Source organism: Athene noctua, chromosome 15, assembly GCF_965140245.1.
Source record: "Athene noctua chromosome 15, bAthNoc1.hap1.1, whole genome shotgun sequence".
Taxonomy (NCBI): Eukaryota; Metazoa; Chordata; class Aves; order Strigiformes; family Strigidae; genus Athene; species Athene noctua.
Window position 1 is genome coordinate 13870117 of NC_134051.1, and position 60948 is coordinate 13931064.

At 37.9% G+C, this 60948-nt stretch overlaps 1 protein-coding gene across 1 annotated transcript; it reads right to left on the reverse strand.

The window, feature by feature from the left end:
• Nucleotides 1-11143: 11143 nt before the first annotated feature.
• CPPED1 (calcineurin like phosphoesterase domain containing 1) lies at nucleotides 11144-60725 on the reverse strand. Its single transcript, XM_074919114.1, has 4 exons — nucleotides 60617-60725; nucleotides 49082-49300; nucleotides 29510-29932; nucleotides 11144-13671 (listed from the first exon to the last, which is right to left on the reverse strand). Exons 1-4 carry the CDS (start codon nucleotides 60672-60674, stop codon nucleotides 13439-13441), a joined length of 933 nt encoding a protein of 310 aa, XP_074775215.1. The 5' UTR covers nucleotides 60675-60725; the 3' UTR covers nucleotides 11144-13438.
• Nucleotides 60726-60948: the final 223 nt, after the last annotated feature.

Genomic DNA, 60948 nt, shown 5'->3' on the forward strand with positions numbered 1-60948 from the left:
GTTGAAAAGCGCTTCATAAAGATTTTTACAATTTGTAGCTCATTGACAGGTTTAATCAATACTACTGTGGAGGCTTTCAGCTGGGCCCTTCTGCAGATCTTTCTGGTGTTTGTTGTGCTAGATGGCAATGTCGAAGAAAGCTCTCTTTGTCTTAAAAGCAGGCACCGGTATGTTTAAAATAAAAAAGCATGTGTTGAATGTAAGTATGTAAGGGTTTTTTTTTCATGCTTTCTTCCTTCATGTGCATGCATTTTCAAAAGAATGTGCTTTCTTTTGAAATATATCTTTGGTATTTCAAAATACCTGAGGACTGAGGTGCTCTGTGGAGCACTTAGGACAGAGAGTTCTCTGTGTTGTTGGCAGTGATAAAGAGGAACAGTGATCAGCCTCACAATCCAACCAGGTGATGAACATGCTTATATCAACCAACTTCAGCTGTGGAGCACTCTTGAAGGGGAGGGACTTCTTTGTTTTTCAGAAGAAGGATTGTAAGCCTGCGAACCAAACTGATCATCTGGTCTATCTTAAGCAGAAGAAGGTATGGTGATCTGTAGTGTAGCTGTATCTCAAAGCAGTATTTTTCTTTCTTGGTCTCAGTTTCCCTTAAGCAGTATCAACCAGCAGAAAGTGGCAAACTGCTGTTTTATCACAGTTCTGTAGCTCACATAAGATGGCTTTGCTGTCTTACTCTACTTCTTGGTTTTGAGGTGGCCATTCCTTATTTCTCCAACTGTCACCGAGTAATACTGCAGGGGGAAACCTCAGAAGTATACAAAGGCTGAGGAACCAACTTCCCAGCTTTGGACAAACTACTTTCAGCTTACAACTACAACATTTTTTCTGCTTGAATGGCTCCTGCTGTTAAGAAAAGGAAGCACCTTAGCTGCTTGTCAGCCGAAGTATCTTGGAAAATTTTGGCTAACAGTGATACCTAGTGACATAGCCATGGGGTAAAGGAAGCAGTCATGGTTTTTGACCAGTTCTAGGTGAAAATGCTTGAATGAATTAATTGACACTGCAAAATTCACAATATGATTATTTAAAGAATGTATTACCCTTGTTCTGAAGTAGTATTACTCAGTATGCAAGACACTGCAAATAACTTATTCAGCAATTTGTTCAAGGCATATTACAAGATGTATTCAATAAAATGTTCACACAGCATTTGATTTGCCTTAGTTGAGAGTAGTAATGTCCTAATTTACAAGTAGAGTAAGGAAATAAAATCACTTCCACATATTTTGGTTGGTGCTAAATATTAGGTATTACATTTTCCCAGTACCTTTGCTACTTTTACACAGTGTTTAGTAAAATTTAATGTCCAGGAGCAGAGATGATGAGAGGCTGACATTTCTGAACACAACCCTTCCGAACAGTTTGATACCAGGTCAAGTAATCAAATTAGGATATTTCAGAGGATTACTAAGATTTTAATTTCCTCTTCCTTTGATGTCACTTAGAAAGTGGCTAACACATCCAGCACATCAAAATGTTTCTGAATAATGTTTCTGAAGGCTTTTAGAGTCTTAATTTGAGTGAAAGTTGGTTCTACTTTGCAAGGGCTGTAAGACTATTCAAACTCGTGAGGCTTTTTTACTAAAAAGCTTTCTTTGATAAATGGTTATTTTTATCAAGACTTCTAAGTGCATTAAAATGCATTAGTCACATGTCTTCTTCAGTACTCATCACTGAAATATTAGCTACTCAGGGCTGAGGTAATAAAAAAGGTGCAATGCACTTGACTACTCAGTATTACAGTATTTGTTGTCACAGTACCAGTTTACAGGGAGGGTTCAGTCAAGGGAAGTTCAGTCTGAAAAAAATCTACCAGTCTATCCTTGCTTCTTCTTTCCTCTTTATTAAGCCTCTGAACGTGGAGAGCTGGCTGGACAATTCATCTGACTATTTCTGTTAATTTAAAATAATTTTATTGAATCTAAGCTGACACCATCAGTACCTGAATTCACAGGAGCTTTCTGGAAACTCAGTTTATCCCGTTCCTCCTGTAATGCTTCAGTGTCTCATACTGTAAGAAATCCTACGCACTGTTGGAGGTCCTGTTAAGTTTCTGCAGTGAAAATGCTGGACATAATTTGGTTTTCTATTAGCATTGAAGTAATGAGTCAATGATGAGCATAAACGTTGAAGAAAAGCTTGCCTGAGTTTCCCAGCTGAGAAAGTAACGGGACTGATGGATGCACTCTGTATTTATTGTGTTAAAGAATACAGATTTCAAATGTTATTTTTTTTTTCTTTTAGCTTGACTGTTCTTGCTAACTGAGGGACTTCACAATGAAGCCTTTTTTTCCTCCTCACCTGGCAAACACTGATGTGCATTAAGAAAATAAGTGGTTATGATTTGTTTAGGCGAACTCTTTCCTATGGCCTTCTATCAGGCTACCCCAGTATTTTCCTACAGAGAAGACAGCACATGTTCAAAGCCACAGATGAGCTGCCTGGTCAGTCCAGAACAATAAACATGTAATTGGCATTCATTCATGCAGTCAAAATAATAATTTAAAAGGCCTCAAGTTTTGGTTTTTTTTTTTTTTTTTTTTTTGTTAATAGCATTTAGAAATATTTTGCTTAAATGTTTAGAGTAATTTCTGCAAATGTATTCCTTATTGTACTAATGTAGAAACTTGCAGTGGAATATTTCTGCAGCTTGCCATTAGCATTGATATAAAGAGGAAAAAGAGACAAACGTCTGAGAAGAAAGCTATAAAACAGTGTATTGAGACACCCCAGACACAGGGACATGAGATCAAAGTAAATTGCAGCAATTCATCTTCTGCTTGTTAAATGTATATAAAGAACTTTAAAAGAAAATTACAAACTTTACTCTTGGCCCATAAGGCTGTAATTTCAGAAGGTAAGAAATAAACCTTATAATTAATTAAATATTAATTATGAAGGATTTATGTACTCAGTGACACTTCCAGAACTGTGTTTTTCCTCAGCGTGACATTCTCCTAGATATCTTCTGTAGGTTTCAGGGTTAAGAAGAGATTTATTTCTCTTAAAATACAATAAATGAAAGTTTCATTAAAATTCAATATGGATCATATTTGCCAAATCATTCCCCTTAAATATGTTTATTATTTTCTAATAAGCAGTAATATTCACTAGTTAGTCTGCAGTGTGTTAGAGGTACATCATGAATATGTACTAACACTACTAATGCGAGTGAACTATGACATGTCATTTTTAATAGTATGCTGAAAAATTTTGAGTGCTGCCATCAAGCATCATTTTGATCTCTGTCTCATTAACAGACTTTACTTAAGATATCATTCATTCAGAGTTAATGGGAGAAATAATTAAATATCCTTTGGGTAGTGGTAGTTGAAATGGTAAGAAGCCACCAGTGAGCTGTGTGGGAAGATCAGTTAGAATTTACACTGTACCTGGTAGATGAAGGTTTGCACTGAATGTGTGCTTGAAACTCTATTTTTGTTAATCTTTGAGGTAGAAAGTGAAGAGAGCCAGTGGAGAATGAGAGAAGTCATCAATAGTAATGGAAAGGATTATCTCCCCGGGAGAAATGGGGATCTTTCCATTGTAAACAGACAATTTTATAGCAAAGAAATACTTGGAATGAACAATCAATTGCTCCAGCTAAAGGAGCCAACTGATTCTAAAATTGGCTAGTAACTTTACTTAAAAAAATGAGGTCAACCTCTGTCCACCACACTGCAGCCGTGGTTAACTGAGGTTTGGTTGTAGAGCTGGAGTCTGAACCTCTTTCAGATCTCTGAGGCTGTCTTGACTACTTTGTCTGGTTTACAGCCAACTACAGTTTTTCTGCTGAGGCTCTGTAAGGCTACGTCCTAGTTTCAGAACAATATCTTCACTATGTTTCAGTCCCCACGGGCAGTATCGACACCAGATTTAATTAAAACTGGGAATGCTAATCAGCGTGTCTTCCTGTAACCATGAGATTTCTAAGACCTTGACTGCAGGCGCCGTCCCAAAGTTAAGTGGCTTTTGCCTTCTAACATTGTGGGAAAAATGGAAATAATGCTCCTGGATTACAGATCCCGGAGTCTGCAGCAGCAGTGTTCCTTACAGCTGAAACTTCTGAATAGCGGGAAGTTCATTTGGGGATACTATCTTCGAATATCTCAGTAGAAGGGTTACATAATTGTGTTCTATAACAAATACCCTTCCTACATTTGCAAAACATAAAATAACAGCAAGACTTTTTACTGATGAATATGTGTAAGAAAGCTAAAAATGACCTTGAATAATTCAATGCCCTTTTTTCGCAATGAATGAGATCACATCTATGGTAGCTAGCAGATACCTGTTTCAAGGTCCTGAGACCTTGACTGGGCAGATTGCCCTCAGCAGGGCATCTCTGTTGCCCTTATGGCCTGTGCAACTGGATTTTCTTCCCAGAGAGTATTGTATTGTAGGACAGAGGGAAGTAGAAGCATGCTCAAAAGCTAGGCAGTAGGTAAATGTCCTCAAGTGTAGCAGTTGCAACTAATAATTGAAGTCAACAGGGGGAAGAATTATTTACTTTGATGCTTTAAAACAAGGAGAGGAGTGAGGAAGAGGGAATCGAGTGGAAATAGTAGGCAATAAATGTAAATGCTTACATTTGCATTGCTGTAATGTGGTCTAAGAGTACAGAAATTTCATGGGTTGTATTTTACTTCCACAGGAAGTTTTGTGTTTATATTTAATTTCTAGGAACCCAAGGGCAAAGCAAAGCAATTAAAATGTTGAAGACTTAAAAATAAAGTTCAGAAGCTTCAAGTAAAATACCTTTAGCAGATTAGTGGTATAATGCATCTTTAATGAGAAATAAATTAGGATTGCATTATTTCTTAGGAGGATAAGTAGAGGCATTAGATACCTGCATTGATAACAGAAGGCTTAGAAATAATCTAACACTATGAGCTGCTTAGCTGCTTTTCTAGACAAAATTAGGAAACTTCTATATGGCCTAATGCACAGATAAGAAAAGCAGTGAAACAAATACATTTGTGAAAGTCCTTTCACTAAGAAACTTATTGTGAGGTGAATTTTAACATAGTCCCATCACTCTTTTGATCTGTTTAGACTATCCTTTTGATATGTATACACATTTCTCTGTTTTTGTCAAATCATTAGTTGGTCTTGAAGTCTGATTTTAATGAAAACTAATTTATATAAAAAGTGCAGGCTGTAAAATTTAGAAATAATTTTGAATGACCCACATCTAAAACACTACCTGCTGTATTCACCCGCAGCAGACAAAATTTGTTTAAAAACAAGGCTCGGAAATATACTTTACAAAATATTTTTTTCTCAGTTATCCTATTGTGGCAGTGTACCAAATGAAGGGAATAAGAAAAGTCCTTTGATTGGGAAGACTGGCAGCATTTATGTTTTAAATCAATTGAATTTTAAATATGCATTTAAAACGGTTACACAGGGTTAAACAGCTACACAGTGAAAAGGAATGCTGTTCTCTAAACAATAATTGGTCTATTTCAGATCTCAAATTGGGTCACAGTAACAGTGTTCTCTGTTCTTTCTCTTTTTTCTTGTTTTCTTGAAAAAGTGATTGAAACTCTACTCATTTCTGTCTTGAGGCAGAATACTCATAAAAATAGTATTTTTCATGAAGGATAGATCCTTTCCCTTACAAATGTGTGCAAACGTGAGAGCGTGCACTACTCCTATTGCACACTTGTTGCAAATAGAGCTGTTGCTGCAAATTCTCTCCCCAGCTGATGAGCTGGGAAAAGGCACATTTGTGTATGGGAGGGAGGAAGTGCTTTCATCCCAGAGACATCCCAAATGAAGCAGAAGTGCTGACATTGTTTAGACTCCAAAGATATAAAAGATACCAGGCTCAGTAATAAGTGTCTGAATGCTTGATTATCATCTTGTGTAGCACCAGATCTGTGACTGCTTTTCAGCTTTAATTGTCCTTTTCTGTCATTACAGTGCAGTGCTGAGTGGCTTTGTGTTGCTGTATATTTAGGTTTTGTTTCAAAATGAGAAATGAAAATATTAAATGTGAAAAACTATGGGTCAGATATTGTTAACTAATATTTTTAAAGTAGGAGACATATCTGAATTTGTTTTTATTAGGCAACTTCTGAGGTGAATGTCTGTAAACAGTGGAAGTTCTGCTTCCAATGGACACTTCAGCCTCTTTGGCGTGAGCATAGCTGATCTAGCAGCTCAAGTTTGGAGCACTCTTTTGTCTTTGATAGTCCCAGGATAGCCCAGGCATGTTGGATGCAAATACACACGACCCTTACTTTGAACAGTTTAAGCTTCCCGTAATTTTTTTCCTTCCTACCACGAATCATCTAAACAACTTGAACAGTCTCACTCTAAAAAAAGATTATAACTTGTAGTAGGCCTAAGTTTTGTCTTTTTACTATTTTATTTTACCTTTTCTGATATATTGATGATTCTTTTAGGATGAGTTTATTTTGTTGCCTTAGCAAAAATTGGTGATTGCTGAAAAGTGGCAGGTCCTGGGAATGCTAGTACAAGCTATGGTTAGTATTGGGAGCAATGATCATAGAAGACATTAATGTTAGAGTCACATAAAATGTCTAAGGTTGAACTCGTGTAGAAGTTTATAGTTGCATAAGCATAAATTACAGATACAAAAAAATCTGTCCCACAAACCTTCACAAATCTTAAGCAGCTGTAACATCAGCATGCAACTGTTTTGTTTTCTTTATTAAATGGTTGTCCTGGACACCCAGAGCATGGATAGTCCCTATATTTGTATTAATTTGTAACCTTGCAAAAAAAGATTTTGGTGATTCAGAAGAGTCAGGTGCAAGCTCTTCCAGTGCCCAGTGGTTTGAGGCCACACCTTGGCTTTCCACCTTTGCAGAGTAGGAGCCAGGCACAGATGTAAGTAGACATTACCTCCTCCAGGGTTAGCCTAGGTTAGCCTAACCTGAAGTAAAGGTTAGGAATCTTGTCTAAGTGAATCACCTAGATTAGCACAGTAGGCAGTAGAGGCATCTTCAGGGGCAATTCAGTCCACCCATCAGTTGCAGGACAGGATGAATTACCTGCTGGAGTTACATATCTCCACACATAGCAAAGACTCTAGTTGACCAGACTGGAACGTCAGTACACAGGTGAAGTAAAGTGAGGTGGCTCCATCTCCTCCTCACTGGTTATGACAGCCCAAGACTTGGAATTAATAGAAGGGTAAGACTAAGTTCAGCTCAGGCTTTGTAAAGAAAAAAAAAGACAGAAGATTCATTGTCTGTGCACTCATTAGCACCCTCTTGTCTTCAGTGCTTGTGGTGTGCTGGAAGAACCATGTATTTCTGCGGCAATATTGTTGTCTCACATGTATCCAAATACAAGTTGTTGATTTCCTAACTGGTGTGCTGTTGACACACTATTTGGAAAATTTCTGGACAGGCAGTTTGCCATATGTAGGACTGCTGATCTCAGGTCATTAGAACAGTATGAGATACCTCCTTATATTTCTGTGCCTTTTTATATGGAAATGGGTGAGAAAATTTTGATTATGCATTGATAATGCCATTACCAATGCATTTAAAATGCCACATTGTGTTTTTTTCAGTACCTTTCTAAACAATGTTCAAGAAAGACAGCTATATATTCAGAAGATGGATGTTTCAATTGCTGGCTACCCAAAAATGACATAACAGCACTATAATTTTAAATAGGATGAGGCTTTAATGGGTCTCTTAGAGGGGAAAAAAAGCTGTTTATTAGTAGAAATGTACTAAACTACCTGCATTTGACAAAGTGCTAATGGAGGAAATTGCTTCTAGAGAAACAAATGAAAATGTCAATTAAAAAAAAGTAATGGCTCTCTGAGTTGTGGGTTGTTATTTTGTTTGTTTTTTTCTTAAGAGAAGTGCTGGGTATGTTTGTCGTATAGCTTGAAAAGCTTTGGTTTGTCTCTGTTGCCTTGGTTCTGTGTTTTAGGATATTTTTTCCCCCCCTTTGTATCTGCTGCATCAGAGCTGGATTTCATTTAGGCTGGAGGCTAATTTAATATTCTGGTCTAAAGCATTTCTCTATTGTATGTTTTATTTTTCCAATTTTTTACAGAGCATCTTCCAATGAAAATGTGTCCAAGAGCACAGTGCCTGCATTTATCAGCTCTGAATTGCTAATCTTCAGATGATTGTGTAACAAGCAATTAATAAAACCCCTTTCTGTCGGGGAGAATGAGATTAGAATGGGTGCAAACTACTCACGAGACCTTGCTCCGTAATAAGAGGAAATAATTTTGATTGCTAAAACAGATAGTCTAAAAGACTTTTCTAAAAAAAGCCCTACAAATCTTTCATTATTTAAGCCCTCCTTTCTGTAAGTCTGCTGTCAGTGGTGTGGTGCTGGCAGCATCCTTTGGCCTTTCAAGCTGCCACTGGAATAAACTTCAACGTGGTGGATGTGGAAGCCACCACATGGCTGCTTGAGTTCCAGGTGAAAGGAGCTGGAGCAACAGATCCGCATCTCGGCCTTACATGCCTGGCCACAGAAAGGTTTCTTGTATTAGCTCTCTTTTTTTAGTATGTCTCATATCTGCCTGAGCCTGGGAAATTTGCCCTTCTGCTGGATGTTCTTTTCATAGTGGTTCATGGCAACTGAGACTGACATGCTGGCAGCCCAAATCACCTGGCTTTGCATTTCCATACCTGCCAGTGACGTGACATTTCATATGTCAGCGCAGAGTCAAAAGAGAAAGAAGATCCTAGCAGCTGTAGAATATTAGTGAAGCAGAAATTCCCTCTTTAGAATTTTCTAATGCAAACTGGCATTTCTACATGGTGACTGTTTATCACGAAGTAATAGGCAGTGTTAGGGTTTGCTTGGCAGGCAAGCTCTCTGATAACTAATGTATGCATAAATGTTTCCCTTGCTTTAAAGTGTAGTGCTGCGTTCAAATAGTAGTTGCAAAGAAGGCTTAATGAGAGCATTAAGAAAAGCAGCTTATTCACAGCATTCACATTAGCTGAGACAATGACGTGTTAGCCTGGAATGGCTTGTACAATGACATACAGAGAGAGGAACTGCGCGCTTTTAAGCAGTGAAATGTTTAGTTTTTAATGCTTTGTATATTTGCTTATGTTAGATGTGTCTCTAATTACTTAGCTACTTGAGGATAATGCGTGGAAAAACCAGACATTAGAAAGCAAGTTGCTGCACTGAGGTAAGCAGTCAGTGAAGCAGGGTGAACACAGGCTGTCTGCTCTGCAAATAAGGATGGTGGAAGAGACTTTACTTCCGCCACTGCCCATTCCCAGTATAAAAATATGATTAAGTTTTAACAAACCATCAAGTGTTTATTTTCTGTCTGTAATCTCCAGAGGTTGAATATTGTAGGCCCATCAAAATATTGCCTCTATTAAGACTTCAAAGATTAGATGCTGGACCCAAGTGAACTAAAGGCAGGCAGTACACCGAGTGCATTCAGGGCTTAATGACCTTTTTGTAAAGATTTGGAAGAAGTATGGTCTTAAATTTGTTGCTTGGGCTGAAACTGGTGAACTAAGATTGAGCTCAAAGACATTTTTTTCAGTAATTTGCCTCCTGCTCATAGGTCTCCACCTCAGTTTATACTTAATTATGTAGTATTTGGTTACTTTCACAGGTTGCTCTGGTGTTCTAAATATGAATTTTCCACATTTAATAACAGTCATGAGGGGTTATCTCAGCCTTTTAGCTGCCCACAGGAAACCAAAATGAATTGTGGTCACTTGATTTTTTTTTTTTTTTCTCTCTCTGCCCAACCCCTTGAGTCCACAGAAATGCATGAGGGCTCACTTGCTCTCTTATTTAATCAACAGTTTGAACTTTTAGTGACATCTTGCTTTAAAGTCAGCCATATGCTGACAGAGAGTTACAATTAGCCCTGCTTGGAGATACAAAAATAACATCCTCAACATGAAAAGATATTTTTTTTTACATAATTAGTGTATCCATAGGTGGATTGTTTCATTATTTAACATAATATGAATTATTTTTCTTTACATAAACAAGATGAGGACCAAAAGGACCTCTGTCATTTCAATTGAGTTAAGGCAGAAGTATTAATTCTAAATAAGCTAATTATGCTAAGAAAAGTGATCAACTGAAATTTGTCATTTATGCTGGTAAAAAAGCTCACTCCTATTTTATTTTTTTAACTCTTTGCTTCATACACTAATGTCCAGCAACACACTATGATTAAAAATCCTTCCCATAATTGTATTATATAAATGACGATGTGTTTTCATCTGAGTTACACATGATTGCATCCACTTCATATGAATGAGAAATTGGGTGGAAGTTTTGAGTTGTCAGTCAAAATAAGAAATGTTTTGAAACAATGTGGATTTCAATTTCTTGAATAATCATTATATATATTATTAAATATTATTATATAATAATGTGGATTTATTTATTTTCCCATTATCTTAGATTTTAGGATGCCAAAAAGTTTGTGCGCTAAGTTAGACTATGCTTGTCAAACTAAGGCAATGGCAAAAAGAACGAGTAATGAAATGCTGGATACCCCTTCCTCTTTCAGGCTAGTGCAGGGAATTCTTAATTCACTGAATTGGGGCATGGGCTCAAAAAGGTCAAAGTGCTACAGCGGCCATTCCCTCATTTCAGCCAATGTTCTGTTCATCAGAATGTCATCCAGGCTACAAAGTAATAGTTATGTACACAACTTGATCAGCTTTGACATTTTAAATTTTCTTACTTTTGAAAACTTGCAAGGTGAGAACCAAAACAAATGTTTTCCATGTTTCAAATATAAAAGAGAATATTTTTCTTCATCCTGTGAAGTTAATCGCATTTGTCATCAAGTCTTTCAGAATATATCTGGGTTTTTCTACTTTACCATCTAGTTCAGTAGACAATAAGAGTAAGTACACCACTTAGTGATTACCTGTCCTCAGAAGAGGTGGGACAGAAATACAGGCAAAATCCTGCATAACATGTAGCTACACAACGCCATTGTTAGCTCCCAAAATTGTATACAGGACAAGAAGGCATTTAATAAATATCTGCAGCCCAACTTTACTACCTTATAAAACTCCAAACTGAAGTCAAATCTGGTAATACTTTTACACATGAACATAACAAGATATTCTTAGAAATCACTAAATAAAGGAATAATTTGGTATATAAAGAAATGTTTATTTTTTTAAATTGAACTTCAGCTTTGTACTTAAGTGATATTTTCATGACAAAATGCCATAGAATTTTTTACAGTGAAATGACACTTTAAAAAAGTGAAAGAATTTAAAAATAAGAATTAACATTACGCTTATATAAACATTTATTTTGCATATTAGTACACTGTAACCCTGAAAATAAAATTTTAGAACACTATATCCTACTATTAGCATTTTCATATTTGTGGAAAGACTTTCTCCTGGAGTTATGCTTTGATCTCCCAACCTTCATATATTTAGTTAAAATTATATCCTTTAATAAACAGGCATATTGAAAAACTGCTTAAACTTTTCCTCCAGTTTTACAAAACTGCACTGGAGCAGAGAGAATATTCCATACTCAGATTATGTCAGGTCCCTCCACTAAACTTCTTCAGCCTTATGATGTAAACTGACTTAAAAGATTTAAGTCATAGAGAGACTATTCTTCCTTCCGCAAAACAAACTGGCATCTCATTCTTGAAAGTGTTAATTAGCTGCAATTACTAAATAGCTCCCAGCTATACAAGAACAAATTTTAAAAGTAATCAGTGACTTAAAAGATATCGAAGTCCACAGAGTTTTAAAATCAGAGTCTGAACTAATGAGTGCTTAACTTCCAGTGAAACTACCATTTGGGTACTTAGGTACCTACCTATTTTGAAGTAATCTAGCCTTAGATTTTACTTCTCATTTCTCAGATGTTCCCTTGAAAATGAGACTGTGAAAACTTTCAACTAAGAGAAACCAGGCAGGGAATAAAGGCAAAATAATTCCCTCCTGAATCAAACATTATCTACGCTTAGGTTACTGTCATGGGACAGTAGTCCAGATGTTGTCCTGTCCATCTGCAGGTACAGCTGTTTGACTGGTGCAAGGAAATGCTACACATCAGAATCTCACAAGTCCCACAAATCAAGCTTGAAGGAGCCTCCTAGATAAACTGTTGTGACTAAAACGTAATGAAACTGACTCTTCAGCACAGCGTCATTTCATCTCTCTCACCATATTGAAATATCTGTAATATCCTCTAGGGAACAATGTTCTCTGGGAGCATACATACAAACTGATAGAATGAATTGCTTTTTCAGCCAGTATTGTGTTCTTCCCTCTTCAGGTGCTAAAGCTGCGCTATCTCTATTTCTAGATAACCTGTGGCATGGATTATAATGTGTTCAACAAAATATTTAAAAAATAAAAACAGGTATGTGTTAAGAACATGAAGACTTTTCTTCTATTTAACAGTAAACAAATCAGATATACTCGCTAAAAAAAAAAAAAGGTGGATTGCAGCACAAACTCCTTTTTGTATCATTTAATTTTAAAGATTTATTGCAGTGAAGAAAACACACTTTTTAGTGTTTTCAACATTCAATATTGTGTAATATTACAGTAAGGCACTCCTAAATTGCATTTGGAAATCAAAGCTCTCCCCTTGTCTAGGAATCAACGAACTGACTTCTGGTAACAGTATTCTGGTACAGAATATTTGCCTCATGCAATTATTCCAAATTCTGAAGCTATAGAAAGAATATATGCTAACTGAATGGTAGTTAACTTTCCAAAGGAAAATAGTTGTTCCATGCCTAGTTTCTGTCACTGGCATTTATATTAGCTTCATTTATAGACTTTTCATGAAATAGAACTAGGATATAACAGAAACTTGAACTGTGACTGCAAAAAAGAATGTGTTTTCTCTCCCATTAGCTCTGAAGAGCTAAGAAAGTAAAGTGTAGGAAATGGGAGAAAATACGACCTGTAGGTAACAAGATCTGATCCAATGGCTGCTAAGTGTCAGTGGGAGTCTGTTGACTTCAGAGGTTTTGAGATTTGTTTTTATGGAGTAAAAAATTGTTTCGTGTATTTATATTGTCTGGAATGTAACAGGAATTACTAAATTTATTGATTTCAAAATACCCTCTCAAATATAAAACTAAAATAGTCTTAAGTTAAAGGATTATCTAGAAGCTCCAACTCTCTTTGGTACACCTTCTCTCTAATAAGAAAGTCTTATCTAGGAGTGAAGTAAAAATTGTCAGAACAGTTCTTTTCAATGATACATTATCATATTGGTTCTGCTATTCTTCCATATTCCTCACAGGTCTTGTTTTCAAAAGGAGAAACATGTCAACACCTTTCCTGTTATTTAGGATGATAAATTGAGAGATGTTCTGGGAAATGGTACACAATCAGAAATCTCTTATCTTCAGCTTGGGCAAACTTTCTGAAACTCTTTGTCTAATATGGAAAAAAAAAATTACATAATTTGACAGAGCCTAATTTTGCTTAGCAAGCATATCTAGCAGCTCTTTCTCTATGCCTTGGCTGCTCAGTTCATTTAAACTGTAGTATCTATGAACAATCTTTTCATCTGTAACTACAACCACTCGAAGCCCATGTGTATCTTCTCCCAGCTGACATCCTATTGCTGATGAAACCACCATTTCCAGTCCTTTGTAGGATCCCCCAGCATTCCTATGGTAGTGTCCAGAAAATACAGCTTTAATACCTGTTTAAAAAAAAAAGAAAAAGAGAGTATGTATTTAGTTAGCAGGTGATGTTTATGCATAAAATGTAGTTACAACAGAAGATACTGCTGAGGTTATATACTGAGGCTTACACAGCTGCTGGAGTTGTAGAGAAACTTCTATAGCAAGTACCACTACAGGTTTCGGGTTTAACTTCATCATTTAGTGGTTCATAAAGCATAAAATTAAAAGGAAACCATTTACCTGAACTTGCATTTTAAATAAATGATTAGTAAACAGCAATAAATAATTCTAATAGTAATAAATAATTAGTAAAAACTTTATTCTGCTTCACTAGCTCTGTTTAGGGTTACTGGACTCTGACATCTTTATGGTTACTGCAGGCTGTGCTTGTCATCTTGCTACTTCCTTGGCTATAAAGAAGGAATGCTCTAGAGGAAGCATTTCTACAGGAAATTAGAAAAAATTCTCAGGAATAGATAACTGCCTAAAGAATGACACTACTGAAACATGAGTTGAAAGCCACGGATTGTGGAGCTGTATTTGTCAATTAACATGCAGAAAATTCCCTAAGGAGAGCTTAAACCTGTTTACTCAAGGCCAGTGGCCTTAAAAGAAAAAAAGGCAATAAAAAAACATAAATGAGAAGATAATTTGTAGTCTCTTCTCAAAGACATCGGAGGGTTATCACAGATAGAATAGAGCCAGGTACATCAAAGAAACCTAATATGCAGAAGAGGTTGGGAGCTGTAATAAGAGGGGAAGAAAGACAAGAGCAGCCATAGAAGGAAAGGTTGACAACCTGCAAGAGGAGTCAGGCTTGGTAATGACATGAACTAACATTTACCTAGTACAGAGTACAAACAAGGCAGGTTTATTGTGATTTCCTCTGTAGTTTTAATAACTTAAGGCTCTTCTGTTTATTTTTAAAAATATAGTCATTTTTTAATAAATAGTCATTTATATTTTGGACTGTATTGGGGTAAAAAAATCACTTCATTATAAACTGGAAAAGAAATAAATAAATTTGATCTGTTGCAGGAGACAACAATACACTATATTGAAAATTTCTGTGTAGGTCGCATGAAAGTATCATCCAAGCTTGGTTAGAAGAAAAGCTAAATGACAAGCAGCAGCAGCAGCAGGTAAAGAGGACAACCATACTTCATATTTAAGGCTTTATAATGTGCTTTGGAATCCCTGACTGAGTCATTGTCTAACTGATTAGCCAAATGAACGTTTAAAGAAGTCCAACCATTCCTGTCCTTCTCTAAGAATATGATAATTAAAAAAAAAAAAAAAATTAAGTTGCAAATGCTCTCTGACTTTGACCAACTTAGATGACCTATATGCCAGGTCTACTTTCCTGCTATGCTCCTCAGTACCTGTGGAATTCTTGCAGAAATTTTGAAACAATTTCAAATTAAATGAAATTGTGTCATCCTCGCCTCCAAACCAGTAATTTCCACTTTTTGTTTCTTCTGCCTTGCAAACATAGACAAATGAATTGGTAGAAGCTGTATTCACTACTCCGACTGGCCTTTCTTTACAGGTCATATTCACACTAACAAATACATTATTTTCCTCTCCCATTTGATGTTTTATAAATTTTAATCATATGTTTTTATTACTACAGAATAATGAAACCTTGTTTAGTCTCATGTGTCAAAAAAGTAAAGAAAAACTCATTTTCCTGTCAAAGTTTGTAAACTTAGCATCTTTCTAGGAGAGAACAGCTATCATAGACAAGCATTTCATTTCCAGGTTATGTCAGCATCCTTCACCACTTAGCCATTCTATGCACTGTTGATAGATACAGCTGAGCATCATTCATAGTTTGACAAAAGATTATTCATCAGCTTTCTTGCTAATTTAAGATGGTGCATATTTTATTTGTATGAAAATGTAGAGTTACTATAAATAGCTAATTTTACAAACAGGTGTTTGGATTAATTTTTGGCATGCTCAGTCTAAGATCCTTAGATTTCAGACTATTACAGCTTCCCGAAGCTGCATCTAACACTATTTTATGCTGTTGTGAAACAGAAAAATTACTGAACCAGATGGCTGAAAACACTGGGAATTTTGTTGTTTATCACCAAGTGCAAAACACTTGGTGTGTATGTAAATTAAAATGTAAATGAATTTTATCTTTTGTTACAGAAAGTGTTTAGATCTGGTGTTGCTTTACAGTACTATTAATGACAATTCAAAATTTTTCAAACACACCTAAAGGATTTAGGTGGAATTTCTCTGTTGAAATACAATAGATTGTGTGCTCCTTAAATTATAATGACACTTTGATGGTTCTATATAAAGCATCTGAAAAAATATTAAGTTAATACCAAGTGACTCAAAAACCACACTAAGTATTCCCTCCAACTATGACTAGATAGCCAGAAGGTTATAAAAATAACTGGTTGCTTTATGAAACCGAATCTTTCCTATTAGTTTGCTATGTTGGCCAAAAAACTTCTGTGCTATAATAGAAAAATACTTTGCTGTCACTCTTCTATAGATGCTGTACCTTGTTGAACATAATTTGTGTTTATATTGAAAAATAAACGAACAGTTTATAAGAACATAAGCACAGTTCTAAACATGTGCCTATGCCCGAGGAGGACAGCAGAGAAGAGTGAAGCTTCACACACGTGGGGACAAGAGGCAGCTATTGTGGGCTGTGTCAGGCTCCCTGATGGCACTCCTTTCCTCTGCACGCAGCCAGCGTCTTGCTCACCACTCCAGGCTAAAAGCTGTCCTTAAATATGCAGGACTTTCCAACCATTATTTTTATCATTACAGAATAACGAGCAAGCCTGTAAAGATACACAGGGATAGACACTGTGACGAAAACACCAAACTTCATTTGATATTTTTCATATATTCCAGCAATCTGCCATTCCATGCTTAACAAAAAATGTAACACATACTTAGTCCTGTTCAAGTGGTAGGCCAGAAAATGGGTAATTTGTGAGATACTATAACCTTAAATGACTTTTATTTTTTAAAAAAAACCCCAAACTATTAACAACTGATTTTTGCCTTCAGACAGCAGAAATTCCGAAAGAGCAATTTAAAGGCAGAGAGCTGTGATTAAGAACACACTATAACTTCACAAGAAAATCCTTATTTCTCTGGTCAGAAAAACTTTCTGCCCTTTCTCCTGCAATAGATTTAGGCCACTTTCACAATGATTAAATGAAAAGCGAAGTAGGTGAACCTGTCTTAAGACAGTTGGCTACATCAATCCTTTGCTTTTGTGACAGTGAGTGATTTGAAGGCTGATATAAAATACATAAACTATGCTCAAAGTATAGTTAAAAATTAAGCAGCTTGGAAAGCAAAATATAAATTATTCTGCTATGTGCCTGGTAAAAGCTACATGGGCTTTCACGTTTCAAAATCCAAACCCTTCTCAAATAGCAAATGACTCATGGGAATGAAGTTACCTTTACACTGAATAGTGGTATATAGACATTGTCAGCTAGAACTTGTCTGCTATCCTATTTTATATCAGTACTAATTCTCTTTGCTCAGTGTAACCTGCTCATCCATCTGATGTATGAGTTACACTTGTAAGTAAGTCAGCCTAACAACTCTGAGAGCTTGCTCTGACTCAGCTGCAGGAGCTAGCAAAACAGTTTGAGTTGTTTGTTTGGTTTTTTTTTAAATCTTTGGAGAAACCCAGTCAGAATACCTCAAAAGGCAATGGTGGAATATAAAAGCCCTGTGACATAACAGGCTCTTTGCTGAGATTTGGTAATTTCTAGATTTTATTTGGTCCTTAAAATCGTAATACAAAGATGTTTTACAAGTGATGCTACAGTCAGTTTGAGAGCGAGCAGTCACTTCTCAGCTCTTACCATGTTGCAGCTACTACAGTGGCTGTCTAACATAACATAAGCAATTCAAGCAGCAGAACTGTTTCTTTCTTTCTCATACGCACACCTATCCAAACCATGAGGCTTCACTTGCCTCCTCCACCCCCCAACCTTTCTGCAGTGACAGACAGAACATGCCCATCCAGAGCTGCTTCTGGTGTGGCTGGGCATTCTTTTCTTGCTTCCTAATACAGACAGCAAAACTGAACATTGTGGGACCTTTACATATGACATCCTACTTGTTAAAGTGGGACCCATCTTGCCTTGTGGCACTGTTCTTAAAAAAGCAAGCCCTGATGGGCTAGGAGAGGATTCTTGAGTAGATGAGGCTGCTTACTGCAGCCTCTGAGTTAAGGCATTTGTGGGGAGCACGGAAGATACGCTGAGCTTAAGCTTACCCATTTGCTTTCAGCTTAAAGCTGCATGTAATGGATCCACATACATAGCACTTTCCTGTCCTTCAAGCGCTTAAAAATAACCAGTGGTCTCCAGCACCATTCTAGATTCCACTCTTGGGCATCTGGCATGGACCTGACTGTATCTTGGTCTTTCCCTGCAGACTTAAGCAGCAGCTAAATGAAGGATCAAGGATTGAACATTCAGGAACCTAACGTTTGGCCTGATTGATTACTGCACCAGATAGATGTGTAAAATAGCCTTACCAGCTTCCACTAAGTGACAGTGCTACAACAGTAACAAGTTCTTTTCAATATTTTCCACTTTTTGTGAAGGTAAGCAAAACTACTCTAGTCTATGAAAAACTTTGGAAAAAGTAACAATCATAAAACCATAGTGAGGTGTAAAGCCATGTGACACTTTTAGTAAGGGAAGGGAAATAAAGTGCTGCCTTTTTGCTGGAAGCATCTGTGTTCCTAAGGTAGCATCTTCCTACCATCCAAAGAATTTGACCTTTGGAATGAAAAGAGGTGCAGAAACCAAGACTTTGTGTCAAACAGTTTCAGTGTAAACAGTTTCAGTGTAAATAGAATGACAGAGGATACAACAGTAATAAAGCAACTTTGGTTATGATCAAAACAATAATCTCCCCTTGTCTGAGAATTCAATGGAAGATTTTGAGAAACCCATCCTAGACAGCAGATAGACACCAGGTAAAATGTTCTGCCCACAGATCATGCAGCTTTTTTTCTGGGGGGGGAGGCAAATACTGCAACTTCATCACAATTATGTTTAGCATCTGCTAACTGCCTACATGCAAGAAGGTATTTTGGTATGGAACTGAAGTAAGCAGCGCAAACATGACACCTGAGACCAGAGGGGATGTGATTTAAAATCTCTTATCTCCTGTTGGCTATGGGAGGCAGATTCTGCCTAAATAAGCTGGTGTTTATGGGTTCTGTTCATCCAAATTCCCTCTTTTAGCATATGTATGTCATTCAGATCCTAATTGCAGTAGACGGATGTTCAGTGCTGAAATGCCCTTGTGGATGAGGCTGCTCAGCATCAGCCTCTGCTAGAACTTAGTATCTGCTTTAGGTACTTCCCAGGGAAAATTCTGCCCAGTCTTCAGTTTTTAGGAACTCTGTATTTCCAGTGCCAGTATCAATTCTTGTTATTGTTGTGTCACAATATGTTACATCTTGAACAAAGAAACAAGCTGGTCATTGCTGCTTATAAATAGAAGTCTAACTGATGTTTTTTCTTCAATAGCACTTTTTTTTGTTCACTCAACTGTATTCCACTCAGTTTTCTTAACATAAGAAGGAAATCTGAACCAGTCAATGCAATAATACTAAGATGACAAGCAAGCAATTTACTTTGCTCTTGCTTTTGATCTTAAACATAAAAAGAATCTTAGAGATGTACGCACTCAAATTTAATTTATTCATTTCAGATGTTTTTCTGAAGTAATACTGTCAAGTTGCTAGCAAGCCCTCCCCACCCCTTTTTCTTTTTTTCCTAAACTCTGTGAGGAAAAGAACAGTGTCCTGGCAGGCCACACTTTTACAGCCAGCTTCAAGATATCCTCAGGTCAGTTCAATGCATCCAGCTATATACAAAAAGGTACAGTCCCTCCCCACTATGGGGAAAAAAAAAAGGTAGAGCAGTGATTTGTTTTTAATCTGTGGTTTCAGAAATAGCAGTTGGGAAAAGCTTTGATATAAAAGGTGTATGAAATACTAAAAAACTACTCTGTAAATAAACATCCAAGGGATCATACCTTCTCAAGCATTCATTATTTCATTTTTTATGAAATACATAGTGATTTGAATTTAAATGTGACTGGAGGTTTCACAGTATCCATTAACCAAAAAAAGCAGGATCCATTACTGCAAGCCACTATTCATATCTAATGGATTATTCATTAAAAGAAAAAAGGGCTTAAAATCAAAATAAAGTTAAAAACTGTGCGGATAGTTACTATAACAAAAAAAAAGCAAAACAACCCACAGGCACTGTCACTGTGATCATCATCATCTGATGACAGACTGCATAACAGTACAACAGTTACGGAGTATCTGCTATGGAAAAAAGGCCTGAATAGCCAAATTAATTTTTGATCTGACCAGGACTGGAAGCAAGGCACTCAGGTTGGGTGCCATCCCCTGTTGGACACCAGGTCTTGCTCTGTCTGTTCTAAAACTGTACTTGGATCATGAAAACACCTAAAACCAACGAGCTTCATGCCTGCACACCACACATGAATTGTCAGAATGAATCAATTTGGAAAAAAAACCCCAGTGTCTTTATAAAAAAAGGTTTAAATACAGGAATTGATTCTGATTTTGGTAAACTGATGTCCTTTATAATTTTCTGATCAAGCACAAAAAGTGCTGACAAAGCTGAATCTGAAAGACAAAAAGATTTACTGTTTCCAAAAATCTGATCATAAGGCCTTTTCCTTGTAGAATAACACATTCCTGCTGAAGACTGAAATACCTATTTTGGTACAAATTCTATGAACCCAAAGCAGCCTAATTAGGGTAAATGATTAATGATATAACCAACCAAAACATGGATTGTTCAAGAGTCAGCTGAAGAGGTGTAATACTTACATATGTTGATAAGCTTTAGACTCTTCATTAGCGTGACCATGAAATGAGTTGAAAAATACTTTGGTTTTATGCTAATTCACACATTGCAGTATGTCACTTCAGACTGTATGGCTACACTGTGGCTTTGACAAGGCAAGAGGTTAAGTGCTGAGGAGGTTAATTAGTAGCTCATACAATCCAGCATGCTACTTCTGATGCTATCTGTATGTTCATTCATAAGCAGACACTTTAACATACAACTCACTTTTAAAAAAAAGTCAAACAATATTTTAATTTGGATACCTTTTTCCAAGTCAAAACCATGATACGAACATTTTGCTCATGGTTTCCATTGCAGAGATTTCTCAACAGAAAATTCAAAACCACCTCTGAAGACTTAGTCACCCCTCCCTTATTTCCAGTATCTGCTTTCTAAAGCCAGCTCAACAAATAAGTAGTCATTGCAAGAGCTTCAGCAAACTCTTGATTTGCATCTTTTGCAGTTTAACAGCTCTGGTAAGATGGACAATTTTTACCAGCATTTCCCTTTTTCTCTTGGTTTGCTCTTCAAACGTTTTGAACCAAAACAGCACACTGTATTAAAAAGGGTTTTTCTTACACAGATGGTGTAATGGGTACTGTCTCAGTGGCCTAATAGGGAAAGAAATCTAAATAAGTATCCAAGATTTGCCTTGGATGCTTCATGGAAGAGATTGGTACAGAAAGGACAGTAAGGCTCAGGAGCAACTGCACATATACAAGCATCACATCCTCAAAGACTGCATTAGCTCTGATTTAAAATTATTATTTGTAACAATGACCATCTTATAGCACTTCTGATTTCCCAAACAACCAAAAGCAAAATAATGTTGTGAAAGAAACTGAGTCCTATATGAAATATTCACCACCTCTTTCGGGCCTGCTGACACTGAAAAAAATCCGAAAGCAACCTTTAGCTACCCATGTTGTTAGTATTCTGTTGATTTTATTTCTGACAAGAATCAGATGAGAAAATAGTTTATTACATGAAAAGAGACTACATACTGAATATCATGCAGAAGGCAGTTTGTCTGTGAGCAGGAGAAGCTAAGGTTATTTTACAGAATTTAAAAAGCACAGCATCTTCTTCCCACAAGTTATAGTTTATCACTCAGAGAAACCCTTCTAAACAACAGTTCTGTGGCACGAGGGAAAAGGGTCAGCATGATTCTGACATAATTACACTGTAAAAGAACAAAGGCATTTAGCTGTGTCTCATGGGTAATTCCCCTGAGAGTGATTACATCCCAGTCTTAGCTTACTGTGCAGTTGCAGTCCCATAATTCCCAGATTCTTCTACCTTACTTGGTACTCTACTGCTGTTGTATTCTGTCGCCTAGAAAAATGCATGGACATGGAAGACTGGGCATGTTTTCAACTCCATCTGGGGCAGGGAAGAAAGGGGACTATGGCCTGCCTTCTCTATGTGGACCAACAGACAACCACATCTTTTTTAATCAGTTTTTTGACCAGCCTTCTTGTTTAAGGAATAGTTAAGTCATTATAAAATGCCGTTTTAAATGTGAAATACTAGCCAAGTTGTCTTTTTGCTTTATTAAGCAGAACAGGTCCATAACAATGCAACAGTAAGATTTTGTGAAATACATGCATTTTCCTAACTTTTTGAAAAATTTGATGTTTCCTAGTTTAATCCTCAAAGGAAATCTAGATGCAATGATTACAGAAATACAAATAGATTAAAACAGGATGGAAAATAATGCACCCACATTTATCCTGAAATATTAAAAATAATTTAATAAAGAAACATACACCTAGAAAACAGGTTTTTTCTCACACAATCACATGATACTGGGCTGGAATTCAGACTTAAACTAGTTTAAATTCCAGGTGCATCTGACTCCAGTTTCTATAATTACGCTCACTTCCATGGCTTTCTTCCAAAGCACCCTGAATTCAGAAGAAGCTGTCTTCCAACTCTAGTTACTAATGTACAAAAATCATTTTGTGGCAGGTTTGCTGTGTCCAAAATGTGACTGGCCTAGCCACAGTTGGAAATCAAACTGCTCAACCAAGCACTATGGACAGTGTAAAAACATAGGAAGAAAATTACCAGTATAAAAATAAACCAAAGAAAAGCAAGCAGATTTTCCAAATTAGGAAGAGAATGCCTGGAATAATCAGCATAAGCAATCAGTAGCATGCTTTATTTAGACTGAGCCTTCAATTAAATAAATGCTTTTCTCAGCAAAAGCAAATGAGACTATAAGAACTAGAAGGCTAAATTAGTGCAATATGAATGACATAATAAATATGTAATGGGTACAGCACAGACCTTCTCCTCCCATGCACTCTGTAGAGAATTTTGGGAAAAAAAGTGGTTCTGACTGAGCAATGAAATTTATCACATGGTCCAGATTATAACCCTTTAAATGCTGATTAAGGAACTATTTTTTACAGTAACTGCAGACATGAATCAATGTTCACTGCATTTCATTTACAGATTTATGGCTCTCAATACAGACTACAGATGAAGTTCAAAGCAAACAAAAGGAGGCATTTCACATAGCTGTGAAACATGAAACTCCCTCCCACAGACCACTATGAAAGCTAAAAGGTTTCAAAAATCAACTGAACAAACCTACAAAAGAATCACTAAATTGCACTAAACTGATGACATTAATATGATATGGTAAGCCCTGAAACAAAAATTGTTAGATAGGGCTGTTCAAGTTCAATGATAAAATGAGGTTTAAAACAGAATTATGCTTATCTAAACATCACTGCTTCACTGGCCAAACCTCCTGCTCAATCACGGACTGAAGAAAGAGGATATACTAGCAAAAACTGATCCTACGTGTATTTGTCCCTAAAACTGCAGGAGCTAGAGAGGAGCAGCAGTAGAGCCAAAATGGAAGCAAACAGGTGGAGAAGCAGTTCTGTAAAGAAAGGAAATTGTACTGAGTGAAAAACCTGAATGTTATCAATACTCTAGTTCCCTTTCAGCATTTTCATAGGCAGGAAAACAAGTACTATCCAGGCACAGGAAGATGCTACTATCAGAGATGTGTGTGTCTGTGTGCGCCCACACACATGTATGTGTAGATACATATTTTTTAAAAGGCAATGCTTCTGGCAAATACAACCATTTAAGTCACGTAGATAAATTGATCTTGAGTACTTCCCCTGGAGTATCAGGCACAAACTGGCTTTTCTTTCTTCCTTTTACTTGCAGCACACAGCTGCTTTCTGAAGTGCTGAACAACGTGGTCAGTTCAACAGTAATACCTGTTTCTCAGAACAGCTTTGTACTCCAAAATGAAGTTCTTTCAGCTTCCCTACAAGAGCACACATTAACCACAGATATTTTTTGCCATATTTTTTTTCTCCCCTAGGCAGGTGGTGTGCATCATTTTTTCAGGACTCCAGTGTTACAAAGCGAATGATAATATTTAGTAATCTTTGTAAACAAAATCTCTCATGTGAAATAGAATTGATTTTAGCTCATTGCAATTTGAGAGTGCTCACATCACCCCATCTGCCAAGCAGGTGTTACAGCAGCAAAGATGTGAAAGCATCAGTCACAGCACTTAACGGAACCGTTCAGTGCTCATGCAGTTCTCAGACCTTGTTCTCCAAGAAACCCCCAATGATTTCCCACCAGCAGAGCTCCAGCAGAAGGAAGCAGTCCCACTGGTAAGTGTCGGGGATCAAACACCCTCCATTTCATAACCTCTTCAGTCAACCTTATATAACAACTTTATAGAATTATTTTGTGTAGACCTTTAGAAGCTCTGTGTTATCCTACGTGCTTCATGAAAGGAGCTGTGTGAATAAACCACAACTGAGTAATTAGAATTTACAGCACACAGCACTATAAGCATCATAAAAACATCCCATGTACTGTTGTTTGCAAACATAATCCTGCAAACTTGCAGGAAAACTTTCTTAAATTTACTTTGTAGACTAAAGAATCCAGAATTTGATGCAGCTGGCGGTCAGTGGGTCTGTGTAAGTGGGAGACAAGATATTGCTTTGCCAAGTATAGCTACATCAGAAGTATTTTTATATAGGACGACATGGAATAGAGCTATATAGACAAGGGTCTTTGTCTCACTTGTTTTTCCTGTATAATCAGAGGAGAAACAACAGGCACAGCCAAAGGGTGATTCCAGATCACCTCATTAGAGTGCTGGTCCAAATAAGCTTTTAGAGGTGCTGTCTACAGAAGGTTACTCTCTGCTTCAAGTTAATTTTTGTGAATGCCTTTTGTGACCTTTCAGTGGAATTTATCTCCTGGCTTTGCTACTTTTTTTCATTTGAGAGTGAAGCTTTCTCAGAGACCTGACAAAACCCTAAACAATCCCAGTTTGCTGTGTGCTCTAAGGATCAAAAAGAAGTTTTTATCAACCAAAACTATAGCCCAGTGGATAAAACAGATTTCAAAAATTTATCTATTTTCTACTCGCTGCTGATTTCCTGAAAAAAATGTCTGTGTGTATCTATATGCTGGACTACATTTTCATACCTGGGCAATGGTCTTAAACAACACTGTTCTTACACAATGGTGTAGAAGATATCAAACTGGGTCACTCTACCTGTATCACGAGTGCATCATTTCAAGGTTGAACGAGGCTGATCTAAATCACTGAAGTTGAGAGTATTTAAATCTAAATTATCTTAAATACTGACAAAGTGACACATAAGCAAGCACTGAGATTACTCACTCAGTGTATGGGCTTTGCCAAAATCAAGGTCTCAATGGCAGGAAGAAGAAAATATTACTCCCTTGTCAACTTTGATTACACAACAAAGAAAATAATGAAACACAGCATATGTTGTCTGGTAAATTTTAGAAACAACAGCTTTCAGCACTCTGTGCTTTAATTTTGAGTTCAAATATATCTCAGCTGTGGATGTTCAGAAAGCTGCTTCTTCCTTTAATACTACTTTCCTGTCATAACATTTCTAATAGGAGTATTGCAATGTAGGTATCACCCACTTTTAATGAGTAAAGGTGTTAGAAGTTATAGCACCTACAATCAGAAATACAATGAAAAAATATGCCATTTAATAAAGTTAGGTTATTTTTCCTCATATGTACAAACTAATTATTTTTAACCACATCTGAAAAATTGCTTTGAAGACATTTAGATGAACTTAAAACTTTTTAATTAAAAAAAGATGGAGACTGCAGGGAATTTCCTTTTATATTTTATATATTATATCATCTAGTGATTCTCTCTCTTGGATGCAAAATCTCTCACCTAGACAGACCACCTATACTCTTCAACTCACTTCTGAACCAAAAAGTCTTTTCTCAACTTTGTTCGTGAAAACCCAACTATTAATGTAGGTTTTATTCAACAGAGCCCTTAAACAAGTTCAGACATTTGCTTAAATGTTTTAGTTCATTCACACCATGAAGAAACATTTATTACTATTTTGTGTTAAGTAACGTAAGTAATTTTAGTGTGTCAGTGATGGTTCTCTGGACAAAAAGTCTTTAAAAGATTATAGCTCAACAAAAATACCCATGCTTTTCAGGTCATAGAAAAAATTTCTAACATCCTAAGAATATTATACTGGAATGAGATATGTAAGAAAAAAGTATGTCCTCTATTACATAAACTGCTTAATTTAAAAAATAATTTATTACTTATGTTTATCAAAGACACATGACATGCAGATGAGATTTTTGGCTAGGCCACTATGACCATTTTTTAAGCTATAAGCAAACCTATTTATATAAGCACTATAAAATTCTTAAAAGCTGAATATGCATTTCACACAGCAGAGTAGAGTGACTCCAGTAGATCTCTCAGATGAGAACGTCAGGTCAGCTCAGTCACAGTTCCTGCACACAGGTTTTTTTCTGTACTTAACTTTTGCATGTAGAGGAGACAGAGCTTTGACAACTGAGGCTAAACTTTCAGCAGTTATACAGATATGCTTTCAGAAATGTATTTTCACTTAAATGATAAACTATGTTCTCAACTGAGTTGATTTTCACTGTCACTGAAATCACTTTTCAAGGACAATACTTGTTATAATGCATTTAAAGAAAAAATGGGCTAGGAGGATTTCTTAGACATGCAGCTTACAAGTATGGTTTAACTTTGCGTAGTAGTAATACATATTTACAAATGCCAGATTTTCCATTTATAAATATTTATCATAAGGACATGATTTTATCTTTAATTAGCCCAACTGTTAAGGACACTTCTAATGTGAGAAATGTAATTCAGTATTTTGTACCAGATGTACAAGACAGCTAGTCTTTCATCTCTGCTTGTAATGAGTGGATACTTAAACCAAAAGCATTATGTAATACGTAAGTGATGAGAAGAGAATAACTACAGAAAGTCTGGGTTCTGAATTTAAAATAATAATTTTCTAAAGTTGCATACCTCACTTTAAAGCACCTATGCTGTATCACCATACTTTAAGTATCCGATTATTTTCTACACAAACCCACATGAATTTCTTTGCTCATAGCACAACCTGAATTACTAGATTGTCCTTCCTTTCCGGTCTCTAACCAGGTGAGTTATGGCTGAGTTATGTTTGACGCTTCTAGAAAAAATATAAACATGAAACCTGGGATAGTTCCAGGGCTCATCCTGGGTTATTAACAACTGAAATATGATGCCCATCTGATAACAACACATTGACAAACATAGTAACCCCTAAAACATGCACATTATACTGAAATTTTTCATAATTACACAACAAACCTTTGGACTGGTTGGAAAATACTGAATCAGAGAGAGAGCAGAAGGAAGGAAGCACTGGTGACAGGTTGGAGGAAGAAGAGTAGCAGCAGCCTAGTGGACTCATTAAAAAGGCAGACTTTTTCCCAAATAAATATTTATATCAAATTTCTAAATTAAGTGCTATAAAGGGTTAGCCTTCTTAAACTGCAAGTCATAATTTAAAAAAGAAAAGCAGCAAAATGGATTGGGATTTCATTAGCAATATTCTGTGTTTTAATCCTCCAAGAATGTATGAACTGGGGGAAAACCAATTTCATGTCTAATGACATGCTGAAATCGATTATTCTTTGGCAAAGAAGAGAGTTGGAAAATAAGTGGTGTCATTGCATATCTGTTCATCTATCCTACCACGATAACTGCCTGTTTACAATCCACTGATAACATTTTGTGGTCTTATAAAGACTGTTCTTCAATTGAGTAATAAAATGGAAACAGAATGCACCTGTTACTAAGGAAACTCTGAGCCAACTTTTGATTCAGCTCATTTTGCTCAGCAGTCTTCAGTTACACTGAGCTGCCTGCTCTGTGTTCATTTAATTAGCAAAATGTTTGATTATTTGATTGCGAATATTACCTATTGACTCATTTACTTATTGTATAAAACAGCAAGGAAAAGATCAATGTTTTAACATACTCACGAAGGAACCAAACAACACATAAATTTGGGAGGATTTTTAGGGGTGGGAACAAGGGGGACAAACGGAAATGATGGAGGGAAGGTACAAATGGGATGTTGGCACAGAAAGGAGTTTGGGAATTTCTTCCCTAGAGTTGTCTTGTCTTGCTGTCTTCCCATTCTCTCTTCCCCCATCATTTGAAGCCTACTCAACTTTTGGTTAAGCCTCTGGATACACATTAGGAGAATCTGTCTGAAATACCACTCTAAGAAACATGGTAACTTAACAGTGATAAATGGTGCAATGATAACATTCTGCGTTTCTTTTATTTCGTGATTAATTACATTCCCAGTACTGAGTGCTGCCAAATTCTGGATGACAGAAAACTCTAGAACTGCTTTGGTTTCCATACTGATGCTCATTTACTGGGATACACCTGTATGGTAATGGCCTTCTGCTAACAAGCTCCCCAATGAACCAGGATGTATTTTGAGTCGATAGTACGTAAGCAGTCATTTAGCTGCCCAACTTTCTGAAAGTGATACTTCCCACTATATTAACACTAGCACAAAAATTAGAAAAGATATTATGAGGTATTCTCAGTGTGGCTTCTTATGGGAAAAAACCCCACTTGTAAATCTTGAATCTGCAAACGTGTCAGTCCCCTGGAGAGCCCTCAGCCAGCTCTGAATTTTAGCCCCACTGATTGGAAACAGTAGGAGATTCAGAGCTTGGAAATGAGACTGGTTTTGGATGAGTCCAGGCTTAACAACTATATGGAAAATTGGGAACAATATCATAAACAATTTGCATTGTTCAGTAATCTGAATAACGTGTTCTCTTATAGATATAGAGAAAATGACGCTCCAATGCAGCGATGGCAGGCTGGCAGGAAATTCTGAGGGACTGGCACACTCCAGGAACATGAAGGCAATTAACTGGAAACAATGGGAACAGCATGGAGGAGTAGCTCCGTACTGTCTGTCTCCGTGGAATTCAAGTGTTATCAGATGAAGCTAATGGATTTGGTACAATATATTTGTTTAGCGCATGTGGCACCTGCCCTTCATCCCAGAAATGGCCCCTATTAGTAATGGATATGCAAAGGATTGATCTTAGCAGAGCAAGACTCTTTTTAACACTGAATAAATCTGGAGTGCATTACACTCTTGGTTTAAAATTGGCTCAGTGTGGGAGAAAACAACCTCCAAGGTAATTCTGAATTCTGTTTCCATGTTTTATGTAAAACATAAATCCTGTATTTTTCTCCTATGGCAATACCTGATCTCCCACTCCTTAGGCAGGAAAAACTCAGGTTGTCTTACACGGATCAGTACTTGAAAAATGGAATCCTTGCTATGTATTTTAAAGGGTTTTTCACTTATAGTTTTTTACTTTTCACTCAAAGTTAAATTTGGCTTGGTACGATTAGATTCAATTGATAATTTTGACCTACAGGTAACAACGAGGCTTACAAGCAGTACCTAAAATTCCTTGAAAACAGTACCATTTAAGTTAAATGTATTTTGTCTGACAGCATATCCATTAACAATCTGAAACAAAAATTCAAAAATAGGAAAATTTTAAAAAATACCTGCTTTATGAAACTTTTCCATTATCTCTTGACGAACTGATTTTTCCAAGTTGAAATAGTCATGGGCTTCATCAGGTTTTTTCAGAAACAGGGGGATGTGCTGAAATACTATTATATGCTTGCATTTATGTTTTTGAGCAACATCCAGTTGCTCATTGAGCCACACATCCTGGGCTTGCTTTAACTCAGGGCATCTGGAAGAATCGAAGTATAACTGAGAATTCAGCACAAGAAAGAAAACTCCTCCAACCCAAAAGCTGAAGTAGTCATCTCCCCAGTTCTTGCAATATTTATCTATTGTTTCTTTTGTTGGTGTATTGCCAATATCATGATTTCCACTGACGAATACCAATGGTATGTCCTGGTTGGTGTTCTTCAGAACATTCTTTAAATCCTGCTCTTGGTCCTTCCTCCATTGACTTCCTATAGAAAAAAACAAACACATCTTGGTGTTTATGCTGTTTTCCTACCCTCATTGTTAGCTTTTTATTGAACTATACATAGTAAGAAAATATTCTGTATCAGATGTGATCATCACATGCAAGGATCTAGAACACATCTTCACTTTTAATATTGTATGTCCACTCAACCCTTTCCCTTCCTTATCATGTACTCAGCCATTTTCAATGGCTTACCTTAAGCAAGGCTCTGGACAGGAACAAACAGCATAGTAGTAGGTGAGACAATAGTTAGTCTTTTGCACCAAAAGCTTTAGTAGTCTAATTCTTTTCATCTACAGGCTGTGGCAAAAAAAAAAGCAGCAACCTTAGATGGTGTAAGAGCTTTACACAAGGGTACAAACAGGGTCAACTTCTGATTTATATTTTATGGCTGTGCAAAGGAACTAAGGTTGGTGTTTTTTTCATTACAAGAACTACTTTAACAGCAAAAAAATAATTAGTGTCTTGTGGTGACTTGTTTATATAAGTCTGTTTTAATAAGGAGCACGGCATTAATTTCAAAGAAAGGCAATTGTGTACTTTGCTAGTTTTTCCCTCATCTCTGTTTCTATATTAATATGCATTCCCAGACAGTTACTTTTTTGGTTGTCAGAAATTTGTCCTTGTCTAGGAAGATTTATCTAATTGTTAGATTAATTTACACTGAAAAAAATTTAGAAAGGGTTTTTTTAAAAAAAGTTATTTTATTCCAATGATGACAGAGGTTTTAAGTTCACTGAAGAGTAATCTTTAATCAGAGGCCACTGATATGTTTATTATTCATGAATTAAGCTGAACATTGTATTTTCTCCTGCAATACATATCTAACACGGGCCCATTTCACAAATAACTGCGTTTTTTAACCAAGAAGTTATAACAGGATTTTTACCACAACTCTGAAATCAGATTTATAACATACATTTGCATACATGTCCAGGCAAATCAATCATCATGTATTTTTAAATTGTGTTCTATTTGTGTAACTACGTATCTATATTATACATAGAAATATACTAGAGGGGCTCCTGTAATGTAACTATGAGAGAAAAGATTTTTTCCTCCATGTTTCTTCAAAATACTTATGATCAATATGTTGACAAACACTGACCCTTAGTAACTATTATTAGTGAAGATTTCAATTCATTTTCCATACCCTATAGATACAGGCTGAAGTTCCACCTTACTGCTGTTACTAGAATTCTACAACTTTAGAAAAATACTGGGAAAAACCATATTATGTCTAAATTATGTCTAAATGTAAAGACATACGTGAGGTTTGATATGTGGTGTCTAAAGTCAAAATCCACAACTCTCTTGTGTTTAACTGCTGTACAGGGTAGAAAATGATTGTAGCAAAGTCTTTGAGTAACTTGAAAAATACTGGGCATATGCCAGCCAGTGTAGTCTAGAAAGTAGTGGACAGCAGATCAGGTTGTGCAGTATATTAATGTACCAGGACCACGATCAGTTTAGGCTGTCCTTCCAGTTATGGAAAATAGCCTCATTAATTAAAAAAAAAAACCAACCAAAAACCAGGGCAAATGACATCTCATGTTATTTGGAGGAGCTGGATTTTAAAAAATAAAACCAAAAATTTAAATAAATCTGGGACACTTTGTTGTTCATGGAGTAGGGAACCTGGCTGAGAAAGCTGCTTTTTCTGCCGCTCCCCACCTTCCTATGCAAAGAGTTGGAAATTTCAAGCTATAAATATTAAAATGTACAGGGGAGGGGAGTGGGGAAAAGACTCTGTTAAAATATATGTAAACACATTACACCATGTTAATCTCCATGCTATCACTTTGGGAAATTTAGCTAACAATTTCAGAGTATAAAGACATTTATGCATAAGTTACAGAAATAATTTGTAGAATTATGTATACCTCTTCCCCGTGGTGAAATTCAAGCTCTAGAGACTAACACTTAGATTAGATTTGTCGACAGCAGGGCACTGGTTCCCCAATTTAATGCAATATTATTTCTATAGCAACAGAGAGACATATTCAGTGTTTTATTGCAGAAAACAGATTGCTCAAAATGGAAAACAAGGTCTCTGCCCAAAGAGTCTTGGAAAACATACTAAGTAAAGATTATTTTAGGACAGTTGTCTCTTGGCTTGACCTTTTCTTGGTAGAAGGTCAAAAAAACTTCAAAAACAGAGAAACCTATGGAGATAAAGGTGGGAAAAGGCAGAGTAATGTCTCTGTACCCTGGGTGTAGCGCTTGAGATGAAGGGCTAGGACACGCACAGTAACAGTGAGTTGTAGCACAGGAGCATGCACTGTTTGTGCTAAAGGGAGCCATGCCACTATTCAGTGCCCCCCTGAAGGCCCTCCTCCTAAATTACAACTGAGGTAATTAATAGATAAAGAAGATAAACAAGAGGAGATAAAGTGATAACGAAGGAAGCCACTAGAAAGCTACAGTGGTCACTGCCATAGCATTAAAAATATCCCCTTTAATCTCTACCAGGCAGAGAGCTAACTACAATATTTAATTATCCCAATTATTTTTATTTGATGGCATGTATTTCTTTAGCTTAGATAGAGGTTTGTTTCAGGTGAGTAGGAAACGAAGGTAATGCCAAGAGGCAATGTAAAAAAAAAAAATAATTTGGGAAGTGTCAGGGTACATGTAACGGAAGTTAATTTCTGTTCTGTTTATCCTGGCATCATGTGCAGTGACATTTTTAAATCCCAGGCTACGATATTCTATCTGTATGTTAGGTTCTGTAAATACAGTCTTGCCCTGAGATACATTACTTCAAAAATTAATAGCCCATAAAGGGCAGTTTGGCTTTCATGAAAAAAAAAAGGAAGTGAGAACTGTTGCTAGTGTAGTTCCCTACAGTTTTCCGCAGCTTCCCAGTCTACCAGTTTTAAAAGCTGAGAGATCTGAACAGGAGCATAAAGGTGCAGTGTCAACATCTCTATTGCAGTACATCTTTCTCTTGTATATTATATCACTATTTGCCTAAACACCTGCAATATTCTTTCCTGCATTACTTAAGAGTCAAGATAACCTGCCTTCACTCACCGAAAGAGCATATTTCACGAAATAAAGTACTTTTAAAGCATTTTGCTGAAGCTCGCTTCTGTCAGCAGAAGTAAAAATCACAGATTATTCTGCCAAAAAAAAAAATCCTTTAGCTACTAATCCACAGTTACAGTTTAGTTTGATATTCCACAGAATAGAGCACCTCTTTACAAAGCTGGGTTTGGTTTTTTTAATGCACTAGCTATAAAAACAACCGGAAGCACTGTTTACCCCCAAACCACATCTCTGCAATGCATGTTGATCGCAATTTTTGCATCAGAGGCAGCTCTTCACTTACAGTAACCTCTACCAACATTGTAACTTTTTCCCCAGAAGTATTGCAAATGAAAAATTAGCAATCAGTTAACAATAGCACCCATTTTTTCTAATGATATGGATTAGGAGAGGGAAGGGGGGAGGTTATAATGGTATTATTATTAGGTGGTACCTCCAGGCGTTTCTGTGCCAGTGTTAGGAGAACAACTCCAAGTACTCCCCCCAAGCCAGGAGAAGCTTGCCAGCCCCTATGAGGGGACATGGATGTAGTGGGAATGGTGTGGCTATAGACAAAAAAAAAAAAAAAAAAAAAAAAGGTGGAACTAACACCTGGCTTTTAAAGTTTGGCAAGGGGGACTCTGTCCAAGCCATAGTACATATTTACATCCCCACTGATGCTTTGCACTAAGTTACAGCAGTCTCTGTCCCTGTAACACCTTCACTCGGTTTAGGCTGAGGGCCAGCACTGGCATTCTTAGGATGAAGCTAAGCAAAATGTCTTCAGCCAATTTAACAACATGTAAAAATGTAAAAAATCATTTCCTGAATTACTTGGTCTCAATATTTCGATGTATCTTAAAAGTGTCCTAAACTTAGAGGAGTTTCAAACATGTAATTTTTAAAGGAAAGCACAAATTTTCAGTGTGAAAAAGACAATTAAAAAGAAAATTGTTTAACTATGAGCTTCTATGAGAGCAACACTTGAAAAGACCTGATATGACAACTGCAATCTGCCTAACATTTAATCAAAGAGACTGATGATCAAAGAACAGGTAAGATCTAAACTGTAGATTAAAATTCTATGCAAAATATCAAATAGAAATAGTAACTAAATTTGATAAAAGCAAAACACCAGCAATGAAAATGGAATTTATAAAAACATTGGGCCCATTCCTTCTGTAATTATTATGATATCAGAAGAATTACTCTGGCATCAAAAGACAAGTCATTCTTGTTGGAAGCAATCACATGATTGTTTATACAAACAAAAGACAGATTTGTCTGTTTTCCTGGGCCTTACAGTGCATCACAATTGCTTTCATCAAAGACTCTAATTATTTTGGCCATTTTCATGTTCTTGAGATGTTTGTCCCTTCTTTTTGTTTTGTTTTCATGACTGTCTGCAGTTGCTCTACTCCTTTTGCATGCCATTTAGAGGACCATCCCTAGTAGTATTCCCTAACTTTCTAGAGAAGAGAAGAGGGGACTCCAAGGCTATATTCACAGCATGCTCCTTTTCTAAGTACCTCCACTGAAACAAATTTAACTGCTACCTCTCTCCCTCTGTGGGAAAGTAGTCTCATCCTGTTCAAAATGGGGTTGCCTCTCATCTCTGCTGTCGTTTTGGATACCTGGCTGTTGGCTCCGGCTTAACAGGGCTACGACTAAGCTCCTACATCATCCCTCTCAGCATCTCTCAGCTGACCCCCTACCCAGTGACAGCCCCATTGCTGTGCCTGTCACTTGGAAGACAGCACAGGCCCAAATCCAATGGTATCATCAAGACCAGACAGTATCTTACAGGCTCCTTCTGCAATTAGATCTTACCGCATCTAATTTTTATGCGCTGCCATAAATAAAAGTTTAACTGAGCTTTAATCTTGTCACATCTCAAATACTGATACACGGTTTCCTCTGATCTTTGCAAATGCATCCCAGCATCCCTTCAGAGCACTGATGCAGACAGAGCTTTCCCACCCCAAAGCTCTGACACCATTTGCTGCTGTGCTGCCTTCTTTCCTAACCTCCCCCATATCATCAATATGGGCAACTCCTTTTTACAGTCATGACTGAACTCTTCCCCTCTCCTCATTTGTTTACACGTTACCATCCCATAAAAGCAATGATTCTCTCATTGTTCATGAACAGTTAGAAAAAGACACCTTGCTCTCCACTTCACATTCAGTTTTCCCAGGATGCTACAAAAATGTGGTAACAGGGCACTGGAATAGAAAGGAAAGATCTATCAGGCCACCCAGTTCAGTCTTACTGGTTCTCTTGTTAGTCTGTACTCTTCATTGTTTCTTGTTTTAAAATTCCCCTCTGGCATGTGCCATAATGAAGTCATGCAATACACTGTGTCATTTCAAATTATTATATGCAAGAATAAGCCGATCAATTTTAATAAACCCTGTATGTCTGAAATAATTTTTTCTGGCTTAGTCTGTGCTGTAATAACTAAAATGTCTCTTCTCACTTATTTAGATATATCTATTTCTAATATGCAAATAGTCTGAAAAAAATTTATGGTGTGCAAAAAATATTATTACACAGTTAAAAATAATGTAAATATGACTAGATTCACTACTGGACAAACTGATTACTCAGTCTAACTTACAAAGAACCTCATCTCATTAGTTCCACTGAAAAGCAAATATTGAAATAATATTTGTCTACAGCTGTAAGAGAATGATTTTTTCAGTACATTAGAAACAAGTAATAATCTGTTCTGAGACACAAAAAGTGATCACAATAAAGAATTTCCTTGCATGAAAACAAAAATTAAATTTATTTTATAACTTTTAGCATTGAAACAAGAAGGATATTTAAATCCAGTTTTAGCTAATAATTAACAATTATAATAGTAAAGCAACGACAAAACCGCAAAAGTGAACGAGGAAGCCTATTAGGGGATCAACTGCTCCTAGAGTTTCAGTGCACAGCATTAAATATAACGACTGCAAATGCTGACATTTCTCTGAGTGCCAGCCACACAGGTGCCCACTTAACAACCTAATTCGTGGCATTTACTGTTCGACCTTCTGCTGTGAAAATAAGTATTATGCTTCACTCAAGCACAACTCTGCTCTTCTTATCCTTACTCATCTCCTAGCTACGCAGAGCTGTCACAACAAGGACGGGCCTTCACTGCCTTTGGGTCTGTTCTTCTGATGAAATCATCACAAGCAGAAAAAAATACCACAGTGTTACAGGAGTTACAACAATAAAGTTAATAAAAACAGGCCAAAGGTATGAAAGTATTGTTTCCAGTAACTGTTCATTTTTAGGAGACAGAGCAAGATTTTATTCTTTCACACTTTCTTCAAATGATTACCTGTTAGTTTTACAGCTGAGGCCTTTATCATATTTATATGTTCATATTAAGTAGTTACAGCACAACTAATAACTCTGAAACACTCATCCCTTAAGTCTGACGAAACTGGCCTGTTCAACTGAGAAACACTTTCAATAAGTGGGTACAATTACTTAAAAAGAGATGTACTTTTCCTGATGTCTAAGGCATTGTCTATCCTTAGAAAGACATCTTTGCTATCAGAACAAGTGCAGAATGAAAAGGCAGTTAATATCAGTCAGAGTCAATGGTTCAGACAAATCACTTCCTCCTCAGAATACGCCTTCTTAACCCAAATAATCTTTTGCCAGGTTGTCTTTGTTCCATACTCGTGTTGGCTATGAGGTGCTCAGAGAAGAGCTTACAATACAAACAGGTGATGTGCCACGGTCAGAGTGGTAATGCAGCTTGCTCAGAGCCACAGATGCTCTAGCCCAATTCCTACCCATTAACCATGTTACCCTCCACAAACTATCTAACAGTTGGCAGTCGGTAAAACTTGGTTCAGCTTGATTAACTGAGTCAAAGTTATGTGGGCTAGATCTTCTGCCACTGACTTCCAAGGAAGAAGAAAATCCTTTACAATTCAGAAGGATGGAAATGCCTGGACATGCGCCTTCTAAAAAGCAAATACTTTTAAGCTAGACAGTTCTAATCACCTCGTCTGGCCATACTTGCATAATGCAAAGTACTGACTTTCTGCATGTTACTCTTTAGAAATAGCAAATCCAATTCCAAGAAAACAAAGGAGGCAACAAGGATTCTAACACAGAGACACACTTACTGTACAACGGGCCAAATAACTAACTACCTGTGGATGTCCACTCCTTGTATACATTTTCAAATGTTCATAGATGGGAGCTGAACTGCTAAAGCTGAGAATACGATAAGCTGAACTAAAACTTTCTGGGCTGAGAAAGAAGCAAGAAAAGAAATAACTGGACTTTGAGAGATTTAAGTTTTTACTAAAACACGGATAAAGAAATCTAACTATGCTTCCATATATATTTATTTTCATACATATATAAAATCTAGGACTTGTACTAGATTTTCAGTACCAGTATTTGTCCTGATACTAGTATCATAAAAGTGTATGATTTGAAACAATTGTGTAATTACATCTCAAAGATTTTCATATATAGTTACTGTCAACAGGACTCCTTAGTTCAGGTGTAAACTGGTTTAGAGCGTATCGTCTAAAATATATACGTATGGAGCTATATGGTCTAAAAATGTAAGTATATACCTGCTGAAGATTAAATATTTGCTTCTGATGGCCCAATGGTTTCTCTGCAATACAAGACTGCAACGTACTGTGGAACATGCGTGGAGCATCTCTTACGCCTCCCTACTCTTGGGCTGACTAGAGCAAATTAAATTTCACACTAAGCAGTTTAGAGGCTTTGAATGCTCCATTAGATTTTACTAGAATCAGACAATTACTATAAAATGTTTATTTATGCAACCATAGTGACATTTCTTGAAACAGGTATTATTAGATGTTTGACAAATAATATGCTACTTATCCAAATTCTTAGACATTATTAACATTAGTGTAAGAGTTTGGAGAAGAAAATAGCCAAGAATGCTTTTAGTTTGGGCTCCATCCTACTGAGCGTATCAAAGTTTTTGACAGGTTGCACCAGCAAAAGAAATGGATGCTGTGAGTATATTTAGATTAAGCTACCTTATTGTCAGGAAATTAGGTCATACTTAAATACTGCTCACATTATTTCAGGTGATAGTTCAAAAAAAGCCCCACTGATCAGTCAGTCAGTGACATTTATTTAAAAAAACTTCCTTGTATTCAACAAATAAAATTTTTACTTATAGACTGAAACAGTAGTTCAACATTTCAAAGCCACTGCTTCTACCTCGCACTAAGAATTCAATCTGTGCCTTTTCTACTTCCTGCTCTACTATAAATCTCCACTGACAAAGATTCAGGAACTGGGATTTAGCTGACAATTTTGCTGAAACTGCATGTGACAGCAGAATACAGTTGCCTCCTCCCCAGCTGTGCCAGGCTGACAGGAGTTAAACTACACAGACTTGCTTTTGTTAATAAACCAAGCAGCCAGTTCAAATGGCAAAAAAAGAGCAAATATAGTAAAGGTGACATGCTTACAGTAATTTTAAAATCTGGAACCATATTTTAAGACACCATTTTTTAACCTGCTTATATGCTTGTTATACAGACAAATCAACCATCAGCATTCACACTCTTGCCTTCTAGATGAGAAAGGGAATTTTAAAAAGAACTATTACGTTTTTAGTTTAAACTTTACAAAATATCTCCTTACATACATGCTTCCCTTAAGAACTAGCTGAGCAGCTTAATTTCATCTGGCAAGTTTTTTTTTAAATTATTGTTCCTTTGTTTTAGCAAAATGGGTTATTTAGCAGTAGTTTAAAAGCAATAATAAAAGCAGTTTACAGCCAGATTTACTGTGGTAAAATCACTTTTGGAGAAAGACATTAAGCATTATCAGGCATTTTTTTTCCTTTGTAGAATGCCTTACTAATTCACTGTATATAACATTAAGAACTTGAACGGGACCTGACATTTCTCTGTAATTTATTCAGTTCACAAATGTATAAATGGCAGCTTGTGCATTTGCATGCAGATTTCAGCATTACATTCATGTCACATCTTGTGTGCAAAACCCACCAGCAGCAAATCTCCAGATCTCCAAACAACTTGGATATGAAGCTATGAGCAAGCTAGTTCATATATGATGTAATAAAGTACAAGTAGAGCAGACTGCCTCCTAGAAAGGACATCAGGCTGAATTGACTGCAAAACAATTGCAAGTTTACAAGTTTGTACATTAAACATCTGTGAAATATTTCCTAAGAAAGAACAACACACACATGCAAATGACTGGACTTTATCAAATATATTAAGAGTTGTGAAACTCAGTATTATCTCAATGATCCATTTTAGTGGATCCAAAACCAAAAGACATGTAGAACTTCCTGGGAGGTACTAACTTCAGCTCTTACTGAAACCAAGTATTCACTGACCTTTCCGGGTCAAGCCCAAGACTGTTTTTTTAAATAAGAGAATTTAGAACATTCCCAATAGGTTTTAAACAGTAACCCTTTGTCTAGGAACATTTGCTACGGTACATGCTTTCCCCTTGATTTAGAAAGCTGAACAAGTTAAGAGTTTTCTTAGAGTTACACTGTAAAGCAGGTGTTGTAATTATATGCTGCAGCCTATGCTTTAAGATTTAGTATCTATAAAAACTACACTTTTGGAGGGAGTCATATTAATGCACTCAGTATTTAACAGAAACAAGAGACAGAAATATTCTGGACTGTGGCAGTTGCACATCAAACCTGGGCACAGGAAAGAGGCTCAAGATAATCCAGTTAGTAATTCTCTCAGGAGAGGATGCCTTCAAATGTTACAGTAGATTATAAACAGAAATGAAGCCATACCGCTGTCTGGACACCAGAACCATCAGCTCTGATGTTCCTCAGCTATGAAGCTGTCTATTCTGAATGTAAATAACTTCACTTCTCTACAGCGTACGTGTCAGAGCTTATAAGAGCTACTGATTGTATAAAAGCCAGCATGCCCAGCTTGTCTTGTATCCTGATCATCAAATTGTCAAGCAGAAGTCAAACGGAGAAGTGCTGATTTGAAAATCATGTCCCTTAATTGCTGCCTAAATATGAACTCAGAATCCCAAAATTTGGCACCTGCTTTTAAAAATCTTGGCACACATCACTGCCTGTATTATGACATGAAAAAACACTGTTTGCATGGAAGACAGGACAGGGTACATAATTTTGAGAAGACACATAGCCAGCAGTTTTGCTTTTCACATAAAGCACATAGTGTTGCCCAAAATTGTAATTAGTAGAATTGAGTTGATATGCTTTATTGAGGCTTTATGGAGGAGTTAGCAAAATGTGCAGAATCTGTGGGGAAAAAACCCAGCACCAGAGATGCATACACACACAGAAAGCACTTTATGCAGTCATGGGGAGTTGACTGGCAGGTGAGAAGGTCCCAGGAGAGTCGGGGGCCCTGGAAGCAGCAGGCAGAGGACAGTCACACAACCCAGCTGGGCAGGCAGGGGCCCAGGATGCTTGAAGCAGAGAGGCAGAGCAGGCAAAGGGAGGGAGAAATAGGGAGGGATGCTGAAGCAGGCAGTGTACTTGCCTCTCCAGCAATCTCACAGTGAATCTGTGACAGTGACAATTCCCTCTCAAATTCATGATCTTGTCTTTTCACAGAATACCAGACTTTCCAGGTAGACCATACCTTTTCACCACTACACACAACATGGTGCTTCAGGGCACTGCTTTCTCCAGCTGCAGCAGGTGCCTTGCCATGCTGCTTGGCTGCTTTTTTCCCCTGTTATGCTTAAAGCTGTCTTTTTCCAGCTCTCAAAGCTGCACTGCCTCAATGACCAGTAAGAGACCATCAGTGTGCTGCTTATAGTTTGGGGCCCTCTGTTTTCAGCTTGTCTCTCCCTTATCAAGGCCTTTCCTGTCACCCCATGTTTAAACTGTTCACAGCAACGACACGTGCCCAGCATCAAGCTCCAGTTCACGCAGCAAGTTCCTGTAATGAGGTGACAATAAGCCCAACAGGCCAGGGCTGGGGCACTTCAGTCAGCCCAAAGCACGCTAGCATGCAGCAGGTGGCCTGTAGGTAGCAATGGCAACACTCTTCTGACTGTGCTCCCGGGCAACAATGGCATTTACACCTATATGTGACCATTCTGTAATTTACCAGGATAATTAACATCCTCTTTATAGAATTGGAAGGTCTTGAGCAACAGGCAAGTATGAAATGGCATTCCCAAAGGATTAGGGGTTTGCTGTGGGTTTAAACTGATACCGGCCAATTTACACCTGTAACTGGCTGTAATGCACCTATGGAACAGACTATAGAAACCTGTACATATAGGTACCCTCTCTGCAGAAGATTGGTGCACATCACAATTTGCTTTCTCCATCGAGCTCAGCAGACAGTTGTTCCCTCCTGTTGAGTCCCTGAAGTTATATTACAAATATCAGACGATGTATGTTGAAATGTATTTCTGCATATATGTAAATGGAAGAACACAAGTAAAAAAATATATACTGGCACATGAATACAAAGACAATGCTCATTCTACCACAGCCAACTATTAAACACATATGGCAAACCTGTCTCATGTTAAGGAGACATTTTTAAAAGTAGAATACACAAAGTCAATTGAAACCTTGTCTTTAGTCTGGATTACAAAATTAATATTGCAATCATATACATTCTACAATGCTATTGTCCCTCCTCACAGACCCCTTTACTATAGCAGTGCAACCACTTGAAATAATACTGAGTATCTTGGAAAGGCTGCAAGTATGCCCAATATTCTGGGACAGGAAAAAAAAGCCACTGTAAGAACAGTGTGTATCAGTTAGATATAATGCATGAAATAAAGTCTGGGTTTTTTTGTGCAACAACCCCCTGGAACCAGGTGTACCAATTTCAGGGGCACTGCTGAGGTCCAAAATGGCACAAACCAGCTCTAACTCCAACAAACAGGAAAATGGCTCCTTGCAGCTTCTCTCTTTCCCTCCCCTGCTCCCCACAGCCTGTGTCTTAGAAGAGGAAGAATGCAGCACAAGAAATTCAAGAGAGCTAAGAAAGGTTGGTTTTTTTTTTTTTTTTTTTTAAAAAAATCACTACAAGTGTCTGAAATGAGTAAGACCACTTAAATAATTTTATCAGCTATTAAATGAATAAAAATCTATGCAAAAAAGCCCCACAACACCAGACTTGGGGAATGAGTAAGAAAGCATGAATGTGCGTAACTGCTTATTTTGTGATCAAACTAGAAAGATGGACAATTGCTTCTGAAGCTAATGAGAAAAATTAAAGTATACACAGATTAATTACAAAGTAAGAAGTACCATCATAATTAATTCACTAGGCATGTCAGAAGAGCAGACAACAGAATTCTTGTATTAGAATTCAGTTTATTTCAGATACAATGGCTTCGTCTCCTGCTAACACACAGCTTTCTAGATGGGTTTGCTCTTTACAAATGGATATAATGGGAAAGAAAAAAAAAAAGTGGATCCTACAAAGAGAAGACCTTTGAATGAGCAGATGCAAGTGATGTGGGCATCTTCCTCCTCCTCACCTTTCACCAAAACAAAGGAATTCTGAAGTAGAGCACACCATTCACAGCTCTGACCTGTCAGGTGCTGTTACCACTCACCTTAGCAGAGCTAAAGGTTCCTTCACCAGAATTGTTTCAGAAATGTCTTATAAATAACAGTTTGAAAGCCATTAATTAAACAGTTTAATAATATAAAACAAAGGTAGAAGGAAAAAAAAAAAAATCACTACTTGGATTTAATTGACAGAAAAGGCTGATGTCAGATTATAGAACACTGAATGACCTGGGCAGTAAATTAGAGATTATGCCTTCACCTAACTAAAGGAATTAGTACAAGTATTCACAGTGTACTTCAAGTGCCATAATACTCAATTCTAGTGATTTTGATTTCTTCTAATTAACATATACACACAAATGAATCTAAAACTGCAGGCATAAACATTACTTGCTCACTGATCCATTATCACACTGCTAACAGATCAAGCTTAATCAAGTTCTATCAGTTTTTTTGATTATACACATTATTAGACAAGTCTCGTTTCATTTAGTCTCTAAACAGCTACGTTTTATTATAGTCAGAGCTAAGTAAAGTTTGCAGGAAACTTGCTGTCTTGCTCTTTCACCCATGTAAACAGAGCATTTAATGAAAATTAATTAAACACCTGGTCTAAAGCTACATCACACACAGGACTTTGCTGGCTAGAACTGATGTCTATCAAGTTACTGACAGCAGTAGTATCATTACAAAAACTGCAGTTTAAACAATTTCCTCCAAAGGAATTCAGCCACATAAAAATAGCTGCTAGATTTTCAGCTTTACAAGTCAGTGTTTCTCCATGGCTTTAGAAGGGTGACCTTGGCTGCACACAGCTGAATTCTCTGCTGTTGTAACGAAAGGTGTTGAAATACAGAACCTGTTTTCTGGACACCAAGCTCCACTCAAAGTATGGGGTGAAAGAGGCAGAATACTTCATGTTAAACTGAAACTGGAAAGACAGGCAAGAAGGAAGCAGGGGAGTTGTCCCTCAATGTATGGAGGGAGCTATTCCATGGAACAGACACCAGGTTTGTTGCAGGATGAGACGATGGGTCAGCCATTGGAGTGGGGTTTTGCTACAGACCACCCACCAGGGGCAAAGAAGTAGATCAAATCTTCTGTAAGCAACCTGAAAAAGTCTCCAGATCACAGATGTGGAGGGTAACCTCTCTGACATCTGCTGACAGCAATCCAGGAAGGAGTCTGGGACAACCTCTCAACATAGATGGGCCAACCAGGGCCCGCTCTCCTAGTCCTGCTGCTCCCAAACAGAAGTGCTAGGGGATGTGCTAATCTGTGGTGGCCTCAGCTGTAGCTGCCTCCAAAGTGGAGTTCAAGATCCTGAGAGGAATATAGAAGACAGATAGCAAATCTGGGGCCCCAGGACAGCAGACTGGCTTATTCAAGAAACTGGTATATAGTATCCCATGGGAAGCAGCTCTGAAAGGCAAAAGAGCTTGCGAGAGTTGACATGCTGTCAAAGACAAGCTCCTCATAACACAAGAATGGTCCTTCCTGATTCTGGGATGGGGAAAGTATTATAGTAGACTATCAGGAGAATGACTTGGCTAAGTGAGGAATGCAGGCCTGAATACTGATGGAAAAAGGATGTAAAAGGGAAAAACAAGCAAAGACTGACTTGAAAGAAAGAATATTGAAAAAGTACCTGGGCATGCAGGGCTTGTGTTGGGAAACCCAAAGTTTGCTGAGGGCTGAAACTAGTCAGGGGCATGACAGGCAGCAAAAGCTTCTACTACTATAGCAATAAAATAATAAACAAAACACAGGCCCACTGCTGACTGAGGCAGTGACAAGTGACAGGTACTCAGTGCTTCTTTTGCCTGTCTTCACTGAAATGTTCTCCCAGCATTAAAGGAGCAGAGAAAATATTAGTAGCATAACAGGGTTCAGTCAAGTATCTCCCAAAAAATTTCAGCTCTATCAAGTCCATGGGACCTGACAGGATGCATCCAAGAGTACAGAAAGAGCTGGCTGATGTTTGCATAAGGCACCTCTATAATCACTGAAAGGTTGTGGAGTTAGGATGCTGCAGTCTAGATCAGTGGAGAACTATACGGGTGAAAAACAGGCTGGGCTGTTGGGCTCAAAGGGTATTGGTTAATGGAACAATGTGGAAAGTTGTCAAAAAACAAAACAGAAGGTTCCAACTTGACAGAAGGAAAAAAACGTTTTTAGAAATAAACTTCCAGTGTTTTAGAGAAATGCAGTGAAGCAAACATCCAATCAACCATATTTTCCATTTTGCAGATTACCATTTTTGCATACTAAGTTATGCTACAATAACTTAATGCACCCAAATGTCTTCAGGAATAAGTCTTTCCTTATCATGTAAGGTGTATCTAGGTGTGAGTATTGAGTTTATAGAAATTATTTTCAGTAACACAGTTGCACTATAAAGTATTGCTTAAAATTCTTGATTATGTACCACAATATTAGCGTTACCAGGAATAGATATCCTATTCTTGATTATGTAATCAAGAAAAACTTCTGAAAATAATATTCAGAGTACAAACTACTTTTAATCAGCAGCTAAATACCAAGATACTGGCACTGATTACTTCGTTGCTCTAATGACATCTGTAATGGATTCCAAGTGCTGTGCCTGATTGCTTCCCAGCTGATCAGGATTCTGTTCATCACTTCTAGCTGCTGGAATTCTGAGATTTCTTGGAGTTTCTTTGCAAAAGGCTTCAAACACTGCTTCAGCTAAACAGCTACAGTACATGCTTTAAAACAGTCATCATAAACCTTACACTTAGAACTCCATGAAAAAACATATTAAGAGAAGAGAGAAACAGTCAGGGTTTTTTCCCCTCTTTTTATTGACAGGCATCGATTATAAAGTAGTATAATCCCCAAAGAAGTTGATAGATATTGGCCAATGGATCATAAAATATAGCTGAACTTCAGTGGATCATTGCTTTCTTCAATAACCATGCTGCAAGAGTAACTGTGATACACTTTCGTTAATGCTGATATTTTCAGCTTTAATATGTGATATACACAAGTAATTTAAAAGGAAATTTGAGACCTTAAATAAGATACATGTACAAGCCAAATTCACAATTGTTAAACCTAAATCAGTGTCTTGTCTTGTGTCATTTCTAATTTTTGCCTAATGAAAAAATGAATTTTTAAATCCATCATTTTATTGAACTACCATGAGAGAATTGACATGGTAATCACTCTTGGAGAGACTCCTCAGTGGAGAAGTATGAAATGATTGCAGTACCATTCTAATACAGACATAGGTTACACAGGTCTAAAACATCCTTCCCTAGAACAGTGATGATACTTAAATTACTTCAGAAAAAGTATTACTACTAGTCTTCAATTTTGCAAACATTTATATGTTCAAATTATCTGAAAAAAATCTATTTGCTATAAAAATTCTTAGATTCTCCATTTGCTCTCTTTTTCATTAACATAGTATTGCTGAAAGACTAAAAATTTCAAATTTTTGTTGTAACAAATAATGAAAGTGCTGGCAAATTTCATTATTATACAATTTTGAAATGGAACTCTTAAAATTTTTTTAAGAGTTTCATCAGTTGCTGGAAGCTTTTTATCTCATTGTGTCTTAACTTTAAGTTAAAACTGTTTAAATGGATTGTGTAAAAAAGTATGAAATCTCAAGCACAGTATTATACTGTAATGAGTGGAGTGAGACTTGTGCCATATGACAGTGGAATACAATGGCTCCTGCTTTTTACCTGGTACAGAAATACACTAGTGGTTCAAACACTAGTGTAAGAGAAGAAATAATTCATTCCTCCATGAGAAAGAAGTTACCTCGGGCCCTAGAGTTTAGCATGGCATGTGGAAGAAAACATGACTGCAATACTACCAAGTTTTCCAAAAACTTTCACTGCAAGGAATGTGGAAAGATTTCACTTCTAACATCAGAAGATATTTATTTTGATAAAAAAATACACAGAAAATAAGTTCTTATAAGGCCAAAAACTTGGCTTCTTAATGCCTCATACGGTAACGACTATTAACAAGCCAAACCAAAGAAATTGTCAATAAGTATCTCGATAAGACATTTTTAAAACAGGATTGAGTTGTCTTACTTTAAAATACCTTTTCTTTAGGTTTTCTTTAACTCTTTGAGTTTTGAAGGAGTTTCTATTCCAGAAGCTAAGGAAGTGCGAGGAAAAGGTAGTAAAAAAATCTTCTGAAAAACCTCTTATTTCCCTTCCAAAACACACATTCAGTTTAAACTAAAGTATTTAAAAATATTTTAAATGTACAGATTTAGATTTATCTTCTATAAAGTGCTTTCCTAACTCTGCATTTCTGTCTCCCTTGCTGTATCACACATCTCTCTGCCCTTCTAGGCAACTAGTCAGTGTTAACCCACAGGTATCTGCACCATAAAGCAATTCACTTCTCTCCCTCATCAGGTTAGACATGAAGACAAATGGATGACTGTAAAATTGAACTTATATGTTTACCAACTCACAGCATAGCAAGCCGTTTGTGTAGAAAAAAAGACACCAGTTGAATATTTTAAAATCCTTTCAGTAGTACATTTCCTTAACTACATGATAACACAGGCTTGCAAAGTATTAACTTAATTTTAATCAACATGAAATTATTAGGTTAATTAAAATATAGTGGCTCAAGTGAGGTAATCATAGAATCATTTAGGCTAGAAAAGACCCTTAAGATCAGTGAGTAATGAACTGCTCCTTCTTGCAATTTCTTGGAAATTGCACTAGGCAGCTTCAAATATTTATACAACACACAGCACATGCATTACACAATGTAATGATCTCAGCAGTACAATCCATTCACAGTTTCTTTTACATGTTTGTTAGCAAAATGAATATATCATAACATTTTACAAAACCCTGACAGGTTTGTATCTAAAAATATTACCAAAGTCTGAGACATACATTGGTAAAGGGACAATAATGACTACAGATATCCATTAATAGAAAAAAACCCATAAAAACTGCCACATGCAAGACATTTATTGGAAGCAGCCATTCAGTACGCAGTGGAAGTCAGAAGAGTGCTGGCTCTCTGCAGTTTACATATACACTCTATCAACAGAAAAGCCTTAGAATAATGTCATTTCAGTCAAAATTGACAAAAGTATTAAGAAGTTTGCATTGTTTCATAAGCCTCTGAGAAACATCCAGATAAAACAAAATTAACTTAGCTTTCTCTATTATTTAAATTGGTGAGTGAAAGATCCTTCTCAACAGGATGTAGAACACCTATTATTCGTCCTGAATTTTCTTTCTCTTACAAGGGATATTGACCATAACATACTTGGAACATTTATACAAATTAAAACTCTGCTATTGGAAAGCCATATGATTCTTAGGAAGAGATTATTTTATGATTCTGGGTTAAACCTGTACTTCCAAAATGAATGGAAGAACATAAACCAATAAAGCAACTGCATAATGGCAGACTTTACATTATGACCAATACTGAGGTGTTAACACAGCAGATTCGATCAAACTTAAATCTGTTAGAGTGGGAAAGTGTAAAAACTATCACTAAAATAGTGTTCTGGTCAAAAGAAAGTCTGTAGCCTATAAATAATGTCAATCAATTTGACTTATCAATTTGACAGTTAATTTTTTAAAATTCACTTTGCGGGACACTGAAGGAATTAGTGAAAGGTCTCCAACACACTCAAAACCTTGCCGTGCAAAAACGAGCTGGGAAGCACCACCTCAGGTGCACGTGGAACGCAAAGCAGAGCGCAGCACAAAGCACGCAGGACTTTGCGAGCTCACTTGGATTGTTGTGCTGTCAGCTACATAGCTAAGGCTGTCTGCAGCTCTGCTTCTTATCAAGGCTAAGAAATGTAAGACACTGTGCTTAGATCTGCTTTTCAGACCACTTGTCAACTGGTAACATCACTTTTTCTTTCACTTCCAAGAAGATTATTTATCTTCTTAAAATAGAAAATATTACCAGTCTGTTCTAAAGTTATAACTGTCAAACTTTGGTAACCCACTTATCTAGATGGTCTGTTGTTCTTCCTCTGACTGTACACAGAAACATACTGATCTCCAAGTCCCACAGCAACAGGACAGACTAAAACTAGAATTTCCTGACTTTTAGCATTTTAAGAATTTAAATATTGAAGGGGTTGAATTTATTAAGTGTTAGAAAGCCAGAAAATTCTCTGAGTTTCTCCTACTTTAGGTATACTCAAAAGCCATAGATGCTTTTTGTTCTTTTCTTGGCATTGTTCTTCCCCAATGGCTAGAGTCCCTACTTGTCTTCTCAAAGCAATTTGTTTAGAAGAGAGAATTTTAATGTGTGTTCTTAGGACTCTTATCTCAAAGAAAATTTCCTCAGGCCCACTGAAGCAGCTAAACAACAAAAGTACACTGCTAAAATGAAAGATACAGGAAGTCAAATGAAGAAAAGAATCACCTACTTTTCTTGCAAACACCGAAACAGCAGCATACCCAATCCTATTAAAGAATATCATGAAGTCAAGGAAATTAAATTAGCCTTGTTGCCAATCTGAGATATAAAGAAAATGGAGTTACAATCCCCATTCTACACTTTTAATTGCCTTACCTGGCATTCCATGGATAAGGTCTCCACACAACACAAAGAACTTGGGTTTAGGGTTTAGTTTGTTAATGGCCTGCACTGCTTGCTCTGCTAATTTGATTTCTTCTCCCCATTCATCATCTCCATTGTTAGTGTCTCCAACTGCCCAAGCTTTCATCAGTCCAAACTGAGGATCTGCTCCTTGGATGAAGTAGAAGGGCCCTTTCCATTGGTACTCATCAACTAAGAAGAAAAAAAAACAAGAAAGAAACCCATTGAAAGTTAAGCACTAGAGAAATTTATGAAGAGAATGAAAGTTTCCATGCATCATTAAATGGATTGCTCTTCACCTAAGTAAGTTGAGGCTGTTTTAATGGAAGTACAGAATTCTGTAGTCATTCATACAGGAGAAATATAAAGGCAGAAGTACGAAATTTTCCTCTAATGGGTAGCTGCAACAGGTGAAAGTATATTAATCTAATTATACCACATGGTAATTACAGACTGATTATAGGAAAAGTACGTGAAGAATTCAGCAAATAGTGCTGGAAATTACAAGACTACAACATAGCACAAGAGCATAACGTTAGATTTTAGTTGATTCTTTTAAGACTCCCATTACTGCTTCTTTAATTAACAAGTTAAAACATACACAATTCACATTTTATGGTTCCAGTAGACTTGTTCTTAAATTATTAAGGAGTTAAATGCTTTTTGTTCTAATAGTTTTAGAAATAAGTTGGATGTAGCATATTCTTTGGATTTAGAACTGAAACCACTCAACAGGACCAAGGTCAGTGAACACAAATTTCAGCAACATCAGAATTAGCAGCAGCAATGAAAATCCTAATTTAGAACTGTCACAATAGTTCCCAAGACCTATGATAATGAGGCGAGAACTCAGAAACAAATTTTGATTGCTAGAGTCAGTGCAGACTGAGGGTACAACAGAATCTGTACTGCTACAACTTTCTTTTATACTTGTTTCTCTGATACTACAATAACAATTACCACCAAAAAAAGCATGATACGTTAAGCCTATAAGCACATTAAGAAAAAAAAAAAATCTCCACATCCGGCAAATAAAGCAACAGTTGGCTACAAATTAAAACAAAACTGGGTGTTATGTTTCCTAGATTTATGTCTCAGGTTGGAATTAAAGTACAAACACAAGTACACTGTGGTTTCTTCAGCTAAGTACACTCATTTGCAACCAGAATATTTCAGTTTTGACAGCTGCATTTGACTTAATACATTTACTGTTATTGGGATTTTTTTTAAACAGCACTTAAACTGTTAAAAACTCACTGACTACATCAATCTGTAGTTGAATCTAAAAAACATGACAAGCAAATTGTTTCAAATTAAAATATAATCCATAAATATAGTCCCATACTATGTCAGTCTGATCTGAAATACAGCTTGAGGAAAAACTAATCTTCCAGTAACAGTACATAAGCAAGTAGCATGTCTACTGCTAGGATTTACTTTGGGGTTTGTTTTTTTTTTTTTTTTTCAAGTGATCTAGAACTGGAGCTTCTTACTTTGCAAGAAGAGGGGTACGTTTCTTTCACAGAAGGTTAGAAAACAGAGGTCAAAATTAATCTCTTGCACCATGGATATGGATAGGCTGGAGTGAGGGAGAAGGAATGTGGGCAACTCCCAGAAGCTGGTTGTAATTGTCATCTGTTACTATGGTATCAGATCCTTTTGCCAAATGCAAGCTTCTACATTTTAGTTAAAGTAACATTTAATTTCTAAACAAAATAATTTATAATCTGTTAACATGTTAATTCATATTAACATTGCCTTACTCTAAATAGTAATCATATATTTTACAGCTAGAAACTTTTAGCCATTCATTAGCTTTTAATTCTGAAATGATATTAACTTTTCCAATTACATAACTTAATTCAGAGAAGTGAAATGATCTATCTATGAGTTTGCAATAGAAGCCTTATGGAACCATCTGAATGACACAAAGTAATTTAGGTTTTTCTTTTATGTCTTGCTTACATGCTGCATCAGAGGCATTGTTTCTGCAGATAAATCAACTTATTGTTTTCATAAGTGGAAAGCTATAGGAGAAAAATCAGTTAAGGAAGGTTGCATCAGAAATCCTTTATGAACTAGACAAAACTGAGAAAAGGGAAAGTCTGAAACAGGAACTCGTTTTGGGAGTAGTGGCAGAATCCTCAAACTCATTAAATGGAAAAAAAAAGCTCAAATCTTTGAACATCATGGCAGGATTTTTAACACCTGTCCCTTTTCCAGCAACTTGGTAGACAGTACTAATTCTGAGAAAAATCGACTTGTTTTGTAATATATTGAGACATTTATCTATTTATTTTTATAGGAAATACTTAGAAAATACAGCTAGTCTTTATTTTCAAAGACTGTTTCAATTATGGACATACTGTTTCCCTTTCCAGAGTGCCAGGGATGGTGTCTGGTGGCCAAAGGCAGCTGGAGCACCTGCAGCAGACCAGGTAGCTGTCAGGCAGGCTGGCACAGGCAGGAGGACTGGACCAAGTCCCGGGTAAGAAGCTTCATATATAATGCTTGAACAGCAACAAGTCTGGCAAGCAGACAGTGCCCTGTCAGGGAGCGTGCAGAGCTGATGCAAAACAAGTTGCAAAGCCAGATCAGGGGCTATTCTAATATATGCTTCATGGATATTTTTTTTTTTCCTGCCTTATATTCATGCCAATACAGTAGCTCACTAGGTTTTAAGTACCTGAATGTTTCCAAGACTCTGCACAGATGCTCTGGTTTGAGTGGGTGAGTGATGGTCATGTGAGGCAGAGAGACAGACACTGATAAGATGAATTTGAAAAGAGAAGTTCAGTACACATACAGAATCAAGAAGTGGCAGAAGAAAGGAGAAACAGAAGATGCAGGGGTGGAAGTGAAGAGTGGGGAGAAAAGGAAAGAGATAGGAGGTGAAATGAGAATGGAACTGAAAATGATGCAGAGGTATATGCTACATTCTCCCATAGGAAAGACAAAGATAAAATTAAGAAAATGAAGCAGGGATAACAGAAAAGATTCAGGAATCAGGGCTACATAAATAGCATTTACTTTAAAATGTTAGTTTAACTGGTCATAGTCAAATAAATCAATAAACATCTATTTTGTGGTATTTGGTAATATCAAATAGTTACAAAAATAACAGTAAAGTTTTATAAATATTTTCTACCTTTGTCTTGTTATTTAATCATTCCAACTAGAAACCTTATTTAAAAACAAATAAACCTAGTAATTAAACCAAATTCCATTAGCTTACTACTTATCAAGTGGTACTGATTTAGTTTAGTATGTACTGATTTTGTTCCCCATAAATCAAATAGGTATATAGGAATAAAATAATATATGGACACTCAGTGTAAACTTACAACTTAAGTTTCTGTTTTTCAGGAATGTGTTTTAATTACTATGAAGCACTATAAATAAAAGCAGACTATCATGAACTGAGTTGTGTTACTACACCACCACTGATGCAAACTTGCACCTGCACCAACTCTTAAGCCTGTTCTGAATTCAGCTCATTCAGTAAATTGCCCTCACTGGTCTGTCTGCAGAGGAGTTCATGCGAGTTTTTCCTTATGCAAGACATAATATCAGTCCGGCTAAACTTTAGTGTTGCAGCTAGTGCAATTTGGCTAATTTTCCTTACAAATCCAGGAGCACGCCTGAACGAGTGCTCTATCAACAGACTAATATGGTAAGAGGGTAGTAACAAGAAACAGAATGTAAAAGCATCTTCCACTACCACAGATGGATCCAGAGTCTTTTGCCTAACAATTCAATGATTTATCAATGGTCTGTGTTCAGATAATTTTTAACAAAACTTCTGTACCCTACTTTTCTCCCTCACCAGCTGCATGTTAGCACCCTCAAGCAGAATACGTACTATAGGCTGAGCAAATAAACTTTATCTGCTTAAGCAGTATGTCAGGCACCACAAAAAAATTGTTTGAACTATTTTTTTTTGACTTTGCACTGAATCACAAGAGTTCTCAGAAAAATCATTCTGTTGCTATGCTAGGGGAATGCCAAAGTCTGGCAGAGGGTTAGTAACAAACGGCACTGGGCACAAGTGGTAGGAGGGGGAACAGCTGTTTTTGCAATGATCATCTAGTCATGATCCAGGTCCTAGATGTTGCTCCATAAGATTTCAATTAAATAGCATGTACAGTTGTCATCTTCCCTTCAAATGTAGCAAGCAACAACTTTTATGGGAATGACAAAGGCAACCTTCTTGCCAAGAGTTTCAATTTTAAGCCTTTAGATGAGCTATGTAGTTGTGTTAGACAAAGTGCATGCTAGGTAAAGCTATAGATGATCTGGCCTCAACTAATACAGTTTTTTCTCCCTTCTCCCTTGAATTGCAAAATTGAGCGAAGCTGAGAACTCCTGCACATTGGCTCTTCATCCCTATGAGCACAGAGGCTGTTTGCAACTTTGTGGATTTACCACAGTAGTAAGAAAATGCAAATGCCAGACAAAAGTCAGCAGATTTCTCAGATAACTGAGTATATACGGTTTCCATTTCTGAAGGACAAATAATGTCTGTGGAGCTGCTCTTACACATTGAGCCACACAAAACTCCTATTCCAAATCTGGTTTGTTCCCAGGCCTCCTTAAGAGCTGCACAGCTGATCACCACGGAAGAAGTCCAACTTCAGAACATGTTGTTATGCCTCAGTTTCAATAGCTTCCCACTCTTTTTCTGCTTCCATGCATGCCAAAGTATGGAGAGAGGATCAATGCAATGTATTTTTAGCAGCATAGGCTGAAAAATGGTGCCAGCTTCTAATTTTATCTAAGGATTAATTTTGAAGGGCCAAAGCAGTCAGCTGCAATTCACAAGAGAAAACCTCAGCCATGTATTGTGATCACGCACAGAAAGACACTTCAAGGACCTAGGTGGGATTTAAGCCAAACCTTACCATTTTTAGAGGACAGTAACTAATATCTCGTATGCCTTCATTTCTTCCTCTTTTGCTTTTCCTAATTTCTCTTCTCCTTTCTTCCCCCCCCCCCCCAAGGATCACACACATACAGAGATTGCTCATATAAACCACAGCAAGCTGGCCTGACAGCCATGCAATACTTTCCCTGGTGGCTTTTTTTTTTTTTTTTTAAATTACATTGGCTTTCTTCTTCCTCTACGCTCTACAGCATTTCACAAAAACAAAGTTATGAAGTTACTCCTATCCAGTCTCTCTATAGACACTGTTGTATTAGAGGACATTCGGACATGGACACACGCCTAGTGCTTGCTCAGTATAGCATGGACAGTAATAAATACTCTGAAAGACTGCAAAATAGTAGAAATAGGTACATGGTTCCCTGTCCAGAGCTGTGTCTGCCTACAAAGCATGCCTGTGACTCTTTCTGGGTAAAATTGGACCAGAAGCACAACCTTGGTTTTCTAAAACAGCTATAAGCAGGAAGGAAAATGGAATATTTTAAGTGAAGGCAGTATTTATACAACACAAAAGCCAAAAACATTTTCCTTGCAATTGTTTTGCAGTTTGCCTTTAAAGGAATTTGTTTTCATTCCCCTCAGACCTGGAACAGCTTAAAAACCACCAGAGGACTTTCACTAAATCGCTAATAATTCCTTGCAGAGTATTAAAACATTATCAATAATTAGGACTTCAAACCCACCATTGTTATTGTCTGTATGTCCAAATATAAAAGATTTCAATATAATTAAATATGCATTAGTTTCAGCTGTATTTTCCATGTGTACCTGAAAGACTACCAAAGATGACTATTGAGAGTTCTGCTGAATGACCATGGTAGCCTATTATGGAAGGTGCCTTTTTTTACATCAGGAAAAAAAAACACCCTTCAAAACAGGTATCAACATACATTTTTCAGAGACAAAACCCTTTAAAACAGTTATTATTGTAGAAATTATGTACAGTGAACCTAAACTACAGTAGAAACACTAAACAGAATACAGTTTCTCAAGTAAATAAAGCAGTGCTACTATTTTTAAAAGATATACTTTTAAACTTCTTAGATAACTATCAAGGTAGGAAATGCCCCCTCAGATACAGTTTATTTGTACTAAGGGCTACAGAATGCTAAACTCTAGTCATGCCTTTATGCCCACCCCTAAATTTAATATGTAAACTCATTACAGAAACTTTAAGCCAAAGACTGTAGGTGTGAAGGGGGGTGGCTTGCATAATGACAAGGTGAAGTCACAGAAAAGTTGCTCAAAACCCACGTAAAAATTTGCCTAATTCATAGAGAGTTGGAGACAGTATTGGGGATGGAATATGCTAGCTGGAAAGAAGTTCTGATCAGTTCTCAAAAATATTACTATTGAAGAGCTCTACAACAGTAATCACAATGTGCCAAGATCCAACATTCATGTGAAAGCAAGAAAAAAAAAAAAAAAAATCAACTGTGGTTGTATTTAATTTCAAAGGAAGACAAATTATATATGTAATTATGATGGTTTTAAAAAGTGAAAAAATCCTGGAAGGCGGCATGGAAACTATTCAAGGACACTATCCCAGAGGCTCAGACCATATGCACAGTATTTACTAAGAACTTAAGACAGACCAAAAGGAATCTAGACTGACTAAGCAACGTAAGTAGCATCCATAAGGACTCTAGTAAGAGTGGGACAGCATCTTTCAAAAAACTAAAAAATCCAAATAAGAAAACAAGAAAGATTTTATACACTGGAAAATTAAGATACAAAAGTCCAAGAAGTCAAACTAAAAAAAAAGGGAAGAATAACTGGAAATAGCATAAATCTGAAAACTAATATAGCCCTTTCTGGAGGAATTAGGAGCAGGTGGCCTGCCAAACACTCACTAAGGCTAACGCACGTTCCAGACAGGCAAGATGCACCCAAAGGTAAAGGCAAAGCCAAAAAACAACGTACATTCTGTATCCATGTTTATTGTGAAGGAACTCGTGAAGATCTAATGCCAGAATTCTTCCCTTACAAACAGTGCATCAGATCTGTCTCAAATCCAAATACCAGTAGATAATTCAACAAATAGATATGAACAATAATAAACCAACTCGGATTAGGTGGCATCCACAGAAGAACTCAAAACACAGCTAATCCCCAAGGAGTTACCATCTTGCTTGAAACTGCCTTTGCACCAGAGGAGCAGGAAGATGGCCAGTATCACACCTACATTTAAAAGGGTTTCCTGGACAACGTGGTAACTACTGGCTGCAAAACTGGCATCTCTACAGGCAAGTTAATGGAAACTGTAACAAAGACAGGAACCACTGCACTTACCCATTCTTCAGAAAGAGTAATTGACAGCTTTTACATGGACAAGAGAAATCCACTTGATACCATCTCCAAGAGGTACCTGACTGTTACTCAGCAAAGACTCTTGGAAGCCAAGCTGCCTTGAAATACAAAAGTCCTTGTGTCTTGGTTTAGGCCCAGGCAGCAACTAAACACCCCACAGCCACTCACTCACTCCTCACCCTGGGGGGATGGGGAGGAGAAAATACAGCAAAAGGTTTGTGGGTGGAGACAAGGACAGGGAGGGTCTCACTCATCAATTATGGTCACAGGCAAAAGACAGACTCAAAAAAAACCCCACCAGTTTAATTTGAACATCAGCACTAACTTACCAATCGGATCAGAGTACAATAGTGAGAAATACAACCAAGTCATAAAAACACCTTCCCCCCCACCCCTCCCTTCTTCCCAGGCTCAACTTTGTCCCTGATTTCTCTACTTCCTCTCCAGCCCAGCAGTGCAGGGGGCAGGCGAGGAGGACTGAGGTCAGTTCATCACATGTTGTTCCTGCTGCTCCTTCCACCCCAGGGGGAGGACTCCTCACACTCTTCCCCTGCTCCAGCATGGGGTCCCTCCCATGGGAGACAGTCCTCCATGAACTTCTCCCACATGATTCTTGCCCATGGGCTGCAGCTCTTCATGAACTGCTCCATCATGTGTCCCTGCCACGGGCTGCAATCCTCCCAGCAACAGTCTGCTCCAGCGTGGGCTTCCCTCAGAGTCCCGGCCTTCTTCAGCCACAGGCATCTGCTCCAGCGTGGCATCCCCCCGGGCTGCAGGTGGGCACCCGCTCCACCAGTGCCTCCGTGGGCTGCAGGGCACAGCCTGCCCTCTCACCACGGGCTGCAGGGGGTCTCTGCTCAGGAACACCTTCCTCTCCTCCTTCTTCACTGACCTGGATGTCTGCAGAGGTGTTTCTCTCATCTCCTTGCTGCTCCCCCTCAGGTTCTTTCCCTCTTTAATACGTTATTGCAGAGGAGCAGCCACCCTGACTGACTGGCTCAGCCTTGGCCAGAGGTGAGTCTGACTTGGAGCCAGGGAAGCTTCTAGAAGCTTCTCACAAAAGTCACTGCTGTAATCTCCTCCCCTGCTATCAAAACCCCTATTACACACAAACCTAACACACCTCACATGCATAAAAAACGGGTAAGAAAAAAAGAAATGGACAAGACACACAAATCCCACCTGAATCTGTATTGGGACCTATACTGTTCAACACTTTCAAAACAATCTGTAACAGCAACTGAGTAGCAAGGAAGTAAAATCTGCTAAAACTAAGCCACTTGGCAGTATGAGAATAAGGCCTGGTTGTGAAGAACTGGGGAGACACTTTATTATGCAATGACTGTTCAGGTCACTTCAATGCAGAAATGTGCAGGATAGCGCACATGGGAAAAACACTACCAGCTTCATATAAAAATGACAGTTCTAGCAAGTGCTACAAAGAAAACTCACCTCAACATTCACAAGAGCAAAATAAAAAATATGAGAAGCAACTTAAAGCACTTGCAAAAGATCAGTGAGGGAGGCATGACATGTGGAACTGAGAACATGAGTATGCAGTGCTGGTTTATCTGCCTCTTCCAGATAGAGGTTTTGGAACCATCAGCTAAAACTAGGAAAAGACAGGTTCAAAACAGAAACACTTGTCAGCCAGTCAAGCTGATGGTACTATCACTTGTTTAGTTACTTGAAAAAAGTGCTTTACCTACTTTCACAGAAATTCTTTGCACAGCATGCTACTGGTATACTTGGGATGAAAAAAAAAACCAACCAACCAACTCCAAACCAAATCAAAATATGACTTTTTGGGGAGAATGGTGAAGACAGAATTTACCCAAACTGTTTCTTCACTACAATACTAATAAAAGAGTAGACATTTGAAGCATAATTTCACATGGGTAGAAAAGACAGAGAATTTATTTAAAAAGTAAACGCATACAGAGGTCTCTTATCAATAAACAGGGTATTTAGGCACTGTTTGCTACTACATTCCATTGATTACACGGATAATTTAGATCCCTATGGGCTTCTGATTCACACATGTCACATATCCAGAGTAGATTAGAGCAGGTTGCAGGTATAACCTGTATAACCAGGTTGCGCCAGGGTAAGTTCAGACTAGATATTAGTCTGATTAAAGAAATTAGCATTTATTTCCAGAACGGGTTGTTAGGTGTTGGAATGGGCTGCCCAGGGAGGTGGTGGAGTCCCCATCCCTGGGAGGGGTTCAAGAGTAGGGTCGATTTAGAGCTTAAGTGTATGCTGTAGGTGGGAACTGTGCTAGGCGAACGGTTGGACTAGATGATCTCCAGGGTCCTTTCCAACCTAGATGATTGTATGATTCTATAACCTCCACATTATCTGAAAGCAGAATGAACAAATTACTAATAGGGGATTGGGTGTGGAAGAGTGATGTTGCAGAAAGGGTAGTAAGAAAAAAATGAAATTAAGATTCCAATGGAGACACTCAAATTTTAAAAGGAAAAAAGTGTTCCAAGCCATAGCAATGGTAGTAAACATTTTGTGTAGCTACCTGTTTAACGAGCGCAGTGAAACCTAAAGACTGAGGAAAGCAACAAAACACAAATAATTTATTTTCATTTTAAACTGCAAGAAAGCTTGTCTCAGTTTTATCAGCCCTTGGTTCTGTTTTTTTCCAAACATTTAGTTAATAAAAGTTTGTGTTGAACTTTAGCCTCTTAAGAAAGAGCTAAGTAAATTATTGACAAAGAAACATTGTACCCAAAGATGGTAGCTGGATTATGATAGCCTAAAAAAGTTCTGAACAAGATTAAAAACAACCAGTTGGTAAGAAAAGTCTTAATATTTAAATAATACCAAACAAGGTCACTTCAGGAAAAGGAAACACACCTTGAAAACAGATAACCAAATAACTTTTTTTTTTTTAGTGTTTAAGGCAATTTTCAAGAAGTATTTAAAGCTTTTGTTCAGAAATGTTTACATTGCCATTGAACACTCCTTTGTTATAATTTCACTATACAGTTGATATAACTAGATGGCTTGTCTGCCATCTGTCCCTTCAACAAATGCTAGGCATTCTGTTCCAAACCAACCACACCATCTGCAATTAATAGGTTGCCAGAATGACTGTATACATACACTTCACATGCTCAGAATTGGTGATTTTTCTTTATTTGGCAACAAGCAAAGCCAAATATTTCCAATGAAACCCAAGAAAATACCACAAAATTGTTGGGATTGAATAGCCTTGCCATCTCACCAAACCAACACAGTTTGTAATTTATAAACAAATACAAGGAAATTAAATACGTTCCATGTGTGGCAACAGGAAAAGATTTCTTAACACAGAGCTAGTTATGCATCTGAAAAACCTCAGCACACTGCAGAACCTCCATCCTTGGGAAAATTTTACCAACAGGTGAGGTATCCATAGATGTTCAACATACTCCTCTGCCGATCGAGCCACAAGACAAGAACCAGCAGCCAGCAGCCGGCTGCCATCTCTGGCCTGGCAGCGGCCTCCCTGCCTTACTGACCCGGGGCCGTGACCCCGGCGAGGGAGCTCACACCCGGGCACCACCAGTGCTGTCTGCTCAGCGTGGAGGCCAGGGGAGAAGCAGCTGCTGACCTCCAGCCTGAGAGAGGCTGAAATACCTCTAAGAAACTGGGATCTTATCTAGTTGCATCCGTTATGGTACATCTGCCTCTCATTTAAGTAACATAAACACTGAACTACCTGTAACCGGCCAGGTCACCACTCCCATAGGTACAAACACATGATAGCGTAGTGCTGGCACGAACAGTTGCAGCAGCACTGACAAGCATTTTAAAACGAATCTGATGCTGGACACCGCTGGCGTCTTCACGGGAGCCCGAGTCACCCGCGCTGCGGGCAGGCCCGCGGGGTCAAACTCTTTAACGCGCCCCTGCTCCCCAGCTGACGTGTAACAGCCTCTGGGGCTCCCGGCACGGCAGCGGGAGCACCGGGCTGCCCCAGCTCCGCGCTCAGCCGAGCCCCCCGCTCGCAGCGGGCTCCCTACCGCGGGCACACGGCCCAGGGCCCTGTCCCCGTCCCCCCGAGCGCCGGCCCTACGCCTCCCCTCGCCGGCTGGAAGCGCTCCTCCCGCTGCCGCCGGGGAAAGCCCCGGGCCTCCCCTCCGCACGCCCCTCCCGCACCGTCCGCCCGGCGGGGAAGGCGGCCCGCCGGAACGCGCAGCCCTATGCCGAGGTTCCGCTCGGCGCTCCCGCGTCGGCGCGGGGCCCGCGGCGCGTACCTTGGCGGAAGGCGGTCAGAGTCCTGCCCCGGGCTCTCAGAAACGCGTCCTCCGCCATCGCTCCCGCCCGCCGCGCGGCCGCTGCCGGGAGAAGGCGCCTGGCCCCGGGCCGGCGAGGGGGCGGCACCGCCTCCGCCGGGGGCGGCGCCTGGGCGCAGGCGGGAGAGGCCGCGGGGTGGTCGGCGTGAGCCGGGCGGCTGCGGAGGGAGAGGGTCCCCGCGGAGAGAGGCGGGGGCGCGGCCCCGGGCAGGGGGCCCTGCGCCGCCATGTTCGGGAGGCGGCGGGGGTCTGCGGGCTGCGGCGGGGGGCGCCCCGCGACATGGCGGCCGAGG

Coding starts and splice junctions, on each gene's coding strand:
- CPPED1 (XM_074919114.1), bottom strand. CDS start 60,674: ATGGCGGAGGACGCGTTTCTGAGAGCCCGGGGCAGGACTCTGACCGCC. Junction 49,301..60,616: donor TCTGACCGCCTTCCGCCAAG/GTACGCGCCGCG, acceptor TTTTCTTCTTAG/TTGATGAGTACCAATGGAAA. Junction 13,672..29,509: donor GGAAAAGTTTCATAAAGCAG/GTATTTTTTAAA, acceptor TTTTTTAAACAG/GTATTAAAGCTGTATTTTCT.